Raw genomic sequence first — 61,700 nt, forward strand, 5'->3', positions numbered from 1 at the left:
ACAGGATTTTTTTTTTAGAACAGTTTCACAAATTGTTTTCACTGCCCACAAGTAGTCCAAGAGTAAAATGATCCTGTTTTGAGTTTGTTTTTCTTTTCTCTCATTCTCCTCATCTTTGGATATTTATGAAGTGAAGAGACACAGACACAGGATAAGCATTTAAAGTAGATGCTCAAGTTGACATTCACGAGATGTCTCATGTTTATTTACATTGTTTGCATTGACTTCTTCTAACATAAGCTAACCTTAGCCACCATAGGGTAACTTTGTTGCAAGAACATGAAAGTACAAGTACTACTTTCGAAAGTGGCAATGTCAAAAAGAAAGAGTCACTATACATCTCTCAGGGCCCTGTGCAGACACAGACCATTCAGCTGAGGCCCTCTGTCCCAATAAACACCAGCACACTCTGCAAAATGAACTAAGGTGACACGGTTTGCAACCTTGTCAAACACATAAGAAATAGAAATTATTATTTACAACAGTCTTCCAGAAAATCTATGTTAATTGATGTCTGTTTATAGGTCTTTGTAAAAGTTTATATGCCAAACTATCAAATTTGAAAGTTAGTCAATTCTCCACAGGGCAGGGTTAGCGCAAACTGTTTCCGATTAAAAAGAAAAATCAATCCACCCCCCCCGCCAGTCTTTCTTTCGTTATGTCTCTCTATGAGTGGTCAGTTATTACTCTGCGGGCCCAGAGCTGGCTGATTGATATTCACGGCACTTCTCCGCTGGCTGATACACTGACCGGTTTACAACCTCAGTGGGAGGAAGTCTGTCAATACAAGGCCGGGACTCTTTTATGATTCTGCAAAGTAACTTTTGCGATTCCACTATTTACCACCCTGCATTAGCCAGCACTAACGCCCGAGTGATTAGAACCAGCGAGCTTTGATTTAGCTCGGCAACAACTGAAACTTCCATTTCGTCTTAAACTAATGAAGCTGTCATCTACTCACATTTAGTTAATTCAGATTTACAGACACGCCGAGAGAGAAACATCAACAGAGGATTTGTCTTAGTTTCATGCTGATGTGACAGAAGTGATATAAGATATGAACTCAATTACATAGATAGAGCATATCCTGATCCACATATGTGAACGAAAGACTTTGAAGAAGCAAAACCAAAAAAAAAGGTCGCTGAATTATTACAGGATCCGATGTAGCATCTAGATCAGTGGTTCCTAAACTGGGTGACTTTTGGACAGGTGAAGGGTGACCCGTGATCCACCAACATTTCATAAAATAAAGACAACCTGTACTATATTCCCATATCACCATATGAAAGGACATACCATTTCATTTCATTTTCAAATGCTTAAAAACAAAGAAGAAACTGTGATAATAAAACTCCAATATGCAATGATGCTGCAGCTAGTGACGACGGCTCAAGGTTGGCATAGTAACACAACACACAAAAGTCAAAAGTAATGAGAATGTCAATAATGGGATTTGTCACTATAAACAGAACCCAGGCAGATGCTGATACATCTCAGTCCTGAACAATATCCGAGACAACAAAAGAACTGCACTGTGAGAATTTACTGATCTTTATGGAGAGCGGAAGCTACACAGCCACACCTGAATGACTAATTTGTCAAATAGGAAAAATGGTTGAGAGGCACAAGTTGGACTCACTCTACAGCAGTTTGGATAACACATTCATTGGTTTAAGACCAAAGACCTGCAAAACCTAATGCAGGGTTGTTCTTGCAGCTAATTCTACATCATTTGCATGCAAACACACAAAAATGAGCTGGTGAAGGTGACATATCCTACATAATGAAAAAAAGCACATTAATATCATTAGTATTAGCATTAATTCGTGACGGAACAAGATCCAGCACCTCGCCGGTCGGGGCCGATACCTATTTGATTGGATCCTGAACCTCGATCATCTGTCAATCAAAATCTGTAAATAAACTGCGTCATTTCATTGTATCTGTTTTGTTTCTTTTGTTTTTAAGTTACTCATATAGTAGATCACCTGTTTGCCTACTTTGGATGCATTTTAATCTCCTCATGGACAAATTAACCACTGCCGGTGCCTCGTTGCCGTTGTAAACCTTTCGAGGGAATGCGTAGCTGTGCAATTCACCACCGCTATTCATTTCATTTGCGAAACTTTGTTTATCTTCCTGCTTCATTCTTCTGGGCAGAGTCAACAATGGCAACTGAAGTGGAAAGAGTGTTTTTGTAGTTGAATATGATTTGATGTGGAACAACAAATGCTAAACAATAGGCCTGTAGTGTGAAGGAGAAACCGGGAAAGCTAAATGCAAGAAATTACATTCTGAGTGGACCAATCGTAGCCCTTGCAGTCTGCGTCGCCTCGTCCCATAATTAGAAGTTTTTGGAGGTGCGCATCAGGCGACGGTGTAGGGGTTCGCAGTGCCACAGCAGACTCTGCCAGGGGCCACATGGACGCAGAAGCATACATCAAGCTTTTAGTTTTGAATACACTGACATTATTAGGTCTCCTTAAACTCTATACTGACAAAAATGTTCCAAATGTGTTTAGGCTAATCATTAATAAAAGATCTTCAATACAAAGACATGACAAATCTAAAAAAGATAGCCTAGAACAGCCCCACACTGATGTAAAAACTGTCCCTCTGGTGTCTTTAGGAGTTAAGTCATCAAAGACCTGGGCGGTGCTCAGAGTACACTCTGTGCGTTTTACTGATGCCTCACTGGATCGTTTCAGGAGGATACAGATGAAATGAATTCTCACAGCCATTTGGAGCCATTACCATGCAAGGTTACCAAAGGAGACGTGCCACTAGCAACGGCACATTTAACCATTTCCCAGCGTGCACCTCCCCTCTCGATTGCACGTCACACAACTCATTGCACAGTGGAGTTAAATGAAACCGTGTGATCTGTCAGTTTCACCGGCTGCTATGTTAATGATGATACACAAACAGTTTATCAGAGACGATCACGTGCCACATTCCTGCAGTGAATAACATGTTATACTGATCACACCCTCAAATTCTAACTGGTGACCTGAGACAATCTGATACAGGCTGCCATTGCTAATAGAAAATAATGTTTCTTGCTGATTTAAAATGAATGACAGGATATCTTTGAAGCTCTTCCACCCTCAGGGAAAGTGAAAAGATCTTCCCCCCAGTGTGACCACAAGGTGCTCAGGCCATCTGTGTCATACTACTAGCCTACTATGTCATAATAAAACATTGTAATTAAAAAAAAAAAAAAATTCATTTAAAGCTCTACTGCAGAAGAACTGTCTGTTTGTTTGTTTTTTTGTTTGTTTTTTAGTAAAAGCCAGGACAAGACTTACCTTTGTTCAGTCCGTTGCTTGGCTATTCTGTCTTCTTCTCTTTCTCTGACAACATCTTCTTTGGTCTCTTGTGGTGACTCTGCAATGACAAACATACTGAGAATAGTGATCTAGCTAGCTTCTTAATGCTAGGTGAGAGCGGTATTGATCTGGATGTTGGTGTGGCATGTTGCCATAGAGCAATTTGTGTTTTTGTGAGAGGAAGCCAGGGAGGCAACCGAAGCTACATAGTGCAACACCAGGCCAGCAGGGGAGCGCTATGTCAATGGATGTGGGACATTTTACCTGTTAAAATTCAATGAAACATCAAAATGATTTTTAAATATTTAGGCATTTAAAACAAACACATTTTAACATTAAGTGACATAGCATTGCTTTAATCAGTTCTCATGAAATGCTGTCAATTCTACAATGTATTGTTTTGACATACTGACTGAATGTTTTCAGCATCTGAATATTTATTCCCCTGCCCATCACATGGGTAGAGTTTGTAAGCAGTCTGACTTTTGCATTTAGTCTATGTTCAACTCAGCTATATTTATATGACAGACTATGTTTCAGTATTAGAAATGAATTTGTCACTGAATCAATAAAATACTTTGCCTATTCTTTGTGAGCTCAGCAGCTCCAGTCCACTCCTGTCACCCAGTCATTCAGTGTAATCAAAGGGTTAAATTGTAGTGCTGATTATTATTATTACCACCTTGAAGGTCTTACTGTGCAGTGGTTCATAAATTAAGTTTAAAAAAAGAATAATGATGTGAGACAAAATGTATCACCATGAAATAAGGAATTAGCTAAACACTAAACTTATTATTGCCAAATTGCAGGTTATTTTGTATTTCAGTTCAACAATTCTAATTCAAAAATGTTTTTTTCCCCATCAAAGTCTGTTTATTTCACAACACAATTTTATTTCATGAAGCCACTTATCACAGCAAAGTCTTTATCTGTCAGTTACCACAAACAGACAGGGCTTTTTGATCTCCATACAAATTAAATGAGAACATCCATGGTGCAGACAGAATACAGATTTTATTCAACTCAACTGAAACTGGGGTTTTAGAAATCCTTCAATTCAAAAACAAATATTCAATTATTCAGCAATACTGGGAAAAGAGTAATAATTTACAGGTGAACACTAATGTGTTCCTTTGGAGTAAAAAAAAATGTACCTAAAGACATTGGAAAGCTTTTCTTAATGAAAAGCAAGTGTTTATCTAATAGAAACAGGATGCTGTTCAAGGGGCCTTCTCTCTGCTGAGTCAAGCTGCAGATCTAAGCTGTTGCAGTGCTGCTGCTGCTGCTGCTGCTGCTGCTGCTGCTGCTGCTGCTGCTGCGACGTCCTGTATTTGCACCTTGACACAACTTGAGGCCATGCTGCTTTTTGGCCTCAGGGGGGCAGAAGTGCACCACATCGCCACGTGTTAAACATGCTAAACAGTCACTTCATGTGGCTTTAAGGTGTGTTTGTACCAAATTTTAAATCAGAACATAATTGCAGTAGTTTTCTTTTTTATATAGGATTTGGACCAATATTATAGATTAGCTTCTTATCTGCTTTAGAAAAACTGTGTTTTACACACACCTGTCAATTCACTGACAACATATTTAAAAGGTCAGGTTGAATTGTTTGAGTCTTTGGCTACTACAAACTTCAGTCTGTCAGGTTTACTCAAACTCACTGATAACAACACAAATAGAAAAAAAGGGGGCTGTTTGTTGTAGGTCTGAGTTTGTGGAGCCTGGAGGCAAAGCAGGGGTGAACTCAACGGTAACACTGAACTCTCACTGAACTCCCCCTCAGACTGCACTTGCCTCTTCTGTAGTGAACTGCAGAGCATCTCCAGCCCATTTCATCGCCCACAGGTGCACAGAATGCTTTTGTGTGCGTCGACAGCCACGAAGATTTCACAATGCTGCGTGTCCAAAGGGCCTCAACGAGTCAAGAGGGATCTGAGATACAGTGTGTTTGGTTGGGGTTTTTTTTCCATTTGTTTTCTTTACCGTATAACTCAAAATTCACATAAGCAGCTAAATAATATCATGCAGGACAGTAAATCTATCTACTGTATTTGAGGTGCACACATTTACGTAATTATCCTTGTGCGTTTCAATATACTGGATTCACAAATTTGAGGCAATTAATTAGTTTTCTTTGAGTTACCACCTCCTGGGGGGCTGCTGCTGGAGTTTCCATGTCAGCATCAAAAGGAGTCCCAGCTCCATCAGACCTGTTTAACTGGTGCTGGTTAATTGGACTGCACCGTGTTCCTCCAGCACCATGGGAGGTTGGAAGGGTTTTTAGTTTTTTTAGTTAGTTAGTTTTTTGGGTTGTTTTTTTTTTGCTATTAATACTTTGACAGTTTTGATTAATTTTAGTGGGATTTTTTTTCACAGTTAGCACTTTGCGGACATGTTTAGTGGGTATGACAATATTCAAAAGTTAAGTATTTGGGTAATGTTCTGCAGTTGCACCGGAGGGGTAAATCATAATGAGTGAAAAGGTGACAAAGATGCACAAGGAGGCGGGGGTTACATACATTTCCTTCACAACCATTACATCTACAAGGTAATTCAAATTATGCCTGTGTTGTGAGTGAGACTGACATTTGCCCTTCTCAAGCAGCATAATGAAGCAACTGTAACAAGTTTTCCATTTAACTGAAGACAGTGAGAAATTAAAGGAAAACCCTGAAGAACGAGCGGAGAGCAGAATGGCACCGCCCCCGTCTGTAGGGCAGGAGGGGTCAACGATGCTTTGACCAGCATGACAATGATGTGAATCACATGCTGTGGCCTTCACAGTCACCACATTTCAAGACAGTGGAACTTTTGAGATTTTGGACTGATGTGCTAGAAATGAAGGATGAAGGACGTGAAAATGAAGGAATATCTGTATATAACATTCATCACTGCAGCTGGGTTTACGGAGACGGAAGAATCAATGCCGTAGAGCATTGAAGCTGCGACACAAGGGTGGTGGCCCAACAAGACACTTTACATTGATTTGTCCTTAACTGTCTCACTTATCTGTGCATCAGAATAAAAAATGGATCCATTTTAACTTTGTTTTGAGAGAGACACAAAAGTTATAACAGAGCAAAAAGTTATCAGTTATGGGCTTATTTGTGTCTTATTTGTCCTATTGCTTTGACTCCATTTATTGTTTTCATATGTTCTAGGCTACTGATGTTGATTTGAGATGTCCTGCAATTTTAATATATATCTGTGTTTGTGATACCTAGTTTCATTTTATTCATAAACCACATCGGCAATTAAGTTTACTATTATCACTATTATCATTATGGGTTGTAATTCTAATGGTTATGGTACACACTCTACCAGGGGAGCCACCAGGACATCACAAGACGTCCATTTTATTTCATCCATGCATTGTCTATACCTCCAGAATGGATGCTCTCTACCTTTCTTTTCACTCTGAAAAACAACCTTGCAAGGTCGGGGCCGCAGCTCTCGTCTCTGCACACGGCGACACAAACATTCCCCGTAACCCGTAGGCTACTCTCTTGTTTATGGCAGATTACATTTCTCAAATATACACATCGTAACATCGTATATGATATATAATGTTATCTACCACTCTATCGATTGCTTTCTCGTCAGCTTCATTGTAAACTATTGCACATGGTCAAGAGGAGGGTTAGCAAAATAGCGGAAAAGCGACTGGACTTTATGGACTTGATATTAAGTTGACTATGACTCAATGTCTGTTGTAATGGTTGGAAAAATGGTAATGTAAGTAACAGAGTTATACATTCCTACCTTCTCTGAGAGGAAACATAATTTGATTGACAGACTTCATGTAGTATGTATAGCTCATCGTCAGCAATTAGGAGTTTCACACTAAAGGCATGTTACACAATACCCTTACATTAAAAACAGCTATGTTCAATTACAACCATTTGTCCACGATTTCAAGAGGCTGTGTTTCACTACAGGCTATATAAGACTTTTTATGACAGTGTGGTCTCTGCAGAGGAAAACCAAGAATAGAAACCTATGGCAGAGTTATGCTGAGGACAATGTTATGTCATAAGACTCTTTGAATGAATGAATAGCATTAATAGTCCAGCGCTTGCAGGCATACAAAACAGCTGCAGGAGAGAGGGAAGGCTTTCAATCAGCCCACTTTTGTGCTCACACAGTTCTGAGAAGAGATGAAGTGAGTGGTACTGTATGGGTTTGGGTTGAGTCGTGCAGCAGCTTTAAAAGAAAAAAAAATGGCAGGAATAACAACAGTTGCTAGGCTTTCATACAGAAATGACGCTAAGTAATTCCACAAAATAAAAGCACAAGGCCTATCTCAGTGGGACAGAGACACTCTCCACCTTCCCTCTGCCGAGATACAAGAAACTTAGTCGTCCCTCAGAAACCGCTGTTGCTTTTGTTTTGTTAGCGACTTGAAACACACTGCAATTACTGAAAGGCATTTTCATAGACAACACAGCACACACACTGTATGGTCGGCTAAACCCTGAAGTCAGACCATGGAGTTTGTTCTAAATGAGCTCAATTTGGCCTCTATTGAGCAGGTTAGCACAGCATTGTATCACACAGTAGAATTGAACAATTGATTTGAAATCCTCTCATGAAACATGAAATGCCTCCACGGTTAGTTATTAGCTTATCAGTTGATTTCTGCTGCAGGTAGGCACTGTTAGCAGCATCGAGAGGAGCAATTATTTGAGCAAAACTAGTAGAACAGACTTAATTAGAGGGAGTAGAAAGAAAACAGAAAAGAAGGAGAAGGGACCATTAACAGTGGATGGATGCTGAAATAGTGTCAAATGGCCTTCCTAGTCAGAGTGTGACATGTTCCCAACACGTAGACAGACCTCTGTGTACAAATGACATGCACACAGAGTAAATGCTGATGTAACGCTGTGTAAAACACAGTAATCGTGTTTAACTTCTGCTATCTATGTTTACCGATATGGTTCACAGTGCACAGGGCGTTTTAGTGAGTGAAAGTGTTTACAGTTTTGCAAAAAAAAAAAAAAAAAAGGTGATAAGAGATCTGCCACTAGAAATTCAGAAAAACTGTAAAAGAGAACCAATCACACCAATCAAACCACAGACTAAGGACAACCATGAGTGCACCACACAGAGATCATATGACTGGAGGTTAGCAGCATCCACCTAGTTCCTTCAATAAAAAGTCGATGAGAATTTTTATTTGGCTTTTGCACTGCTGCAGAAAATGAGCTCCATGACAAACAAGTTTATGAGCCTTACAAGTTTTGCTCAGTGCAATAAGCTTCACTCATGAACACCACTTCATGATTTTGTTATGTCTAAATACCAGAATGCTATAGGCTATAAAAAAAAAGTGTTAATCTCTTTCTCCAGAGTTGGTGATAGTTTCACCATTTTCCAAAAGCACAAGAGTATTGATTGAGTAGTGATATTGTAATCCCATTAGATTGCAGCTGTTCTGGGACATTAACAAATAACAACGGTCAATTTATTCATGAAACAGGATGTGGCTTTGGTTGAAGCACAGATTAAAAAAAATGCAGTGACAGAAATGTGATGGTTTCTTCTTTTATCATGAATTGGCTGATCGAAATGTACTCAATCTGATATTTATATACTATCAGAGCTCTATAGTACACACTTTTTTCAAAACCTGTTGTTCCTCTTTTATGCTTGTAAAAAATGTTTTAAAAGCATGCATCAAATTTGTTAAAATGTACATACTGTATTCATGTTGGTTTTATGCCATTCGAAATGCACCTTTTTTTAACAGAAAAAATACTGTAACAGCTTTTGTTAGAAACAACAAGGATTCACAGATTTAAAAAGTTGTACAATATCATTGAGTTCAGTGATATTGTAATCCCATCAGATTGCAGCCATTCAACTGTCAACTCACTTTTGAAATGGGATGTGGATTAAAACTACATGGGACAGGAATTTCTGTGGTTTCTTTTTTTTCATTGGTCCATCACAATTTTCAAAATCTGATATTTCACATTTGAGTTGCAAAAAATACGCAAAATGTTGATTTGACTTAAAAAAAAAAACTTTTATCAAAAAAATAAAAACAAATTGCTGTGCGTGACTTAGCCAAACTGCAATTTCACTTACATTACAATTAATTCTCCAGCCCTATTTAATAAAGTGCCAGTGGTCATTGACAATACACAGGCGTATTGTACAGAGGTCGGGTCAATCAGACTGTACAGTGGCCCTTTGAAGTTAAACTTTTGAATCAAACGCTCTTCATTTGTACACTTTTTTTTTTATTAGTGAACCGTGATTTTTTTCTTTACCAAAAGAGTATTTTACTCCCAGAATGTTCATGGTAGAATGATAAGGATAAGACAAGTCTCTGTATTTGCTATTGCTTAGTGAGGGTCAGGTGTCATGGTGCAGGTTTAGCAAAACCGAGCTCGGAGCTGCCTTGATTGACAAAGATAATTTAGAAACCGTTTTCAAGAATAATTTCCCAATTTTTGAGTTTAGTTCCTTACAAAAGACCACACTGGAAATTCATATAAGGAACTAGGAAGGAGGTCAGCGACAGCACAACATGAGACGAATATGCAAAGACAAATAACAGTTTCTAAACACGCCAAGCATCTAAAAACAGTTTCAGCTTCAGTCTTTGTTGATTTACACATAAAGAATCTCCCAAAGTGTTTATAGGAGGAGGAGGAGGAGGAGTGAGAAGTGAGGCATTCAGTTGACGAAATCAAGTCAAAGTCAAATACTAAATTTGCCGATTGCTGCTATCAGGGAGAGTCCCCTTGCCCAGTTCAGTTCCTGATTGGGTAAGTGAATTAGAGGCCATGTGCCTCTGTTCCTCTTTCTCTCTGCCTTATTAGCAGACACCGACACATCAGCAGAGAGCGTCTGGTCCTGACAAGCTGCTGCTCAGGTAAGAAAGGGTGTATATTCACTCTGCGGAGTCAGGCTAACAGATGTTTTTGCGATTTTGTGATCTGTGATCTGCTGTCGTCAAAGTTTGATGTTTACAACATATATAGACTGCAGGATTAAACAGTCCTGAAGTTTTGAGTCTGACTTGTTGAGCCAGAGGGTTGGGCTTTCTCACCCTCTGTTTCAGTTGCAGTGGATGTATGGATAAGCTTTATTTGCATGAGCTGAGGGAGAAAGCAGTGAAATTTTGCACACACAAAAAAAGCTACAGTTTATTGAATCGACTTTGGGTATTATACGCTGTGTAAATTGTGATAGAATGCTCCAACAGAGATAAGACAGATTCATTAAGGCACTCGCTTTTAACAGCTAATATTCTATGCATTGTCAGTGTCATATTATATATTTAGATGTGATATAGCTACCTATATGAGAAGCTGATGTTTTTGATGCATGTAGTCTGAGATGGGCCCGGGTGTTTTTTTTTGGTTTTCTCTCTTTGATAAGCAGCTGTCTTACTCAATTTTTACACACAGTTATGCTGAGAAGATAACATGACCTATATCTAAAATACAGAAAAGTAAACACTTTGACCTCGGCTACATCTCTGACCCACTTAGAAAGTGCCTTAAGAGAGCTGCTGCCCACTGTTAGTCACATGTCATAGATTCTAGTCATACTAGTTACTATTCAATTTTGCTGTGGGCTGTGCAATGTACTAAAGATGACCAGCAACAAAAGAAATAAAAGAGGATACGACAGAGTAGAAGTGGTTTGATTTGAGCATGTGACAGCTGAGTTAAAGACATAGCATATGTTAATACTTTAATATCACACTGGTGTCTTATAATATAAATCAGTTGAATGAGATAAAATGAATTAACAGATTTAAGTTAACCGAGTTACTTGAAGAGCATTGTCCAACCTTTAACATTTTCGAAAATGCACGCTTAATATAAACCCATATAAACATGGCGGACTTTGCTTTTAGTCTCAGCCTAATTTAATAAAGCTTTCCTCCTTATCAGGGTCATGTGACAGTCAGTTCTTTCACAGGCTTCAGCTGAAGCAGGATCCCCATCCCAAAGGAGTGGTGGAAAATTTCTGAAATACTTTGGTCCATTGCTGTATAATACTTCTGCACATCCACTTAAACTGGATTTGAATTCAGGACTTGAACTTGCTTTGAAGTATTTATACATTGTTGTACTTGTATTTAGTTTAGTAAACAAAAACAAAAAACTATCAGACTATTACCCCCACTACTGACTGAAGAACTTCACAGTTTATTTAAATAATTATATACATATGCGGTTGATGGGGTAGATTATCTGTAGCATGGAGAATAGTAAATGTTGGCATCACTTCAAACAGACATAGCAGTGCTTTTAGATGCCCCTGGCAAAAGTAATAAATGTTATGACATACGTATTTTAGCAAAGAATAAGGAAGTGGGCAACTTGTAATAAAAAGTGACACTTCCTCTAAATGAGGAAGTTTAATTTATTGCACTAGAGGTGCTCCTCGCAGAAAAGCAAACCTATTAACCACATAAAAGCAGAATCCATCCCCAATCCATGCGGCCAGGTTCATAAAAAAAAAGGCAAGACTGCTGCTGCTGACCAATTCATTCTTTTTCTTTATCTCACAACAGTCAAGATGTCTCTGTGCTGTTGGCTCATTCTGGTGGTGCTCATCTCTACGACCACAGGCAAAAACCCTGGAGTAAAGGTCAAGCTGACAGAAAAAGGCCTTGAATATGGTAAGGGTTGTTGCAGACCTTTCCTCTGCCAGTTGGCCTGTCTATAAATTGCCTCAAATCTCTCATCATCTGAATTCTTCTGGTTTTGTCAGGCAGACAACTGGGCATGGCCTCCATCGAGCAGAAACTCAAAAGCGTCAAAATCCCGGACATGTCAGGAAAACAGAAAGTGTCTCCCATCGGCAAAGTCAAGTACAGTTTGTCAAAGTAAGACAGCTCTATTTTCAGATCGCCAATGATTTTGACGGTGAAGACTATGGTTTTTTAACCAAACTTTTTCTTTACTCCAGTATCAAAATGGTGAGCGTGAGACTACCACAGTCTGCACTGGCTCTTGTCCCTGGGACTGGCGTCAGACTGTCCATTGGTAATGCCAACCTCAGTCTGCGTGGAAACTGGAGGGTCAAGTATCTCAGAATAATGTGAGTAGAGAAAAAACCCCTCCTCACTGTGAATTTAAAATCATTTTGTGATATTTCTGCTGCAGCTGTGCCTCCCTTCTTTCTCCACAGAAAGGACAGCGGCTCATTTGATTTGAATGTGAATGGACTCACGATCGGCACGAGCATTGACATCAAGAGTGACACGACAGGCCGACCCACAGTCAGTGCTGTCAACTGCGTAGCCAATGTCGGCAGCGTGAGCGTCAAATTCCACGGGGGAGCCAGGTAAAATAAGCCCTGCAGTGCATTTTATAGTACATTTGAATCCATGTGAGGAAATGTAAGTGTCAGCTTGCCATATTGATGTGCTGTGCACTTCCCTAATGTCTGTGGTTGTCATTTCTTTCAGCTGGTTGTACAATCTCTTCAAAAAATACATTAACAGAGCTCTGCAAAAGACACTGCAGAAACAGGTAAGGGGAACTGGCCTTATGTCCATTGTTTCTGATGACCACCCCAACCCCTGTGGGCATCTTATTTCACCACTAGGGGTCCTCCTAGAGACTGTTAAAACACAGGGTGGCGTTGAGTTTATTATGAATGGCATCATGATTCATGACTGAACATCCTAAGCATGTCTAGTGAGAATTAATGAAAAAATACAAATCTTGGTATTGAAAATATAAGTGATACACCAGCAAAATGTACTTGATATTATCAAAACTAAAAGTACTGAATGGCTGCTCCTGTGCATAAGTAATAATCAGACTGATATTACCGATGCATGCCTGTAAGCTGCATGGACTGATACAGAGTTTCTCTCTTCTTTGTTGTTGCAGATGTGCCCTCTGGTGGCTAACGCAATATCTGATCTGAACCCTCAGCTGAAAACTCTCAATGGTAAAAAGTCTATGTAAACATCCATAAAATATATCTAGCTGTTTCGCGGATGCACTGAATGTGTGAGTGACTTTCTACTTCATTGCAGTTCTGGCCAAGGTGGACAAGTTTGCAGAGATTGAATACTCCATGGTGGCATCGCCTACAGTTTCAAAGACATCTATAGATTTGAGCTTGAAGGTAGAGAGTTTTGCTTTTCGATGCTTCTGCTTCTCCTTTTACTTTTTGAATCTGAAAGTTAAATGAGATGATAGATAGTCGTTGTTCATTTTTGCTTTTGTCTCCTCATCTTCTGTCCTTCAGGGTGAATTTTACAACATTGGGAGCCATCAGGAGCCTCCGTTCACCACCGCGCCCTTTTCGCTGCCGCCTCAGATCAACAACATGTTGTACATTGGCATGTCCACCTTCACTATCAACTCCGCAGGCTTTGTCTACAACAGAGCGGGAGTCCTCAGCCTGAACATCACAGACGATATGGTCAGTGTTGGGGGAAGCTGCCTCTTACTTTACAATGGAAGAGGTTGAATAACAGCAAAGCTACCGTAGGGAGAAAGCAAGTTTTCAAGTCCCCCTCCCGCGACCCTTTTTGGTCATTGTAAAACCAGCAAGCAAGCAACCAGCATTAGCAATGCACCTCTGCAGGGTGGGCAGCTCCAGTCTCCCTGAAACTGCCAGTTTGCGTCTGCCATTGGTTCACAGCAGTTTGAAGGCAGAAAAACTCAGAAATGCAATTTTGCACTTCCTTTTCTGCTGATGTGTCCTCTAACACAAGAAAAATGCCACAGGAACATGTGAAAAGCACGAAAAACACGATTTTCATGGGAGGGGGTCTTTAACAAAAGGCATTTTTTTCACTCCACTACGTAAAGAAAATTATCAAGTTTATGAAAATGATCATGTTCAAATAAAAAAACTCCAACCATGGCTTTTGTACACACAGCGTCATGAATGAACATGTCTGAACATGTCTTGACAGTGGTCAGGGTGAAAGAAAAATAGGGACAGGGTGGTCAAAGGGAGTTCAATTACAAACTGTGTAAAAATGTAAATTTAGCTACACTACTAATTTAGTAGTGTATGCAGTTAACAGCTCCCCAACATGAGCAGCACCCTCTTGATTTCTTACTAAATCTACTTTCCTGACCTCCATCCTTTTCCCACTCTTTCACAACAGATCCCGAAAGGCTCTCCCATCCGACTCAACACCAGGACATTTGGGACCTTCATCCCACAGGTGACAACACATTCCAGTGACCAGACAGGAAACAACACCTTCACTGGCAATGTCATCTTACCTAAGGTCTATTTGTATTTTCAGATTGCCAGACAATTCCCAGGTCTGATGGTGAAACTGCTGGTGAAGACGACCAAAACCCCCGGCATCAGCTTCCAACCCAACAACGTGACGGTTCAGACCGTTGGCACGGTGACGGCCTTCGCTATCCAACCCAACGGCACGCTCAGCCCTCTCTTTGTCCTTAACTTGGTGGGTTGAACAGCTGGCACGATGACAAATGTGTGTGTGATTTAAAGAAAAACACTGACACTTACTCACCATTATTTATCTCACATTACAGGACACCAGTGTCAGCGCCAGAGTGTTCGTCAGTGGAATGAGGCTGGCTGGAGCCGTCTCGCTCAACAAGTGAGTTACTTAAAAATCAGGACTTATTCTCAGGAGAAAAATGGGGCCAAAAGGTCCCTGTAGAGACGAACATGGCGGTCTAATTTTGTCTCATTTGCACAGGATTGGGCTGACCCTGGCGACAAGTTACGTGGGAGAGTTTCAGGTGAGAGATGCATATTTAACAAGAGTCCCATTGTGCACCGTCGCTACCAGCTACCACGAACTAACCCCAGTCCTCACCTCCAGGTCAGATCCCTTGACAGCATCCTGCAAATGGTCCTCAGAGTGGTCGTCATACCTCAGCTGAATGGTGAGTTTCTAGCTTGTACTAGGCGCTATTATCAATGCTCAGGCTGTTGCATGCAGATCAGCTCCGAGTTCAGGGGTCATTTTTTAATTTCAAATCCAACCAATTACCTTTTTTTCCCCAGCAGACTATACCAGTCCATTCAAACCCCTCTTGTCTGAGCTCCCATTCCTTTAGTTTTCAATGTGTTCAATTGAATTGGAGGTTACATCAAATGGCATTTAACACTCTTCATTATAAAGTTACAACATTTTACTCTTTCTAGCATCACAGCTCCAGAGATGACGATGTCAGTTAGTCCAGCACTTTGTACAAAAAGGCATGGCTAAAATTTCTGTTCAAATGTGAAATGATGTGTCCCGATGTCTCTGGTGATTTGCTAAAATGTGCGATGTACTCACTTGTGTTATCAATCCCACAAAATTAATGTAATAATAATGGCTGCCATATTGAATTTCTGTGATTATTTCATGTAAATGTGTTAATTTTGCTCCACAGTTCAACTTGCAAAGGGATACCCACTTCCTGCGATTGGAAAGATGAAGCTTGTGAACACTCAGCTTCAGGTCCTGAAGGTTAGAGACGTTTTCTTTGTAAATGTGGCTCGACAAAACAGGAAACACCTTCAACATTTAACTGGTTAACTGAATTGGTAATCTCAGAGCTGTTATTTACTGCTGTTGCTTTGCTTTATTTTTCTCCAGGACTACATGCTGATTGGGACAGATGTTCAGTTTACACCTTAAACCTCCCTGCAGTGAAGCACAATCACAGCAAGAGTGCAGAACTTATCAGAAATTGACTAATGTGCAAGTATTAGTTCTTCTCCAAGCCTGAAATGTGCACAACTCCAGTTTGCATTTGGATCTCACCTCAGATTTTTTTTAAAAAGTCATTTTTGTGTATTTTATATTTTGCATTTTTCTTTTAAATTCGAACTGTGTGCAGCTTTTCTACATATAAAATGTAGATGAGAGCAGTGAACCTCTCCACGAGGGTTATACTGCAGCCCTGTCATAACAGGCGACAGTCTGCAGGATGGGGGTTTGCTGCTGTCACCATAATCATCTTTTTTGAAATAACGTGCTCCTTCCAAAGCAGATCACAGCACTTTCTGCTGCTGACTTTAGGCAAATTCTTTCCCAAAGTTTTCCGACTTTGCAGCTCACGCAGCGATTGTACACAAATGTGCTGACCCAGTGACATTTTTAAACCAGTTTGGAAAATCTCCATGACATCACTCAGGCACCACCACGGCAAAAACAGACAACATTGTTTTAATTTGAATCCAAATAGGTCTCAGTATCTTAAACAGTAATATGTACAAACAGATAGTTGGTACCGGTGGTATAAATAACACGTTGCAGTTTTTTGCGGCCTTTAAAAGCAGCCTCAGTGTGTCTTCAGAGTCAGACAAGAGAAGAAGAATGAAGAGTAAGAGTTTGTTTTCCTGTGGTGTCACCTGTGTTCATCAATGGCAGGTTTTGATCATGCTGCTGTCCGAGGTCACGTGTTCATCGGCCTGGTGGCGTGTGGGCGGAGTCTCGTCGCGCTTCACTGAGCTTCTCAGGGAGCTGTGAACGAGGGCTCGACCTCTCAGGCTCTGGGAGTTTGCCGACGATATCTGCAATAAAGAAACGAGACATCAAACAATCAAAGACTGAATGATGAAATCTCTGAAAGCAGCATGTAACGCCTTCATTGTGCAACTGTGATGATTGTTGAAATGAAGCCGTCCGGCTGCGAGTGTCAGAAAACACTTTCTTTTCATGCTGTAATCTTTTATCTTGCCCTTTGAATTTAAACATGAGTTTTATATGACTTTATTAAAAGGCATGCCCATATGTGAACATCTGGACATTTTTATTTCTAGGAATAAAGATATTTCCAAACTTGTCATATCTATCTCATACTGATATCTGGCAGCATTTTCACATTCGTAAAGTGTGACAACAACATATTAACATAAACATACACTAATCAGCCATAGGATTAAAGAAAGGTGATGAGCTTTAATGTTGTGACTGATTTGTGAACCATTAAGCTGTTGTAAAAAACAAATGAAGGTAAAAAAATCAAATTACTAATGATTTAGAACTTTTTTTTTTTTTTTTAAAGCCATGGATACAGACCAATCATCTAACATATCAAGACAAGTCACCTGTTTTAATGTTAAAACATGTGCTGCTATTTTGGTGATGTAATTATCTATTGAGAGTTGAATGCTCTGTGTGTGGGTGCATTGGATCAGATTCAATTACCAGTGACGAAACAAACCAACGACTGTCATTAGATTCTGATTCATATGTTCCTGAATCACTTGTTTGTACCGAGCCAGGTGAAATAACCAATGATGTTCCCAGTTTGTCGGAAAATAAGTGTTAAAAATCTTTGTTTTCCCACAGTCGTGCGGTTTCAAAACAACCTAAAAATGTCTTTTACATTTCAGGACAGCAACTGCTTTGTCCTTCACTACTAATTATCTGTGACAATTTTATATCCATCAATGATATCAAAACAAGTCCCACCTTCACCAGCACATAGTCTCCTGGGTTGATCGGTGCCGTCGTGGATCCTGCGGACTGAACAGCAACGTCTTCCTTGGGGAAAATCACTTTCATGTTGCCATCAGTTCTCCCACACAGGTCCTTGGCTGATCTCTTGCTCTCCTGCATCAAAATGACACCCAGAGATGAGTGGTGTTGCCTGGTAACACGTAACGGTGACACAGTGAAGTGGCACAGGATGACAACTTTTATTCTTCTGCTCCTGTTTAGGGATGACAAATAGCTGCAATATTCTTTTGTCCAACTAGCACGTTAGATGTATTCAAGAGTGACCATAACACTGCTGATAAGTCACCACTGAGCTATGTGTGCTGGTCAAGAGCACGGTACTCACTCCCTCCACCAGGATGAGTTGTGTGCTGCCGATGAGAGCAGCGTTCACCCTGGCAGCCTCCTCCCTGAACACACCGATACACTCCTCCAGCCTCCGCCGTTTCACCTCTGCTGGCACGTCATCCTGTAGCCGATGGTAGGCGTGGGTTTTCTGGATAACATGAGGGTGAATGGGGTTTTGGTAACTTGGTACAACACATTTCAAATGAAACGTACATGCACGCTAAAGAACCAACAAGAGCTCACCTTCCTCATGCTGTAGGCGAAAAGGAACCCCACGTTGTAGCCCACCTCTCTGATCAGAGACAGAGTCTGATGGTGGTCGTCCTCCGTCTCACTGCAGAAGCCTGAGATGAAGTCGCTGCTGAGGCTCGCCTCTGATGCATAGACACAAATGATGTTAAACACACACTTTAATGTTTATGGACCAGTCCATCTGCAGTGTGCAAGTGGATTTGTCACTTCCTCTTAAGCATTTGGGATGAGGTTTTGAATTTTAGACATTATCTTGTCCCCAGTTGGTCTGTCAGCTGCCAGCAGAACTCTTTAATTGCAAAATACTTTTCAATATTAAAAAGGTATTCAAAGGCCTGAATAGAGCTATGGCATTGGTGTTGTAAGATAAAAGAGGGATCTTTTCAGGGAGCCTTAGCATATGTCATTGAGTATTCCTGGGTAATACAAGGATCGCAGTTTCAGTAGTCAAATCAGCTGCATTTTCAATATACAGGAAGATATGTTTCCATATCTGCACTGGCTTTTCAGTCATGTAACCTTAGTGTGGTTGAGGGAAACTCATGACAAGTTATGTACAGATTACTCACTATGTATGATTGCAAGACAGCTGGAATGTTATCATTCAGAATGATAATAATGAAAAACCTAATTACCATGACCCACCTGGGATGATTTTCTTAATGTTCTGCACAAGATCAAGGTAAGCCTCTCTTGTATAACTGTAATTTTTGAGAAAAGAAAAACACATTGAGAACACTTTCAAATAAGCCCTAACAAACTGCTTTGTACACTGGATAGTCTCTTACCCACGGCGCATTGCTTTCAGGACCTGGCTGCTCCCGCTCTGAGCTGGAAGGTGAATCTGGTTGCAGATGTTCCTTCGCTCTGCAATCAGATGCAAAACCTGTGAACACAGAGTGGCCAGCCAAGTCAATATGGGACTTTTGTGCATGTAATACTTTGTTCAACATTTATATCTGTCACCCGGGAGATTGAAAATCAACACTTAACACAGATTGTGTAACTTTGAGTATGATGTGTTTTCAGTAGCTGCTCTGTTGACAGAATTTAAATAGTACCTCGTCAGGAAAATCTTTGGGGTGAGGGGAGGTGAATCTTATCCTCATGTCGGGATCGATGCGTGACACTCGGTCCAGTAGGTCAGAGAAGCGCAGACCTCCCTGTTTGGTACGATAAACCGTCTTAAAGCCCCGGCTGAGCTGGGTCGGGTCTGAGCTGCAGAACTGTTCTTCTGACGTGTCTCTGTAGCTGTTCACGTTCTGACCCAGCAACGTCACCTCCTTCACACCCTGAGGAAAACATCCACCACACAGAAACCAGTCAGAGAGACTGCAAACTACTACCTCAGTGATGTTCCTATTCATTTTTAACACTGAATTCACTGAGGTTAAACTAAAAGGGTAATTTCTGCCAGAAGCAGCTGTTCAGACAAAATTTTATTTCAGAGGACAATGAATTTCAAATAACTATTTTGTATGCGTTGACTGGAAAAAATACTGTTGTCAAACTGTGTCAACTGTACAAAAATAAAATCCCTCAGGCATAAGAATAGCTAAGCTGCCATCTAGTCCTCATACTGCTGACATGAAAATGACATCGACATACGCATCGAGCCTGTAACTTGCCTGGTCAGAGAGCATACGAACTTCCTCGAGAATGGAGCTGACAGGTCGACTCCTCTCTCTGCCCCGTGTGAAGGGAACAATGCAGTAACTGCACATGTTGTCACAGCCTCGCATGATGGAGCTGCCGGGGCAGAAGAGACACAAAATCATCAAAAGTTGCACACAGTGGTGCTGCAGAAAATGAAACTAACAGGAGGCAGTGGTGGTGGAGAGGAGGACAGATAACACCCTCTGAGAGTTACAGGGATGTAACATATCCATACTCACACAAAGGCACTGTTTCCCTGAGGAGCATGGTGTACAGGCATGACGTCGGCGTAGGTCTCCTCTAACGACAGCAGCACATTGCTCGCCTGCTGACCTCCATCAGCCACGGTCAAGAGGCGGGGAAGGTCCCGGTAGGCGTCCGGTCCAGCCAGGACATCGACCAGCTTCTCCCGCTCCAGCAGCTCCGTCTTTAGCCTCTCTGCCATGCAACCTGCAGAGATGCATCGTTCATATTGCTTAGAGGCTTTCAACTTTAAGACGTTCACATGCATGTGCGTTATTGAACACACCAACCTAAAATCCCAATTTTCATTGGCGTGCTTGTCTTTAGCCGTTTTCTTTTCATCGCTGTTAGTTGTTGTAGTCTGTTCCAGATTGTTTGTTCGGCCTTTTCTCTGTGAGGAGACAAGTGTGGGCCATTTACTGTATTATTGTTCATGAGATTGAAAGATGGTGATCATTAGTCATTTGTTCATCATTCTTACCTGATGGAGCATGTAACCAAAAGGACAACGTCAGCCTACAAGCACAAAAACATTTTAATTCAACAGCACTGACATAGCCTAATTCATCTTTATAATGGTAAAATAAATACAGAGCTTAGTTGTACCTCATTCAAGTCAACTGTGCGTAGATATCCTTTCCCCTGAAGTATGGACCAGGCTATCTCTGTGTCATTTACATTCATTTGACATCCATAGGTTTCAAAATACACTGGAGCAAAAACACACAGAAGAAAAAAAAAAAAAAAACACCAGCTCAGAATTTCCACTTGAATATAATGAACTTTGTCAATATGTTTCAATCCCCTACTGACCTTTCCTTGAATTCCCCATGTCCAAGTCCTCAGAGAGGTATGCGTGTCTGTCTGAGGACTCCTCATCTGCCACAGGAGTCTTAGTGACTGAAACCCCTTTGATGAAATCCTGAAAGCTCGGACCAGAGGACAACTGGGTCTTGAACCTGTCCACATTTGTTGTTGTTGTTGTGCTCCTCTGTCTTGCAGGGACACCGACTTTAGCAACATTTAAACAATGTCTCAGTTGGACACACCTGACAGGTATCCAGTGTTGATGGAGAGTAAACAAGGGTTTTAAAGTCCTGAACATTTCCATGTTGAAGTAAATGTAGCAACAAGAGCAAAGACTGGACGGAGGCTCTACCTGGGCGACCTAGTGGGGTTACTTACTACAGCGCTACGTCGTTACTGACATTTTGTCCTGTGTTTTTCTTTCTTAATAAGTTAGGCTACAGCATGTGAACGAGCTACACGAGCTAAATGTCATCCACGCACTGTTCAATGGGGCCGAAGATGTTTTAAAGTCAAGAGGAATATCTCCGCATTCAAACGTAACGCTACACAAACCCGGAAATAAATCAACACTCGACGTCTTTCTATGCATCAGCAACAATGTGGCTTAAACATGGAAGAAAATGTGTTTTTTTGTGTCTTTCAGAGATAAAATAGACGTAGTGACGTTTCCGGAAACTATTCCGTATCCTAATTCAGACTATTTACCTCTAAACTACCCCATTAAATCGTTGAAAAAGCATCCTTTGGGGGATTTGTGGAAACCTGCTCCGCGAAAATGAAAGTTAGCGACAGGGAATCATCTTGCATCCCGACTTGTCCGCTAGCATTTGTTGCCCCCTGGTACGTCAAACTTCACCGTCCGTCTACAAAAAAAGGAAAGCCCTTGAGTGGAAACAAGGTTCCGGGTGCCGCAAGCTTCCAAATGACCGTAATAGCAAAGTCCTAAAAACGTCTCTCTCTGGTAATAGCCACAATATGAATGAATCTCTACTGGTCAGACCACACCTATCCTAATGTACATCCTAATGTCTTTTCAGAGGAAAGGCTTGGCATAAACCCTTGATGCAGCGCAACTTGTTTCCTTGAAACACAACTGTTGTTTTTTGTTGGTTTTTTAATGGTTTGTGAGCCATTGATTTAAATATAATGTCTTGTTTTTCAAAGCAGCAATAAGCTGTGCCATTTCATACTATAATAGGCCTAGTCCTTTTTTTGTATAGCCTAATATTCTAAATGTGTTTTTGATTTTGTTTTTCTAACCAGACTTCATTGGACAAAATTCTGTGAAATTATGGTTTATAAATGTATTCGCATTTTCCTCCATAAGTTTATTTCTGGGAAGGATTTAAATAATAGATAGATGAATAAAACAGTATCATGACTGTGATGGCTCATAACAGTATCATGACTTTCATTCTAAAAACTGTAAACTACAAAAATCATAGGCTACCACACACACTATGTATTCTTTAATACCCATTTCTTGATTTTCTGCTTTATATTGTGAAATATTACTGTATCCCACTACAACATGTTTGGCATCTCTGTATCTAATTGTGGTCATGCCAATAAAGCAAAATATAGTAATTTGAGAAAATAAGAGAGAGGGAGCATGCAGATGGCTCAGCACAACAGGCGAGAGAGAGAGAGAGGGAGGGAGGGAGAGATTATGTGTAATGTGGGAGTGACTGGAAGCTACAGGTTCAGTATAAACTGACCATGGATGCAGGGATAACACACAGTACTGTTCCAGCATCTCTTTTGTCCAGTCTTTCCTGGCAGTCAGCGATGATGTGAGAGGAGGGCACTGAATAAAGAGGAACTGCAGGGCATTCACATAAAATATTAAGGTAATCTGATGGCACACTACAAATGTGTTGTGTAAATGTGTATAAATGTTATATCTGTGCTTTGATCATTTTTAAACATTTTAAATTCAGTGTTGACATTTTCCATCACAGCAAACATCTGTTCCTGCTGCAACTTCGGTGCCTTCTGCAGAGCCACAAGGCTGCTTGAGAGGAAACTGTGGTTTCAGCGTTTTTTCTAATGTAATTTCTACTCCTGTCGTTTATTCTAGCCGTCCATTCTTCTCCAGAACTAGCTGTGATGATGGAGAAAGCTGCACTGCTCCTGTTTTGTTGCCTGGTCATGTCTTTATCGGGCTCCCCGCTCTACCCATCCATCTACCCATCCATTAGGTAGGTCCTGACTGATTTACTGGAATTCTTCACACCTTTGTTAATTTCAATTATCACAGTTTTTTATGAATTTTTTTGAAGTTATTCAAATCTTTTACAATTGCTTTTCTCAGCTGTTGAGATTTGTAAACGCCTACCAATGAGAATGAAATACTTAAAAGTGTGAAAGATTATTACTTGAAAAAAGTATGTTTTTTTAATGAAATTAAAATACTGCTCTAAATGCACTCATGGATTATTTGCATCTTTAAATGCTGCTGTGCTGTGCTTATGGTGCAGTGTATGTATAGCTTTTACCAAGTGAAATGAAAATAAATTAATTAATTAAGCAAACATTATACAAAAGATGAATATGTAGCAAGGCAGAGACTTATACTCAAGGCTGAAAATGAATGACCTGATCCCAGCGTCAGGGCTGAAACGACTTGTTCATACACCATGTATGTACATGGTGTATGACGTTTTCAATCTTACACAGGCGCCTCTGCGTGTACCAAGTGTGCTCTCTGTACTTCTTATGCCAACAGGGGTCAAGGTGTGTGGATTAGTCACATTAGTGTTACATTTACACGGCAGCTTAATCAGTCACAGCGCTCTGTGTCAAAGCAGCAGAATGTCATTTTACAAGATCAGGAGCATTTTGCACTCACACTGTGGATTTTTTATTCTAAAGTACGCCTCCGTCATCAGACCTCTATAATCAAATAGTGTTCCTTCTTATTATGAACAAGTGAATATATGTAGGCTATATATAGTCCTATTGTGTTGTATGGTACAGGGTGTGTGTGTGTGTGTTTAGTTAACATTGATATTTCTCAGGTTTGGTCAGAGGGACACATCCATTCTGATGACATCTTCTATAAATAATCCAGCAGAGAAGCTGCGGGATGACACAAGTCCTCCCAGGGAGCGAGCAGAGTTACGGTCAGTATGTTAATATGGACTGAGTGGCCGATGTAAAACATGGCTTAAAGGCTCGTTTGACCTAAATTACATTTAAAAAAAACACATGTCTTATGTTTCTCATTTGTAGTTTCTACCGCTGGAATACAGACACATTTGTTTGTTTTTTGTGTGCTATCTGCCTCTAACTCTTCAGCATGCACCCAGCACAATACAGGACAGGTGGATGATATTTCTGATTATGGTGCACGCAGCATTTATATTTAACTGAATAGCCTTTATGCACAGCTCCACTACTTCCTGGACTTTAGCCAGCTCCTTTATTTCCTGTCTTACATTATTGGACAAAGTGATTAATCCAGGTGTGTCTGACCATTGTTGTGAGGTCAGACACACCTGGATTAATCACTTTGTCCAATAATGTAAGACAGGAAATAAAGGAGCTGGCTAAAGTCCAGGAAGTAGTGGAGCTGTGCATAAAGGCTATTCAGCAGCAGCATTTCCTTACATGTCTCAGATACTGAGATACTGCAGTTATTATCATTATTATTGTTAGTAGTAGAAGTCGTAAAAGTAGAAGATTCTTTATTCTTTATTTTTTACTATATTTATTAGACCCTTGATCCCACTATACTTCTCGGTATTTTACACTATTTTATTGTTATGGTATTCTTTCTATTGTATGTATCAGCTGCTCGAACCAATTGCCCCTGGTGGGATTAATAAAGTTGTATTGATTGATTGACTGATTGAGAAATAGCAGTGCTAGTGGTTATAGCAGTATTGTAGTAGTAGTAGATAATATATACTATTTCAAAGTAGTGCCAAAGAAAGGACCTTTAAGTTGGACAGTATATGCAGTGGATATGTTGTTGCTTCACAACATTTTACTATATTTTTTTCTGTGAACTGTTCAAGCGTGCTGTGGTGTAAAAGCAGAACCTCTGAGACCTGTCCACTTTCTGATTTTAGCTTGGGACGTCACGCTGACGCCATCTTTACAAACAGTTACAGGAAAGTCCTGGGCCAAATCTCTGCCAGGAAGTTCCTTCAGACAATCATGGGCAAACGGCTGGGGTAGGTGGTTACAAGAGGAATGATATCACTCAAATAAATTCAAATCCAACTGGAAACAGACAGAGAAAAGGTGGTGTGTGTGTTTTTTTTTTCCCATAGTGATGAAAGTGAGAGCTACATGAAGCGTCAGTCAGGTATCTATGAAGGGACCTATAAAGAAGATCTGACATCCATTCAAAGCAATCGGAGATACAGAGTGCAAGGGGATGCCATGGAGCCCAGGTAAATCAATACCAACAATCAAGCATAAACACATTATACACATAATAATTATTATGACATGTAGGTCTGTCATTAATCTGAGTCCTTCCTTTTTACAGACTGCTGAGTTGAGAACTGCAGTATGGACGGATCTGCCAGTCCTCAACTATCACTGCACCTCTCACAATCATCTCTCTTGTTTTTTGGTTTGTTTTTTTTTACACCTCCTTCAACCCGTTCATTCACAAATGCAAATGATACTGTCATTTTTCATGCCCATTAAAAGCTGTGAGGAAAACCTGCAACTCAGCTCATGACTGTGGGGGAAAAAAATGGCACAGAGGAACGTTTCAATTGTGTAATCTGAAATAGCAATAAAGAATAATAATTAAAGAAATCTCAAAACCTATCTCAGAACCAGTGTGGTCCTGTTGAACCAGGGAGTGGTAGAAACACAAAGTAACATGGATAAAGGATGAAAAAAAAATGTTTTTGAGGTGGTTGTGATGAGTTTTCCATGTTTATGCCTCTTAATTTCAGAAGGGAATATTGCCCTTGATTGACAAGAGCAAATCAAATTGCTATAGTCTGCAGCCTTAAAAACATGTAATTAAAAAACAAAGATTCATTGACTAATATCAGGCTAACAAATGTTTGTTTTAAAGTCAGCTCCTCCTTAACCAGCTACATTAAATTTCTGTACTGATTGCATCGGTTATAATTATCCAATAATACATGTAATAATGTCACTCCACATAATGAGCACTTGATATTTTTATAGCAGCTACACACGTTTGTTTACACTCCAGTTGCCTGATTCGACCTCCTCTCAGGAACACGCAGGCACTTACACAACGAGCTCGATCCACATTGCTCACTCTGCAGTTATAGCTGTGCATCACCTTTAAAGGCTGGAAGAAGCCCTTATAGAGCTTCTTCAATGCAGATCGATCAACAGGTGAAATTAGCATCACTAACGTCTGGGTTCCTCTCAGGGTGTTTCAGGATGCTGCTTCACTGAATAAAACCGTCATTATGTTACCAATTACATCTAATCTGTGCTTTTTTATGTTATGGTGATTGCAAATGTCTGACCTATGTGTAGTTACATTCAGAAATAACATATTTTTGCTCTTATAAATTAACAGTTACATTCATAAATAATAAAAAGTGGTTAAATTACAAATCTGTTCTCTCTTTGTTGCCATCCTCCACCACTGCTCACCATGGGAAAGTTAAGCATAGCATAACAAATTTCTGTTACTGCTGCTTTTTACATTAAATTTTATTATAAATCTATTGTCTATCGTCAAGTCTCCCACTACTTTTTGTTTTCCACTCGTCCGTCACAATTTATTTAAGAAGTATGTTCTATAGGTTTCGATTTTCTGTTTCTACACAAAGACACAAAGCTGGATTCACCTCAATTTCTTTATTTCCTCTTTCTTCTTCATTACAAAAACATCACATCCGCAAATTGCCCGTATTTAATTATTAACATTTTTTTCTGGGGTACGCATACTCTGTATCAAATGGGAGACGACCGCTTCTCCAACACATCTGACGCAAACAGGCAAACACGCTGGCACATTTAGTGATGAAGTGTCAGTGCTCCTGCCAGTGGTGTTTTACCATGAGACATGTTGACTCAGAAGTACAGTCAGGAGGTGAAATGGGCACAGAGCGACAACAAAGAGGAATGTACAAAAAAAAAGAAAGAAAAGAAAAGACGCACAAATGACCCAAACTCCATCAAGAAAACCAACAAATAAAAATTCCAGCTCACTTAGAAAACACTGGCATGTTGGACAGTAAGAAAACAAATCTCACAGGAAGATGAAGTGCAACAATCAGTAGCTTCACAGCTCTCGGTGAATCAGAGAATCTGTTTATCCTCATGCACGCTGTCATGTCTCAATTTCTTCCATTTGGCAACACAGACAAACTGCATGTTTAAACCGTTAATTGAACTGCAACGCTGTGTTTAAAGTCCAATTTTGTTGAATGACTCGTTGGAAATAAGAATAAAAAAAAAAAGATCTTCGTCAGTGTCTTCTTTTAGTTTTTTCTTGCCCTTATTTTTTTTCGATTCTGTGGGAGAGAGGGAGAGCAGATATTAGTCGTCAACATTATAAACTTTCCAGGCTTTACTAAACATCTGATCACTGACAAGTCATGTAAAGGGTTAATTCATGCATTCTGATGTGCAATTTTCTACCAAAAAACAAAACCAAAACACACTGCAATTTGGCAACAGACAAATGTCCAAGTTTCAAACAACACATTCTTTGATTTAATGAACACAAAACAACATGTCACTCAAACGTGATGGCACAACCACAACCACGAGTGTCAAAACCACAGTGGAAGGGCGATCAAGGTGCTGGTTATGGCTTATGGTCGTTATGATCATGGATGATAAAAAGGCAAACAAAGGGGAGGGGAGGGGCGGGGTAGGTGGGTGGGGTAAGTAAAAGTACACTCTGGAGTTCAAATGAGTGAGCACCACACTAGCCATGCACACTGCCAGCCAGTATGGAGATGCACCATGGATGCCCTTACTTCAGCCTGGATGCACGGCCGAGTCATTTGTTACAAAAGGGGGGGCTTTATCGTAGGCTCCTATACTTTGCCAACCTACTACTTTGCTCAGCAGCAATCCTGAAAGAGGAGTAAAGAGACAGCGAGGTGTGGACAGGGGGGTTAAAACGAGACAGAGACCAGCAGGAGAGAAGAAAGAAGAAGAAGAAGAAGTCCTGACTGGAAAAAAAATGACATTTGTGAAAAATCAGTAATTGCAATATCTTACTGGTTTAAAAGGGGTTAAATGGGCCGTGGTAAGAGCAAGAAGTAAAAGTGAACAATTACAGAGTGACGTCTTGAGTCAGTGAAACAAGCTACAAATTGCTCATTCTCGCCCTTGGAGGGCTCTACATGTCACTGGTGTGAAGAAATGGCCCACTCAGATCATCACTCACGCAGATTTTTGCCGCCACGCTTCTCTCTCGGCCCAAGTAGGCACAAGATCTCCTCTGGGGAGAGAGCCCGCCATTTAAAATCAGCCTCTGGGGACCAGCAGAGAGGCTAGAGATACAGAACAGGCACTTCCCTCCGGTTTGGAGCTAAGAGGCACCGAAGGGCCTCAAAAAGACCCCGGTCCTCGTTGTCTAAAAGAGGCTAGGCTTCCTCTCTAAGATTAAGGACCCTCTAGGAACCATTTGTGCCAGGCACCATCGGGAGACGTACCTCTTCACTGCTTTCTGCGCCAGCATGCGGTTCCCGGCGAGGAAAGTTACACCACCAATAATCGCCAGGTACTTCAGGGTCTGGAACATGTTCAGGTGGGTCCAGTAGACGTACATCAGGCCCAGCATGGCTGAAATGAAACAACAGTGTCGACTTGAACATTAGCATCCAGACATCCCAGCTGCACCATCTTAAATAAACCGTAGTTTTAACCATTTAATAGAACACAGTGGTTCGCCAAGTGGATGCACCAACTCTCTCCAACGGAAAGATTAAAATCCGTTTTCCCTTGTACAAATGAATAAAACAAAAGGTGACATTTACATTTTACTTTCACTTTTTGACTGTTTTTAGACTTAAAAAAACATAAAAAGGATAAAACAAGATCGTATAAGTCAAGGTTAAAACTTTAGTTCCGCTGTCTGGCACAGCCAAGACGGCAACTCATTCGCAGGTACACAGCACTTAGAAATAACAATTATCAGAGAAAATTTTTCACAGTTCACAGACTATTTGTGTAGAATTTGTGACATAAAGTACAAAATGAAACAAGACAAAACAACAATGGAGGGAACTGAAATTTAAAAATTCTGGAGATGGGAAAGTTGATGTATTGATAGTGTAGATAGTTGTAGTTTAGACCAGCTTAGTTCATAAACCATGATGAACATGAATCATGTGGGTTATGTGGCCAGTGAAGACAGCTCTGTGAAGATCAATCAGACTGTGACATTCATGAAATAACATAGAAAACATAGAAATCTTGTATTTTCATCCTATTTTCAAAGTCTGTCTTCACAGGTCAAGTTTTGTGCCCTTTTTACTGTATCATCCTAATGCTACTTCAATGGCATCTGGTTAAAAAAAGACATTTACGCCAATGAACCAACGCCTAAAAACACGAGAGAGTCGTGCAAGGAGATGAAAATTGACAAGTACACCAGTATTTTACATGCATGAGTTTATGTGTGGAACTTCATTTCTCTGTATAATGTCAGTCAGAACAGCAATTCACTTCTCATCGGGAACAACAGCAGACGGAGAGGTTGCAGAACAAACTGTACCTGTGATAAATATTTCATTTTAAAGACGGGGACTAACCTGCGTGTCCCACATGGAACAGAATGGTGCTGGGAGAGAAGCTGAAGTTGGAGATGTTTGCTCCGAGCTTAAACCACTAAAGAGGAGAGGGGGAATAAAAGACAATGTGATTTTCATCCCCTTCAAGAGCTGCAAACAAAAGGGCTGAAAAATTGTTTACAGCCTGGCACACAATGCACTGAACCACTGTAACAATAACTATTACTCAGAACTGCAAATGCCAGGGAAAAAATGCCTCATAGCTTTTGTGATTTCAAATTAAAACAAGCATAATATTCAGGCACTACTGGAGCCTCATTCACCACGTATGAAGCCTTCCTGCTGAAGAGCTTTTCTGGAGAATAAAAACTAGACCACAATGTGTATACAACAACAATAACAAAGCTGAATGCTCTACTGTTGATTAATAATGAATGTAGGTTGGCTTTTAGGTGTGCCCTTAACCAGGATAAAATGATTGATTCTAAATTATGTCCATACATGTTGCTCTGCAAGTTCAACTGGCAGCAAAAAAATAAAAATGGGGGAAAACAGTAAGCAATCTGAAGAAAGTTTGTAATATTACCAGGATGAGCAGGAGCAGGAAGGGAGACAGGATGAGCGCGGTGAAGGTGTTGGACACCACAGTTGGAGGCTTCTTCTCTGGTTCCCTGAATAAGTGCTGCAGAGAAGAGATTTTTCACCATTAACTACCAGTTTATATTCAGTCATCATGCAATAAAATCAAAACCCAAAACTAAACTAAAATAAACTAAAAAAAATCTTACCTGGATCTGTGGTTTGGGTACATATAGGGTCTTGGGCGTAATGGTGGCTGGGGCCTCTTCATCCACAAACTTCAGAACAACGTCAGCCTTTCAAAAGCATCACAACGTTTTAGATTTTGGAGTTTAATATTGACCGTTAATCTTCCCAGTAAATGATCCTCATCATCACCACCATCAGGTCCCAACAGATACTCACCACATTCCATAAGATGGGATTCTCCAGGGTAGCGTCCCCGACAATTAGGTGGAGGGAATAGGTGCCAGAGATGGAGTCAAACTCTGATTTCCGCTCGGCTGTGTCCAACTCGAACTTGTACAGATTCTTGTTGTCGGGTTCGGCCACAAACACAACTTCCTGGCCGGTTTTCTGATTGTGCAGCCGGACGAAAGTCTGTGACAAGACAAGAGAGCATGAAAAGGTCTTTAATCTTTAGACAGTGCTGAGAGCTCCATTTGTCTGACCCCTAACAGTGGCTGGTTGTTTTCATGAGACTTCGGCTAATCGCATAATATGACTGTGGATGGTCACATAAGTGTTTCTGAAAGCAGATGAAGTCAGCAACAATGCGTAGACTTTACACACACATCACTCTGATTACATACCTGGTGAGGAGTAAGCTCCACTCCGGTGTTAACGTCAACCAGCTGGAAGGCCATAGCGAAGTTCTGGTGGCTGTCTGCGGTGAAGGAGCTCTTGGCCTTGGAGGGGTAGTCCACTCTGTGTCATTAAAGAAATAATAATAATAACATTTACTATCCCACTGTCATGTCACTGAGGTTCAGAGGGAGGGAATTCACCTGTCAAACTTAAATGCTCACCTTGTTGTCTTTGTGCCGATGCTCTGGTCCTTGTCCACCACAGACAGGTCCATGTTAGTAACAGCCACCTCAGTGGACACCTTCACTTTAAGCTACAGGTGGACAGAGTCAGAACACAAGTCAGTGTATGTGAGCATTTAAACATTTTGTATCACTTTGCTTGTCATATATAGAAATCTCTTTATATCTATAAAGTATTCAACATAATACTTAATAGATGTATATCCTTGATGTCTTATGTTTGTTTCCATTTCCATTTTTATTCTGAATTTCCCTCCTAGGGATTAATAAAGTATTTTCTATTCTACTCTATTTTATGTAAATCTTAAGGACAACAAAGTTCTGTCTTCTCCTTCTACCAATATCGTATTTGTATAATCACATTTAAATGCTACTTAACTATTGAGTAGCCTCAGTAAACTCTGTGTAATGAAAGGTTAAAACTGGGTATCCTAAAGACAAATTCTCTTGAATTACATCTATATAAAAACTATAGCAGATTTGAGTAACTTAACTTAATTAGAAATCTCACATCATCTTAGGTATGATTTACCTGTACTACAGTTTATTTGCTCTTGGGTGAGACTTCCAGCCATAGGGGACTTGAAATGTATTATTATTCAGTGCTTTATAAAGTTCTTCCATAGCCTAGTTATTACATTACACAACTGTACCAGCTATATTGAGAATACAAAAATACATGGAATGGCCCTTTAACGTAAGTACTTGACCATGTAACCTGAACGCTACTTTTGCTTATTCAAGTGAAAAATCATAAATATAACAAAAGTCACCTCAACGTGGTTGGCAACGAGCCGGCTGTCTCCAGCCACAGCAATGGTAAACTGGTAATATCCACTGGCAGGCTGGTTGGACATGAAGTTCAGCTCAAAGACACCACTGAAAAAGAGAAGGAAAAAAAAGAACAATACATCATATATTGTTCTCATAATTATTCAATACAAAAATGAATTCATATACAAATCAACGCAGGTGCGTACGGTAAAGAAATGCATGTATCTTCCAGCTAGTTGCATAATTTTTGAAATAGCGTGAAATCTGGGCAGATAATGTAAAGCTAAAACTTTTCTCTCCAACAGCACATACTCATTAAGTGTGAAGGGTGCTTGGCTGAGGATGACGCTCTTGGAGGCCACAGCCTGCGCAGACTCCACCAGCACGTTGGCTGTGGCCAGAGGTTGAGACATGACATCAGTAACGAGGAGCTGTGAACCAAACAGATAAGACAGTGTCACTACATCGTGATTAAAAACCCAGACAGAGGACTTGTGGCTCAGTTGAGATCAAATTGAGATCTATACCTGCAGGCTTGGCTGGCTGTGGGACACTGTGGCTGGGCCCTGTGCACTCACAATGACCGGCACATGGAAGCGGTTGTTAGAAAGAGCGGCGGCGGCACATGCCACACTGAAGGCCTCGGCCAAAGAGTCCCAGGACTTCTTGCTGAAGATGGAATTGACCAGCTGGATGACCTGGTCCTGTGGGGAGAACATAATAATCCAGTGGTTTCAGAGACTTAAATAAATGCATGAAGAGAAATGATAAAACCTGAAACAACACCAGGGGGGCAAATATCATACCTCCTTGAGAGGAGGCTCCATGTCCATATGATCTGACAGGGAATAAGCAGCAGTCACAAACATGGCAGTTGCCTCAAGTCCCTCTTCAAACTGGAGGTAGATGCCACCGAGGTCATCCAAACGAGCTGTCAGATCCTGAAAAAGCAAAATAAATATTAATATGTATGTAAATTAAAAATGTAATTCTGCTGAAACAACCACGTTGTGCAGAATTAAAGCTCAGTGAGTCGTAGTCAGACTCAGAGAACGGTGACACAGCACCACCTGTTGGAAGTTGAAAGCTCACCTCAATTTCCTCCAGTATTCCTCCGAGCTCTGCCTGCTGGGAGAGGTGAGCTGCTGTCTGCAGAGCCAAGTTGATCCTGTCCAAAGAGAAGATATGGTTCTTGTAAATTAAATTGTTCAGACAATGTGCTCACAGACGCTACATCAAAACCAACACGTCACTTACGCCATAACATTGTCCTCCTTGTTGATCCGAGCCGTCAGGGCACCTACAACTTCCTGGGACGCCAGAGGAAGTCCCAAAGAGCTGAGCGCGCTCACGGCTCGATGGATCTGAGTCATGGTGGAGTCTTCGCTAACCGCTGCCAGAAGGATGTCCCGGGTTTCATTGGACACAGGGATCTATGGAGTGGACATAAAACCTCATGTTATATTATTCAATTATAAGATCACTTTTTAATGCCAATGTACATGTCAAACTATTTATCTCTGACAATTATTCTATTTTTCATCATTATAATCAGATGAGGGAATATTTACAGCACTCTAACCATAGAGGAACCAAAAACAGACAGATTGGCTGACCTTTGTAAATGTATTATTCTATATTGTCCTATTGCACCACACACATGTCTATTACAGCAATGTGTTGCATGGTTAAATAGTAGAGGGACATTTGCATACCTCACATCCTGAAATGGCCTGGCTGGTCTCAGCGGCAAAGAAGACAGAGTCAACACTAGTGGGATCGAGCTGGGACTTGAGGAACTGACATACTTGCTGCAAACAGAAACACATTTAAACAAAACATTTAGACATTTATGTACAGATTAGTCCGGTATTGTAGGCTACATCAAGCTCAATGAAAGTAATGGGGTGATTTAATAATTTCTCTTTTAATTCTTACTTTGTGATCCGGCACAGCAGCTCCAAGCTTGGTCAGACCCACAACAGAGTAGTAGGCGGACTCCAGGTCGGTGAACGGCTGGCTCAGGAGGTTCTGCAGCCGGGACACATCGGGCAAGGAGAGGTGGTGGGACGGTGTGAGCGCCTGAGCTCCAGCAAGAGTCAGGCTGAGGAGGAGGAAGCAGCCGAGCAGCCCTGCGGAGCGGACACGGAGCGGGCAAATAAAATAAAGGTTAACGGCCTGGTCCCATCGTGTATTATTTACAACAACTACAGCGAGTAGATTAAACATAATACATTTCTGCAACACACTATCTCCTGAAAGGACATGTATTCATTCATTCATTGAGATAACGCTCTCTTGGTCATTGCAGGTTTAGCTAAGAAGCGAGCAAGCTAACATCAGTAGGAAGCAGCACACTACATGCACCGCGCGGCTTTTCCCCCCCAACTACCGTAATTAATAACACCGGTAGTTCAATAACTGCATACACAATGTACATCGACATGTAAAACAAGCGTATTTAACATTATATTCAATTTGAATGATTCAATTCACTCACTAGACCGGTCCATGTCTTGCAGTCTAATGCAGCGTCACCAAAACCGACGATTACTTCCGGTGTCTGGGAGTGAGCTGTCAGCAGAGGTAAAGTATCCGGTGCTAGAGGCGACATTTCAAAATAAAAGCACAAGGCGGGTTTTTTCTCTTTACTTACACGTTGACATAAATCGGTATATGATAATGAAAGAATAATAATAATATACATATATATTTGTAGGTATATCTATCGCCTTCTGTCCTAATATTAAAACAGCAGCATGAGTTTGGTCAATCTTGATATTCCTAAATTATCTGTGTTGAATGAGCACACACCATTTAATTAGACAATTTGAACCTGTTCAAAGCCCAAGTGGTTGAGGTAGATGACTGCCCACCCTTTGGCTGGTTCTGCTTGAGGTTTCTGTCTCTTAAAGGGACATTTTTCCTCTTTGCTGGGAATTGTTGGGTGGATACTATTATGAAGACAAGGTAAAGTGTCTTGAGATAGCTTGTGTTGTGAATTGGTGCTATATGAATAAAAACTTAATTTGACTTTACTTAACCACAAATGACTGATTTACACAACACAACACTGTATACTGGAAATAGGATTTGTTTTATTAAACTTCTGAACAAAATGTTGTATGTTAAAGTAAAAACATACAACATCAAATATTTACAAGCAGTGCCAAATAACATAATACCATTATCACCAAAGGTGGGTATAGTATCCATACCTCTATTACATCTCGACTAGCTGATTATTGCATAAAAAACAACTTCCCCAGTTGTATTTATCACTTTGTTGGATCTTCTTAAGTTGTGAATCACTGTGATGTGTGCTACAATCACTATTACATTTTTAGCAGATGTCAAATTTTCCACTAATAAGGTCCTGACGTATAATGTATTGAGATCTATGACATAAATCTACACATACGCTAAACAGATCTTACAAGACAATGTTCACTTAACATTTTCAACATATATCACACATCTCTAAATGCATTACTGATCACCCTGTCTGAATTTACCCCATAATCAAAACTACAATATGTCCATCCATTGGCTATACCGCGTATGATGCCCTACAACAGTTTGTCATATTAACAAATATAGATATGGAGGTTCAACCTGAGTATTTGTACTCTTGAAAACTTTAAAATACTGTTAAATTACAGACACATTATGCAATGTAAAACCCAAGTCTTTTCAGATAGCAATAGGACATAGCCGTGATTTTTCAATTTTACATTCATTGTTCTTTTCCAACATGTTTAAGTAACAATACAATGAAATTACAAAGTCATTGGACTGAGACTAAATCTAAAAGCACCATTCTCTCTCAAAATATTGACAGAGCTATATACTGTAAAGGTTTTGCTTGCTAGTGACTTGTTCAAAAAAAACGCTAAACCTAAATGACAGTACAACAGCAGAAAGGCAAAGACAGCAACAGCAACTTTGCTTTGTGCATGTGTAACATGTTGGTGAGTAGATGAGCGAATCCTCAGGACAGAATCAGAGCCCGATTGGGTGCGTGGGATTTTAGTGCGCGAAGGTAACGTCTAGCTTTCTCTGTCATTATGAGCTGGTCTTTCGTTTGTCCACATACAACCGTCTCCCATTCTTTTGACATCTGAAAGGAGAAAAAAAAAAAACATGTTGCAGTCAAATTAGACCAATGTAGAAAAGGCTGTGTAAAATACTTTCCCGCTGATGAGAACTATCCTTGTAAGGTAAAAAAAAAAAGGAGCTTACTGGAGCTGGGGGTGCTGAGCTGGGAAATATGGCGCTGTCACTGGGCCCCAAAAGGAAGCCCTGATCCAAAATATTTTCATGCCGCTTGCTGCAAAAGGATGAGGAGCTCAGAGGAACTACAACAGGTTCTTCCTGTGATGAAAACAGCAAAGAGGACAAAAAGCCAGGAATTACAATGACAGCAAATCTACAAACAGGCTAACAACGCATTCAAACACTTTGATTTTTTTTTTTTTTTTTTACCTTGATGCTGTGTTTAGCCTCAGTCTTCATGGATTTGCGTTTGGATGTAGCCTGACAGTCCATGACATCTAGGGCCAACGATTTCCTCACTTTCTTCATGGGAGCGCGATGCTGAGAAATAGATAAAAACAAAACGATAAGCACCAGGATCAGCTTCAGATACAAATATGATGACAAAGAAGAAAAATATGTCATCAGTAACAAATAAAAGCAAGCTGGTCATTTCATTTCATTATTACAGTTTTGGTGCGGAAACTAAAAACCACACTCACTAAGATCACTTAGGTGTTCACGTTCAAAGTCATTCAATCAGCCAATCAAGTGGCACATTTGGATGTGGTAGAATAGGATAATGGCAGCTTGGATTTGAAGCTGACAAAACTGCAGACAATGACACAATCAACATGGAGTAAATTCGCCATGTAAAAGTAGTGTTTCCAGAATTGCATCGGGAAGTCTCGTCTAGTGTTAGTATTGTTTTCCTAGTACGGTTCTCAGTGAAAGCATTAGTCTAAAACATTGTTGAGAGGCAGTGGCAGGAGCAGCTGGTTGTGGGAAAGGAATGAACAAGAGTTTTCACACAGAGTCACTCCTGTGAAGATCCCTGCTGACCAACAATGGACGACTTGTCACTGTAATGCGTCACTCCAAGGTGTGAATTTGTCAACAAGAAGCAGCGTGGAACTAGGCAAACAGCATGTCCACTGTGTTCCCAGGCAGTCAGAGACAAACATTTGAGTTGTACATGTACCCGCTGTTGCTCCAGTAGCTTCTGTATTTCAATTTTATGTCTCACTCAAGGTTTTGGTCAGTCTTTTTTTCCAAGGAAAAACTGTATGTAATCTGATTAAGAAGTAGTTGACATCCACCAATTACATCTACCACTATAATACTTGTGATTAGCATAAAATCTGTCATCAATTTGGCAAAGTTAAACTGTGATTTATTTGTCAGCGTTCAAAACACAGCTGATTTCATCCAGTTCTTCTGCACCACACACAAAATGTAATCTTTCAAACTTTTTCTGTTTTGCTAAAATAACAACTTTTGCATTACACCCTGCTTCATTCTACTGAATCACTGCTCAGCTGGTTATTCTGCTTTTTGGTTCTTTACATTATTACAAATGTTGCCATGTTTTCTTAATTCCACTTTTTTTTCAGCAGTGTACGATCCAACCCCTAATAATAATGTGAACAGTTAAGCAAGTGGAAGATTAAATGATCTCCAAAAGGCATAAAGTAAAACATAAAACACTCTTTTGCAATATTTTAAGCAATATCAGTGTATTATTTTTGTTTTCTACAATTTTAGAGTGAAAAGGAGAAACAAAGCAGCACCCTGCAAAAACATGGGAAACCCAGGAGACTTGAGCTCTCAGATAATTTCAAAGGGGGGGGGGGGCATTTACTGATATATACCACTGTATATATCAGTAAATGTCTTTGGCTGTCCTTGTGGCATGAGATACCAAAGGTGTAAAAGATTAAAATTGACCCATAGTTACCAATGTTTTGCGCCGTTGCTCAGGCGGAGTCGTGCGACTGACTAAGTCAATTCCACCGTCTCTGAGGATGACCTCGTTTATGTCGTCTTCAAGGTTTGGAGTCTGAGGCTAGGATAATGCAGCAGAAAACGGTTTGAATGCAGTGTTGATTAAAGTGAGCTCACTAAACATCACAGACAGATGCTCACCAGAGGCTGTAGAGGCCCGTACTTCTCCATGGCATTTTTGAAAGGCGTTGGGGTTCGCGGTGTCGTGCAGAGCTCAGATTTGTGGTTGGGTGTGACGAATCTACATTGAAAACAAAATACGAAATATAAGCAGTGAGACTCAAAATCAAAACATATATCATATATATAAAATGTGACCACTAATCATTAATTTTAGAGCACGTACGCTGAGTTCTCCTTCTGAGTGAGGGGGGTCTTATCCCGCTGTAGCGGTGTAGTGACAATAGCTTTCTGGCTGCACACAGGCGTGGACGTGAGGGAGGGGTTCTCCAGGTCGTGAGTGTCCTGCTTGGTCCACATGTTGAGGAACTGAAACAACATATCAGATAGAAGATCACATCATGCAACAGTACAAGCAACATCAGAGTTATTTTCTACTACAGTATTATAGTTTGATCTTACTTGAGATGGAGAGAAGGGCAGAATTTTAACGGGAGTGCTCTTAGGAGTCATGGAGTTATTGGTGTCGGGCGACAAGGCAATGCGTCTGCGGCCTTTGCGGTTCAGTATGGAGGGCGGTGTGACCCCACCAGGAGAGATGGGGATGAGTTCCCCCTTGCTGCTTTTACTCAACTCCTGCAAGGCACTGCCCTCCAGGCGAAACTGGTGGCGCTCTGGACTGGGACTCTCCTCAGGCAGGTCAAAGGCCGCGAGGTTGCACCAGCCATCCAGGTCCTGATAGCAAACAACAAGACATCTTACTCTATACATCGATATCATGAATTTACAATATACTTCACTTCATATGTACAGTCACTGTTCTCTAAAGGGGTAGATGGCAAAATATATGTGGCGTTTTAGAATCAATGCAAGGTTTATGTCTGTTTTATGAATACAGAAAAAAATATATGAATATAAAAAACTGAAATTAGTATTTATTTAAACTCAGTTATATCTTCTGTTTTTAATAAACACAAGTATTAGCTGAAAAGACAGCCAAAGGAGGTATATCTGTTATTGCACTTCATGCTATGCTATGACAAGTGCATCTGTTGTTCAAGGTGGGAAACGTATATTCTGCCATGCCATTTTACAAGATGTTGTGAAACTACAAAAGACAGGACATTGTTGTTCCGCCTTTACAGCAGAAGATGTCACTGAGACAGACTGATGGAACAGAAGCCCATGCTGTTGGGTTGGATGTCACACCCAGTGCGGTTTAAAAATCACATATGGGGCGTAAGTATGCCAGCTTCTTAATGACAACATACTGGCATCTCTGTATTGTACTGAGGAAACGTACCCCATCCACCATGTCCAACACTTCCTTCAGTCCTGGCCCATTAGGGGACAGGAAGCCGTTGCTGTCCACCACCCAGTTGGTACACTGCATTTCTCCTGAGGCGTCTGCTTCAGTCTTGGGGCTTAAACTGTCCTTTGGAGAAAGGGCAGCTTTTGATGGCCCTGCTTTGCTGGGGGTGGCTTTAACAGAGGTGGATACTGGAGCTTCCTGAAACTAGTGGAAGAAAACAGAAGACATTTAACAAAACTGATGCTATAAACATGATTACTAATGAGTAATGGAGATGTTTGATGATTAAACGCATATATAACATGTCCGCTGACAGAGATAAAAACATTTAACCACCGTAAGTATGGCATTTTTCATATGAATACAATAGGTCACTTACTGAGAGATGTGGTTTCTGCTCTTGGTCGTTGTCTGCACCATCTTGAGAACAACTGGGCATCTGTGTATCAGAAAACTGAATTTTCAATACACTTGATTCTACACTTGATTCTTTCTGATTAAATGTTACAACAATCACGGGGATATCAAGGGAAGCTAGCCCACCTGTAGATCTTTATTTACATGGGCGAGCAGCTCCTCGAGTTCATCTGGCCTAAAGACCTCCCCAGCATAAAAGCCCATTTCCAACTTGCGCTTGATAGTTGAATTCCAGTGATTCTTCACAGCATTGTCTGTCCTGTAACATGAACCCAGTAAAGAGGGCAAAGCATTATTACACACATCAACATATGTCGACAAAATATTCTCCTGAACTGAGCATTTTCTAGCTCCTGGGTGGTGGTTTACCTTCCAGGGAGCAGCTTGGCGATCTCAGCCCAGCGGTTTCCAAGCAGGCAGTGAGCTTTGTAGATGACGAGATCCTCATCTGCCGTCCACGATGACTTCTTCACACTGGGATTGAGGTGGTTGTGCCAGCGTTCCCTGCACTGCTTCCCCAGTCTGCCTTTCAGATGCTTGGCCACCATAGCCCACTGCTTGTTGCCGTAGAGGTTTACAAGCTCTATAACCTGAGAAATGAGGGATGCGCATCTGAATTACAACTCATTCTCATAAAATGACACTAGATATGTACACTGCATTTCTGGCTTAGTAGTCACCTACCTTCTCATCCTCCTCTTTTGTCCAAGGACCCTTTACCAATTCTGGATCCAAGACCTTAAACCAGCGGTGTTGACACTGGTGTTCACTGTGATTCTAAGCAAAAAAAAATAAAAGAAGTGTCAGTCGCCTTAAAACATTCAATAGGACCTCTGTTGACATCTCAACCCAGTGTGGGCTGCTGTTTACTATAAACAACCGCCCCAGAAAAGTTAATCAAACTCACTGGTACGTAGCTGGCAACACATTTCCAGTCATTTGGTCCCATTTTTTGAACCAGAGCCTTGAGCTTGTCATCCTGTAAACACAAACAGATGGCCGTGTTTAGTCCCCTGTTCCTACACTGTCACTATTTACTTTGACGGGTTCAAGCCGCATCGAGACAACATGCAAATCGCTGAGGGACAAGGGGTCAATAATCACCTCTTCTTGAGTCCATTTCACCTTCACTTTTCCACCATCCTTCGGCTCTGCCACATCTGAATCGGTGTCCTGAAGCATTGCCTCCTCTCCATCCTCACTAAGAAACAAATCACTGTGTTGAATAAAAGCTGACAGTGGAAGTAGAAACTAGCCCCTGGCCCGCCCGCCCTTGTGCTGCGGCGAGGACAACTTGATTATCAGGTTTATTTTTAGGTTAGCAGGGACTTCGTGTCCATATAACACGGTCAGAAAACTGTTTGACACAGTTAAGGCACAAGCACAAAGTCAAAGGTACAGATTAAGGCGATTAACAGCAACATTTCTTGGGTTTAATATAGTGACTGTCCGGGAAAAGGGCGGCATATACCGTAAAGTATGTCCGTAAATGACTCATAAGTTCAGGCCAAATTACAATCTATTTACCTCGATAACCGAATATAACTTGGACTTAGATATATTAAATGCTACCATTCAATCCGTCAGTGAAACTAAGTACTGCTGTCTAAAATAAATTCAGAAAACAAAGATGAACATCTTACCCGCGCGGCCACCAAGACATTTCCCTCTGTTTCTGTTGTTTACGCTGCGACGGTGATATGTCCTGCTGCCTTTGCACGTCATGTGCATAAACATACGATGTTATATTGTAGTACTCCGCGTGTTTTGGTGTCTTTTTAAGCCGGTCTGCGGTAGCGATGGAGGCTCGTTGTTGCTGTGTTGAGTGGTAATATTACAGCCTGTTTCGACCAGCTGGAGCGGGGCGCCCGGGTTGTCCGCGCTCCTGGATTTCTATCTCGCGCCCTTCTCTGGCGTAGAAACCGGATAGTGACGTAACTGCGCAGTAGTTGTGCGCACACGGACAAGCGAGCTTCCGCCTACATCCTTCAAAATAAGAGCTGGCGTGAACGAACATAACCGTATTAAAAAAAAAAAAACCTATTTGGGGTCTGCCATCAAATGCTAAATCTTATAATATATATTGTTATGTAGACTCCTTTTATGAATATATAAAATTAGTTCCCACAGATAAGCCAGTCTTATTGTTACACATACCATTTCATTACATTATAAATGATAAACTCTCCACCATTACAGTTTTATCAAAATCCCTTTTGCAACGTTGTTAAGCTGCCTAATACTGTATGTCTCAAGACTAGATAGTGCACATCTCTTTAGTGTGCACTATCACGATGGATACACAATGTTAGTCAGTATAACATGTATTTATGGAAACTAGTAATATAGCTGTACAAGCTTTGAATATTTGACATATTTTGTTGTAATGTCACACAAACTTAGGCTTTGAAACACGTAATGTAAATTACACCCTGTCCCTGACACCATATATGAATAACAACAATCATAGCTGAAATGTGTCTGCACCTGATTTGCTGGAGAGGTGCTCCGCCCCCTTTAGACTGATGACTTGCTCTGCCTCCACCTGGGTCAATTAGCATGCAGCTTCAATAGTTTAAAACCCACCTGGCAGTCAGGCTGACGCTCAGGCCCAGGGAAACAATGGAGAGATCTATTGTCTTAAAAGGTAAGAAAACTTGTTTTATACTAAAAAATAATTAAAATCTGAACACATGACATAATTCTAAGTGTTGCCCAATGTTTTACATCCTAGATATGAAGAGCTTTGAGTGTTTGTCTCCATCTGAGCTCGACAAAAAGTTTTTTGGGGAACAGAGTTTGCTGTCTGCATTGTCACTGGACCGATTCTCCACATCAAGAGTGTCAAATGAGACGGCAGCTGATGTATCCGATGCCAAACTGTCCACCCTGGCCTTGTGTTCCCTGTCATCAGATCCCATTTCCTCTCCTCAGGCCATTTCAACAAACAGCTTGAACAATCCAGAGGCTGACAATTGTCACCTGACGGTTCCTTTACCAGGAAAGTCGTCTACACCTTACATGTTACAGCACAAGCAAGAAAAGGTTGTGTGTTCTGACCAGTCGTTCAGTGAGTTCACCACCCCTCAAATATCGTGGGACGTCTCTCTGATTAAATCAGAGAGCAACAGCCCCAAACCCTGCACTGAGTCCAGTGCTCTGGAGTCAATTTGGAGTCCAAAACCCCAGTCTACGAAACATTCACTGGCTGAAGTTTCTCCCTGATGATGCTTTTGAGACTGTTCCCCTTACACAACCTGAACATTGAGAAAACCCACAAGTCTGGAAGGAAAATCACCCTACTGTGTCTGCCTCTGCACTTACCATGGATCAAGGTCAAATCAAAGTGGCTCTTAAAATGCAGGATGATTACATAAACGGTAAGATGCTTGGTTTTTTTTTTAATATTGAACATTTACCCCATGGCAATGCTGAAAATCCACGCTGTTTTTTTCTTTTACAGGATCCATGTGTGAGAGGCCCAAAACAAGATTTTTAAAGATTTTGGTGTTTAAATAAATGTGACTTTATTTGTATAAGTATTTTTTATATACATTTTTCCACAATAAAATACAAAATTGGTATAAAAGACTTTATATAATTTTCTAATGCAAGTATCATGTTGCTATTGAGTCCACAACTACTGTTACAGTCTCTTCACCTCCTTTTTTACTAGATATACTCGCATCAGCTTGGTGATAAAGTATATTGAAAAGGCAAAGTTGAATGTCAAAGAAGTTACTTCAGTCCAGTCACAATGGTGTGAATCCTGCCTCGGTGTCGATATCATGTTCCTGCAATGAATTTGTTTTAGACAACTCATTGATCGCATAAAGTTACTTGTCAGAAATGCTAACAGTTCTCTCACCTGATTGAGTTTCTTGAACTCTACAACCTGGAAGAAAATGTGTTCCAAGATGTGTTTGGCGTCCCTCTGATCTTTATCCAATTTTGGAGTCACGCCCAGAATTTCACCACATTTTCGCACATAGAATTCAAGATCATCGTCTGTACCTGTGAGATGAGAATATATGTTTAACTTCTGATATGTCACATCTTGCCACTTAATTTGACTAAATTGGTACTAAACTTACATTTATTGGTGAGCTGTGCCAAGCGCACTTTCTCAGAGGAGAATGTTTCATCTAGATCAAACAGGTCCAGCATCGGTGGAGGTAAATCACTTAAGACGGGTGGAAAGACCTAAGAAGAGGAAGGGGAACTTAAGACTTTTGTTTTCTAGACGTGATTTTATACACAGTACAGGTAATACTCAGAAAATTAGAATATCGTGAAAAAGTTCATTCACTTCCCCATGATTGCGAACTGTACTGAACCAGACAGAGAGCTTTTAAAGGCTCAGGAACCCTTTGCAGGTGTTTTGGATTAATTGGCTGACGAGGCTGTGACAATTTGAGCTACAACATTGAACTTTTTCACGATATTCAAATTTTTTGATTGGGGTTTTCATAAGCTGTAAGCCATAATAATCAAAATTCTAACAAATAAAAGCTTGAAATATCTTGCAATGCCTGTTATGAGTCTAAATAATATATTCATTTCACCTTTTAAGTTGAATTACTTAAATGAATGAACTTTTTCACGATATTCTAATTTTCTGAGTATTACCTGTATATGGAAACATTAGCTGGAACAGGATTGAAACTTACAGCAGGTTGAAGCTGAGGCAGAGGGGTCTCGAACTGTGGTGTGATGAGCTGCAGTGGCTCCTCTTTGACATTAAGCTGTTTGTAAGCACTACAGGCAACAAAATCCATTTAGACATGCAGAAAAGGCAAAGCTGTAATGGTGGGTTAATAGTCTGAAGTACATTTTTAGCATTTTCACCTGAAGACTTGCGGCAAAGTGTCAGTTGACAAATTGAACAAGGACATGTCAAAGAGGGAGGTGAAGTCCCTGGGGTTCTCGTCACCCTCCTGTAAGCACACTCTGAGCTGTTCTGACAAGCATCCTGTGTCTGGCAACATGGTGTAATCTGTTATCTAAGGAACAAAAGGGCACAATTTACATCAGCTAATTTACAAGACAATATTAGCGATGCCGTTCTCCCATCAAGTATACTTCCTAACCTCTGGGTCCTCTGCGTCAATCTGGTTCAGCTGAATATTATCCGTCATGAGCCACTGGAGCACAACGTCCTGGAAATGAAAAAGTACAACTAATTTCTATACAAAAACAGGCTCAACAAATTCCACAGTACAAGAGGACACTCCTGCAGTAAAGAAATATTTACTTGTAAACTGGACTCACCATGATTTTACTGTTCTCTTCTTTGTCTATGTACTGGTCACTGAACATGTGACAAGAGCCCAGTACAGCCAGTTTTCCAGCCTCCTGCATAAGACAGAAGATCCTTCAACATCATCTCACATGAATACATTAAATAACACACTGAGAACAATTATGTGAAATATGTAATCCTTCTGACCTTTCCTTGATAGAAGGCCAGGACCGGCCTGTTGAGTGGGAAGCAGACTGATCCAGTTGAAAGAACAGCCACAGCTGGCTTCATCACACTCAGTGTGGCACCGTATGGGTACACAAATGTGAGAGCCCTACAGAAACAGACCAAAATGGTTGCATTCAAAACAATCTCCTCAATCGTTAAATTATTTGTGTGTTTAATGTAAAAGACATTTATATAAGGCCAAAAAACTTACTGTGCATTGTTTCCAACGTTTTCATCTTCAATCATTCCTGTGACCACTTTGCCAGCAGCACGACTGATCTCTCTAGACAAAAAGGCAGACAACCCTCTACCCTTAGTGCATTGGTGTTTCAACACATTCATGTTGGAGAAGCACAACTACATTTGAATAGGTAATATAGTTAATGTGTTATGTATGGATTTAGTGGAATATACAAAAATATTTTTGCCTTAAAGTTTTACGTGACACAACCACAAACCTGTTCAGCACACCATTGGAAACAAGTGCCTCCTTAGGATGGAAGTATTTGTAATACACGTTCCTCACAACAGCATCTGCAGCAGTGATGAAGAGAAAGACAGTTGATTTGTAATTTTTCTTAAAAACTACAGTAGATGATTGATTATCAGTTAAATGATGTAATGCTCAATATGCACCATTGTTAACCATAATTCCAAACTCCTCCAAAAGAAAGTTGATGTTGGTGTCGTATTTAACTTCTCCCCCTTCTCCAAGCATGACCAGGACGTTTCCTCCTCCATCCAGGTAGTGTTTGAGAACCTCCAGCTGGGATAAGATGGGACAGCAGAGTCAACACATGCTTGTGTGAAAACTTAAACAGCATCTGGCAAATTTTTAAGCCTTTTATTACATAACATCAATAGGCAACTACATAAAATAAACATTTTAAGCTGGAGAATATACAGCATCTTGCCCTCATACATCACCTCTGATGCTGTGAACTTCTCCCTTGGGCCGGCAGTTATCCATAACTTGACACCCTTCAGTTTCTCCACAGACAGCTCTTCTTTTATACTATGGGGCATCGTTTAAAAGAAACAATGATTAGCAAATTGTGTACTTTCCTAAAATCACAGCAAATGCTAAAAGAAAAGCTATCAAGGTTACTTTTCCCACTTCATCACCTTACCTTTGGATTTTCAATTGAGCCCTTAACCTCTTCTGCATAGATTTGTATCCATTGTTTGTGGTAAAAAGTTCCCTTTTTGAAGCATTGAAGACCACAGAATTGTGCGATTCCCTCTCCATAATTTACTGGATCTGTTGACGCTTTTATGCATCCATACACCTAGAAACAGGTTTAACTCAGAGTTAGATTGAGCTTGGCTATGAATCACCATTCAGACATTGTTACTATCTTAACGAGCTGAATGAAGTACGTACGATAATTCCTGTAAATAATTATATTTCATCAAACTGCAAAGACACAGTCAAAGCCAGGGCTTGTTAGCTCTATGCTTGTTAGCAAACACAGCTAAGAAAATAGCGATGTTGTGTATTAGCCGTGTAGCTAATACCTTGACGCCGTTCCTTTATAATAGCATCCGGTGCTAACGCCGTTCCTCTCCGTTTGTTTGATTACAGAGAGATAAGATAAGATAAATACTCGCATATGACGCCTGTTTCCACCTGTGAGGCTACGTTACATGATGTTATTGTTGGCCAAGTTACCGAAGCTCAACTGCAGTGCTCCCCTAGAAGTGATGCATTATGGGAGAGAGCAGTAACTAGGGGCGCTTACTACATAGCAACCAGGCAGCGAGCGCAGCGGCGTGTCGGTGAAGGTATGAACGTCTCTGGTAAGTTAGGCTTATAACCTCCTAAAATGTAACTGAATGTCTTTTTTTCCAGAGATTTTCAGAGTGTTAATCAACACTTAATTTACTGTATGTTTCCAAAACTGCTACAAGTACAGTATACTGTTTCTATGATATAAAACTACATCACTTTTCAAAGTTAACAATCAGTTCTCTTAACGCTAAATAAGTAAGCTAACACATGGTACAGTGGTAGATTTAGAGACCAAACATTTACATGATAAAAATTTTTTTAAGTAGTATAATGTATGTATGTATGTTTTTATTTTACCATTTGAGTGATAAAAGAAAAACTAGTTGTCTTTATACTTAGGCTACTTATACAAATGTTGTTGAAAGATTAAGATTCTGGATTTTCATTTCATTTCGTGTTATTTTATTCCAATGATATTAGAAATAAATGCTGCAGATTGCTTCAAAATGTCATTCCTACTGGAGGAAGATTGGGGATTTTATAAGGCAAACAGGTAAAAACAATCATCACAGAACATGCAAACTGTGAATTATACCTTTAGTACATGTTATCAAAATATGAAGCAACACCTGACCCTGCTTCCAACTGCTGAACTCAAAGTGTTCATTCAAAACAAGAGAAATAGGCTACTGTTCCCACAGAGTAACGTCAGTAATACCCCTTTCACAGTTTTCTGATAATCATAAAAACTAAAAGGCAATAAAATATTATTAATAATAATAATAATAATAATGACCTCTCAAATTTGTTCCAAAAGGTACAAATCATTTTTGATCTGTAAACATCTCAAAACACATCAAACACACAGGCCTGGGATACACACTGTCTTGACATTTTGTTCAGTAGGCCTACATAGTTACAGAAAGAGGCACACCAGGATCAAGAGCGAGACCTGGAGCGGGACACAGAGTGCTTGGCTGGGGACTTGGACAGCTGATGGTCCCTGTGGAGTGGAGATTTTGAGGCGTGTTTTTCGTTTCTACTCTCTGAGTGGGAACGCGAGCGGCTTCGAGACTTCTTGCTGTGGGATTTCTCCTTGGAACGACTTCGGGATTCACGTTCTGTCTTGACTTTGGATCTGCTCTTGGAGCGCGACTTGCGAGTGTCTGAGCGAGAGCGGGACTTTTTGCTCTTAGAGGGACTGTGCAATTTGCGAGTGTGTGAGCGAGACTTCTCTGGAGATTTAGAGTGACTGGACTTCCTCTTTGACCTCGAGTGTGATTTACGCCCTGACCTGGAGTGAGACCTGCGCTTGCTGCGAGACTGAGAACTGTGAAAGAAAGAACATTTTGAAAAACAATTACATTATTAAATGCTATATAATCTACTATACTATATCTTTAACAAATGAAGCTATTATTGTTAAATTATAAATTATGTAATCATCTCTCCAGGCAATGTTTAGGCCATTGATTGTGTGAGCCCAGTGCTGGACTCACCGTAAACAAGATCTGGAACGGCTGTGGGAACTCCTGCTTCTACGGCTGCGGCTGTGAGAGCGCCGTCTGCTACGAGACCTGTGGGTTCACCATGTCAACCTTAGACTTAGACTTAGACTTTATTGTTGTCATTGCGCAAGCACAACGAAATTGGTCACAATCCCAGGTGCAAAAATACAGCTAGACAATAAATTAAAAACAATAATTTAAAAACTCTATAAAAATTTAGAAAAATGTATCCCCCCCCCCACACACACACACACACCATACCTATTGCACAGTTTACTAGGCATTTAGGGCAGCCTAGTAAACTGCGCAATAGGTATAGTGTGTGTGTGTGTGTGTGTGTGTGTGTGTGTGTGTGTGTGTGTGTGTGTGTGTGTGTGTGTAAAAGGTGAAGAAGAAAACAAACCAAAGAAAACAAAGAGCCTACACTGGCACTCAAAGGTATCATCAGGGATCATATCTGACTTCATTCACCTGGATCTGCTGCCAGAATAAGAGCGCCTGCTCCGTGGTTTGTCTTCCACCAGACGGATCTTCCTCCCATTGACATCAGTCCCATCGAGCTTCTCTAAAGCTCGTTTCATATCTGAACGGGACCGAAATTCGATGACGCCCTCGTTGGCACGGCCTTTATGAGCATCGGCATAGGTTACTTCACCTGCTTGCCTCATAAAATCCTGCGAAAAAACCAAAGCATCAGATGAACACGCTACAAGAGACCAAATAAAGTGAATATGAATTGTTGCTACCTATTTCACACACATCTAGGTTCTATTGATGTTCTAGGGTTCCCACTCTTTTCTTGAAATCATTTTCCAGGACATTTTGAGCTGCTACAGACATGTCATTATATTATGCCATACACTAGGCTAATACATCCCTCATCATTCAAGTCTTCTTTTCAACAGTTGTACCCTATTTTGTACATTTAACCAGTTTCTTCCTGTTTCTTCCTCTCTCACCCCAAAAAGTCGGATTTAAAGATGTGCAGTCTATGCCTCTAACTTATCTATGAAATAAGACTTACATGCTTAAATTTATCATAGGACAATGCAAACATTTGTTTTGGTTTTTTAAACCACACCCATTACATAATAATAATTTTCCAGGACATTTGACGCATGGGAAAACTGTCTACTGGCCACTTTTAAAGTGCTACATATAGACAGAGCAGTTAAGTATTGGATTTACAAACAAGCAGTGTTGGGAACGTTACTTTTAAAAAGTAATTAGTTATAGTTACTAATTACTTCTCCCAAAAAGTAACTGAGTTAGTAACTCCACTACTTCACTATAATAGTAACTAGTTACCAGGGAAAGTAACTATTGCGTTACTTTTTCTTTCTTTTTTTCAAGTTTAAATATGTCGAAGAATTTGGATTTTTTTTCTCTCATTTTTAAATTGTATTTTATTGTTTTCATATAGGCTATTTCACTGATCGCAATTATGGAACGAGTGTGTTTTATTGAAAGCGAGGCTGGTGTGCCTATGAAAATAGGTTACAGTGGGTTTTTTAAGTGTTGTGGCTACAAGCAAATCTCATATTGTCTCTGTACAAAGACAACAAAGACCTTTTTAAATGTGAAAACAGCGGAGACCTATTCAAGATTTGCGTTTAATAACAGGCGAAACAACAAAGTGTTTGAGGCAAACTATTTGTAAAAATGAGAAATACAAATAAACTTGCCTTGCCTTGTTCACCCATATCAGTTGTCAGTCCCAGCTGACATTGGGTGTGGGTGGGGTACACCCAGGATTGATCACCAGTCTATACACTGTCATTCAAACCTTTAGAGTCACCACTTAACCTCATATGCATGTCTTTGGAGAGTGGGTGAGAGCCAGCTAACCCAGAGAGAACCCAAACAATAGCGCTAACGGCTGCACTGTGCCACGAAATGTAACTATTTCATATAAACAGTCACTCAATTTTAGTACTCAAATGAATTTACTGGTATCTACATTTATCTTGGAGTCTGTATCCTGATGAGTTGTGGATCACCTCTCACCTTGAGGTCCTGCCAGCTGCACCTACTGGACAGGTTCTCCACAATGAGGCGGTGTTCAGTGCGTACAGGCGGCCCGTACTTGTCCCTGCCGGTGCGATTCCAGTTGCTGTAGCCACTACCTTCGAAGAGGACAGGAAGAAAAACATTTAAGTCACCAAATTCTGGAGAGGTGAGGGCTCCAAACTGCCTGAGCCTCTTATTTTCATTCACTAATAGACTGCTACCAACTGTCAAACCCTGTCAACTTTCAGAGACATAACACAATTAATTAAGGATGGTTTTTAGTCCACCTCCTCTGGACCCAGGGCCCTGTTGAGTTTCAATACAGTTATGGAGTTAGGGATCATTTAAACTGGGCATGCCCTGTAGACCAGGATTCAAAACAATTTTAATTAGACAGCATTCTTCTTGATTTTCTTAAAAATATTAATAAATTCTGTGACCACAGCTTAAAATGTACTTACATAAATTGAAATAAAACAGAAATAAATGTAGGAACCAAAAAACAACTCCTAGTTGTGTGGTCTCCCCTGTATTCTCCACTACTTTTAAGTAGGATCATATGGGCTACTTTTGTCAGTGCCATTGATTGGTGCAGGATGCTACTGTCCCTGTTGTAAAATATGACAGTTTAAGTGTCAAGATTGAAAATTGGATTTGTTGTTTTTAACAGCTGAGGAGCCAGAAAACATGAAGTTCAATTTGTAATGTAAGAAGACAAAGATGACACCTACCAAAAAACTCTCTGATTTACTACAGAGCACTGGAAGCCGAATCAATGGCTGAATCATGTGTTGGCTTGGTCCTCTGCAATATGTCTTGCAACAGTAAAACCAACAGGATTCCTCACCATCACCCTGGTCTATTGGAAAAGGATGCTGTCATCATGGCTTCCGGTTATGTCAACCAGTGGTCAAATGGCAAAGGTCACACACACATTGTAAGGGGAAAGCCCAGGCCAAACGGGTCAGGCAGTCATCTTTACCCTCAATGGACTCGGACTCAGCCCGCAGTGGACTCTTTCAAATTAAAACATTAAGCACTTTGTTAATGTTGACTTCAAACAGAATACATTGTAGCTTCAAATGTCTTACCTTCTCTTTAATCACTGTTGTTAATAATGGGATTTTAACACACATGTGAAATAATGACTACCAAAGATTATAGGCTACAGTATACTGAAAACAGGTTTCTAATACCCACAATGTGAGGTGGGATATGTCACATGTATACTGATACCTTCGTTTTGTATGGAAAGTCAGTGAGGACCAATGTTATGTTGCACTAGTGAAGAGAGACTAATTAGACCCCAACTTTCTCATATACCTAGATGTGCTGAACTTACTGCGCCCTCCATAGCCGTATCCATCTCTCCTCGGTCCACGGGCGTGTTCAATGATGACGCGTTCTCCGCACAGCTCCTTGCCGTTGAGTTCATACACAGCATCATCAGCATCGCGCATGTCCTCAAACTCTACAAAGCCGTACCTGTGTGACATCAGTGTGCAAGATTCAAAGCAGGAAATTGTCATTATTTTTTCATGATTCACTTCACATTCAGTCATTATCAGATCCATACAATGTCTAATGTAAAAACAATCACATATTACTGTCACCAACCTTATATCCATGAGCCAAAGCGTCAAATCCCTTCAAAGGGATAGTTTAACATTTTGCAAAATTGGCCTATTGCCATAATCCCTATAGTCATAGGAGTAGGTTCATTATTATTATTATTCATTATCGGTGCATGTTTGTTTTGAGATCCCCGGGGCAGAGACGCGAGCTGCTCAGCGAACACAATGGAGATGAACGGTACATGGTCCCCTGTCCTTCATCAAACCCATTAAATACACAATCCAACAATGACAAAACGCTCATGTGGACAAGTTGTGACCTGCACATTCACCATGCTATGAAATAATCATTTATTTACCCTTGAAACAAATACTCGGAACAACTTGTGCTTTTGAAATCACTTCGCCCAGCAGCCGTGTCTGGAATATAACTCTGTCTGGTAATGTTATATCATTATTTCATAGCATGGTGAATGTGCATGTCACAACTTCTCCATGAGAGCATTTGGAGTTGTTGGATTGTGTATCTGATGAATTAAGTGACCTGTACCATTCAGCACCATTGTGTTTGCTGAGCAGCTTCCGTCTCGGCCCTGTGGTTCTCATAACAACATGCACCGATAATCAAAGGTAATGAACCTACCCTATTTGCCAAAATGTTGAACTATCCCTTTAAGAAGTTATTTAAAAAAAAAAAAAAAAAAAACTAGCAATATTAGTTTATATATTTCAGTTAAACCAATTCCCAACATCATTATTATTTTTGGGAAACAAAGTAATTGTGCAACACTGCTATCTGGTAAAATTAATTTAATCAAGGACAAAGTCACGTTATCATTTAATTGCAAAGAGTGTGAATGTAAAATTTTCAAGTTTGACAGTTTTCGTGCAACACTGACGTCACACACAGCTGTGTGCCGAACGAGATGCACGTGACATTTACCTCCATTGCAGTTTTGGTTTGTTTACATGTTGTGATCCTCAGTCTGAGATCGAATCGAAAAGTAAATAATAAATTCGCCCACAATTTACAGATAATCAGCTCATTATGATCCAGATGCGTTGGCCACACAACTGCATTCACGTAAACATTAGCGACACTAGCTTTGTTTACAGTTCTGCACAGGTCAACACTGCTAGAGTCACCTTATCGTTAGCAAACAATAACAAGCCGTTTGGCTGATTTTTTTTTCTTCCATTGCGTTCATAGTATAACGAGACCAGAGGCTGTCATGTTGCCATTTAATGCTCTTCCTTTATTGAGACATAGGACCTCACCTCAGGACTAACGTTGAATGAAGATGAGCTAACCTAGCTAATACAGATGATAAGGTGATCTTACCCATTTTTCAGGTCGATCTCTAATAATTTACCATAACCGCTAAAAAATCTTTGAATGTCTTTCTCTCGTACATGATAGCTAAGCTTGCCGACATATACCCGCGGCATCGCCGATTTAATGTCACAGTTTAGCTCTACAAGTTACAATGCACTTGGTGATGGGACACAGACAGACAGGCCTGGGGCTGGGAGACGCTCAGGCTGCTCCGTTTCCGGCCGGAAACCTTCAGAATAAAAGTGTCATGTCCAAAACAAAAAAATATAATTTTGAACACGGAAAGTGCACAGTTATATGTCGAGCCATTCAACCATACAGTATGCATGATGTATTCAGCAAATCTGTCATGTTGTTAAAAAAAAAAAAAACCCACAGACCAAAGTAGACATTAGTTGCAGGTGGAACAATCTGTCCATCTTTGTCATGTCATGCTCCACAGTAATGTCACTTTATATCTTAAGGATCAGGCTGCACATTTCCCCGATTCCCCTGCTCTTTAATGATTGCACTTCACATTTCCTTTCCTGCTTGCTCATAATGCTACTTCTGTCACTCCCCAATGATAAAATCATTTTCTGTTCCTATTTTCCTGTTCCCTCATCCAAAGGCTTTACACTTTTTAAGAAAATCCACAGGTCAGCTGTTGGTAGATCATTGTGATAGAATAGCACACAAATAATATAACATAAGGCTCTGTTTTTTTCCTCAACTTACTACTGTGGCCATTTTACACAGTTAGCATACTAATAATAGTAGTGGTAGACTTTATTATTAGACTCCAGGTCCATTTTAAAAGAAAGAAAGAAACAATCAAACACAAATAATATCGAATCGACTTGAACATTACAAGCTGATTACTGATATAATGTCAGTGTTGTTTGAGTGATGCCTGAAAAAACAACTCCCATGCTTTGTATTTTTTTTTTTTTAATTTATAACTGGAGCATGAAAGATTATCCAACTTAGTAGAATCCATTTTTTTTTGCCTCATCTAACAAATGACACACATGCACCCATTACCATAGAATTCTTTAATGATTGGAGATTAAATTAAATTTAGCATCTTCTTATAAATAAAAAGACAGAAAATAAAGTTATGTCTATATACAAATGTATATGAATTAATTTACACATAATTAAGACAGGTTAAAAAATGTTATAGGGAATGTGGGGATAGGAATGTAAGGAAAGTGCTTATAGTTTGCTGGGCACAGCCACAGGTGACACTCGCAGGACGCCCTCCTGGGAGCATGAGGCAGCCAGCACCCCATCTCTCCTCCACAGGCGCCCTTGAACCAGTCCCCGGCTGCTCCCTAAGGGACACAATACAAACCTTGTTAGACAAATGCAGGATGGACTAAATGGGCCACAACAGACCACAAAATTCTATATATTGAAAAATATACAGATTTTGGTCATTTTGAAGCCAAGTCAAGCAGCCTTCTGTATTTTTTTTTCTTCTTAATTAACTGAATCAAACAATACTGGACCTTTCAGCCTGATACATACTGAATATTTGAGAATACAAAAGCATCTGATAACAGTATAACCAGTTAAATAGCAGATAGTAGTTATTTTAGAATATAACAATATTTACGACCCCCATTATTTTTATGATGCGCACACAACAAATGAAATCCAGCAGACTGCAAATGAACCACATACTGACCTGCCCATGGGCTCTCGCACTCATACAACATCCACTCGTCAGTGCGGAAAGTGGAGTGAAACCACATGGCGTGGTCCAGAGAGGCGGAGAACTTGGCTTTGTAGTTGGGATAAGGCAACAGCGCAGTGCCCAGCAATGCAAAGTCTGAGACGTATGCAGCGACACAGCAATGCAGCTTCATGTTGCCTTCACCTGCACAGACACACAGACAATATGCATCAACAAACTTGGCTTAAAACGTATTATGTAGCTCATGTTTTGCAAACAGTTCGGGTTGCCGATTTCCATATACACTGTGCCTCATCACAGACAACAAGACTCCTCGTTGCATCGTAAAAGTAGGGCAGTCATCCTTAACAAATACAGGGGGAACAGCAGTGTATATCATTTATTTAGCTCTACTTCAAAAACTAATGGTTATCTCTGCTCTCTGAATACATTTAAACACAGCACTCGCACAACTCATCACACATCATTTTGACTTAAAAGCTGTACCTCTTGTTCACAAATACCTTGGAAAAAATGGTTTCAAACACTACAGATGGATTAAGCCCCAAAAGGTAAGTTACACTCTCATTTCATTCTAACTTTTAAAAGGTGGCATCTATGTATCTGTAACCACATTTGCATTTTTTAATTAGAAAATGTGTAATTTATCTTCTTTGTATCCATTTTAATTGCCTCTTGTGTGTCCCTGTCAATGCATAAATTATATGTGTGTGAATTGCATGTGCAGGTCTCTTGCAAAATGAGACAACCGGTTTAAAACAAGGATTCACTACTGATGAAAGATATTTTTGATGTGTCAATAAAACCGTTTTCAACCAAATGCTCACAACCTCTCAGTTTACACAGACAGAAAACTTGATCATAATAATTACACCCTTATGCAGTGTAGTCTGAAGTATACTGTATGTAGTGCATATGGGTGGTTGACGAATAACACAATTCTGACTGTCCGGGTGTCACATACTGATAAAAAATTATATTTTTTAAGAATATATATGTAAATGTTGTTCCTCTGACAAGATATAGTACAATAATACCAAAGTTGTTGGTGGTGTATTAAGATTTCTACTCAGAATTTTGATCCAAACATCAAAAATGTCATACGGTGTGACTGTCCGGCATATGTGTGACCTTAATAATAAGAGCATATTTCCAAATAAATTATAAATATTTGATAGTTGTACAATGCATATAAAATAATGAGGTGTTTTTAAAGCCCACAGAAAGATTTGATGTCTGTGCATAATGTCCAAACAAGTTTTGACCAAATACATTTTGTCCGCAAAATGGGCGTCATACGGTGTGACACTATTTTGTATATTTTGAATGGGCAATAATTTGGACATCTTAATGATAAAGAGGACCACACTCAATCAGGAAGTTACAGTAACATCTCTGGAGTGGTATGCCAGGTCAAGAGGTGAGTTCTGCCTTTTAGATTTTTATTTAAAAAGCAATATATCTGACATCATCAATAGTGGTCAATGTTTTGTGTCTTATGGTGTGACATTATTTGCATGAAAAATAAATTATTTTTCACAAATATTACTTATTAATGCTTAAAAAGTATTGCTGCCATGTGGTGAATAACATGATAACTATAGGCTTGCTGTTTTTAGTTGGCTAATATATTAACTTAACTGAGCAGAATGTCATGTGGTGTGACACTTTGTCATAACGGTGTGACGGTTTTTCTAAGTCACACCATATGACATATCTGTCACACCATATGACATTCACTTTATTTTGCATTAATATTAATATAAATAAATATACAAAACACACAAATTTAAGAAGTTTGATGTTAGATTTTTTTATCTATACAAATAATATTTCACATTCCAATTTTATATTTCATGTAACCATATTTTACCATTTGCCATGCTGTGCATATTAACAGATCCTATTTAAAAATAAATTTAAGGAGACTGGTGAAATGACATGTGGAAAGGATCGTCTCTGTCAGGAGTCGAAGTGGCAATCAGGGCTTCAGTCGTATGCCAACATGGGACATATTGTCTAACGACTTGACCACTGAGCACCCCCGACTGGGAAATAATGTTAAATGTTTGATGTTTTTTTCAAAACTGTGTTGATAATTTTTTGTCCTAATGTAGAAATGTTAACATTTCATCATAAAATATTCACATTAACTCATAAGTAGATTTTAAATGCTAATTCATGCTGAGTACACAATGTAATGTAATGTGTCAATATTGGACCATGGTTTTGTGGATGATGTTATTGTTCTAAGACTTTAGTTCAGCAATTGGAATTCCCGTGTAACCTGTGCCCAAAATCAGTTTTTTATTACAAGATATGTCCTCAATTGTTTTTGTTTGAATGTCAAATACATAAAATACACTTTTTTGCATTTTTGGTGCAGTTTGTCATGTGGTGTGACACTCATGTCATTTGGTGTGACGCTCACAATTGTGACAATAAAACAGCTTTGTTAGTGATAAATTGTGAAAATATCCATAGACCACAAGGAAAATAGAACTACCAAGAGTCTCAAGCATTATGTTAGAGTTATTACAAGGTTTAACAGAATTATTCTAAAATATCTTGAAAGATTGAGGAGCGATGTCATCCTTTGTATGATAATTTTGAAAAATAATCCAAAGTATAATACATTTTCAGAAGGAAATGTTTAATATCAAATCAGTCATGATTAAAATGTATGATGCAGTCAGTTAGAAAAGAAAAAAGTACCCCATTTTCATTTTATATAACATAGCTTTCATGTCACACCGTATGACAATTTAAGGCACTGATACAGCAAATTGATGAAAAAATGCTAATTTTGATGCAAAATCTTCAAGAACACATGTATATGTGTAGAGTTAAGAGTCAAGACGACACAAAAAAGTAATTTTCAGGGATAATATTTTAAGTTTTAAAAAAAATCTTTTTTTCGGCTTATATGTCAACCACCCATATGTGCAAAGCGTGGGGTGAATAAGTATGAGCATTTTACCAATATATCCTCGCGCTCGCACCCAGAACAGCTTCTTTGGCTCTGCACCAGCAAGTCTGTAGAAGTGTGGTGGGTGGACTGGCTTTATCTCAATGGGGACCTCATTAGCCAGCAGTTTATTAAGGCCTTGCTTTGACTTCTCTGCCAGGTCTGGTTTACTGTGAAAAAACAAAACAAAAAACAGAAGAGACATACGGATCATCTGCAGGCTAATTAATGAACTTGTATAGCAAATGCAGTTATATAATAGAGCATGAGTCAGCATATTTAGTAGGACTGCTCCAGATTGCCTGGTTTTAGATTCCAATGAGCGGCAAACAGAAGAGCATAGATTACAAAATATGTCTATGTTATGTTTTTTTGTCCTCTGTTTTTCCAAGCATTGCATTTGATTAGTGTTCATTTTCAAAACCATTGTAGGGTCCACAGAAATCTGTGGATGTACTCTGATTTCCTATCTCGATTACAATTGGAGTCAGTTTTTACATCATCTATTAAAAATGCAGCAGTCGCAGTCTCAGTACTGACTTGGAAAAAGATCCAGTCAAAATCATAATATTTCAATTATCATCCTCTAATGTACTTTGAGCTGCTTCCTGCACCAAATATTAAGTTCCCTATTGATGTTCCTCTGATAGTAATACAATACAAGGGGTTTTAAAAAAATGCACTCAAATTAAAGTCATAAAATTGCACTAGGGCACAGAAAGGTTTTACAATACTCTTGTGATCTCATTCAAAGATTTCTGCTCTTTGAATGATTAATGAAGAAAATGATGCAGTTTTTATACTTCACCACACTTTCACATCTGCTTCTTTAAAGAGAACAAACAGAATGCTGGCACTCATGGATAAATAGTCTTCTCCATATTTAGCTCCACACCAGATATATTAGCATCTTGGAGTTGTGCATGCTGCTACAGTCGACTGCATCTGCATATTTCCATTCATTTCACCGCTTATATGTACATCTCCTCAGGCCTGTGGATTATTCACAGTAAATGAGACTCAGATGTTGGAAGGAAACACTATTGAGTTTATTATGATGTAATTTTCAAGCACCACTCATAAAATCCCATTCACTTCTATTTGACAAAAGTCAGTTTAGATTGTGTGAGTGTGTGTTTTTTGCCTATATTTTTCCACAGTTAACTTGCATTTGTTACTCTACCTGAGATAAAGATGAATAAGCTCCTCCGCAGTGAGGAGGTCTTCAGGCGGAGGGACCACCGGCATGGTGAACTGGTGCTGCAGGGGGCTCGGCTGCAGCATGTGGAAGGATGCTTGGCATATCAGTATAGGCTGTCCATGCTGGATGGCCCTCACAGAGCGCACTGTGAAACTGCGGCCATCTCTTATGCGGTCCACTTGGTAGAGCACTGGAACCTTAGGATCGCCTGAAAAACAACACAAAACACATGTGTGGAAAAACAGTACATGGGAGTTTCTGTGGGCTGATTCCTGCATTATCCACTTAATTATGATGTTGATCGCTTTGAAACAGTTGTGGTCCATTGTTCAGTTCATTCTGTAGAAAGGTGGTTCACCTTACCTGCTCTTACGAAGTAACAATGAAGAGAATGGGCGTAGAGATTATCGCTGACAGATTTGGCTGCGGCCACAAGGGCCTGACCGACTATTTGGCCCCCAAACAACCGTTGAGTTCGAGGCACCCAGTGATGTGTTCCTCTGAGAAAAATAGAAAGAAAACAGCATACAGTTACCAGTTTATTAAAACCATAGATTAAAACACACAGCAGAACTGAACACTCTTGCAATTAGCCTTCTTATGGAAAGAAAATGTTAGGTTGTGTTGACACTGTGCTACAGAGGTTTATTGGACTGTGGTTTGTGATGCTGTGTAGCCTATCACTGTGTTGCATTATACAGAGAGATGTTTTAACATCTCTTATTTTAATGCGACACTGCAGCAGGATGAAACATGGTGAACTGCATAGGGGAAATGAATACTCTCTATTTAGAAATAACCTCCGACAAGAGACATCCGCATTTATATCAAGTTTATCAGTCGTTATTACAACTTAAAGACGTTGACATCAACGCCCTAAGACAGGGAGGCGACAATCCCGACGGGACATGAATACAACATTTATTTATTTTGGCTCAAGTACAGTAAAGCGACAAAGTTCAGACAGCTACCTGTACAGGTCTACGTCGAGCTTCTCTAAGTTTAAAACACTAGTGGCGAGGATGCTTTTCAGGTCCTGGTTATACTGAGCCTCCGGTTTCTCCGAGCTTTCACCACCGTCAGCTGATTTCGGTAGCTCTTCTGAGCCTCCTGGCGGGTCACAGTTTTGGGTTGAGCCGGTGGCGCCACTGTCACCGTCCACTTGCTCGTCCGCCATGTTTGTTTGGCAACGTCTTCCTCTTCTCCTTGACGTCGCGGCGGCGGCAGACTGGACGCAGCAGGAGCGTGTTGCCGCCCTCCACAGGTCAGATGTGGACCTTCACTTTAATAATGGAGACAGTCTGTGAAAACTGCTTTGCTAAGTATGGATTTCAGTGAATTAAATCGCGCCTCATCTCTGTCAATTGTGTTTGTAAGATGTTGATTTATTTATTTATTTGTGATAGTGGCTGCAGTGGATCTGTGGTGACACAGTCTCTCGACGGCTGTGCCTTTTATCTTGCACCATATCTAAGGCAGATGATCATTCTGTGTTTAAACTATCATAATAGCTAAATGTCTCTCTCTCAGTTCCCCAGTCAGATCAGACTATATGAGATGACACAAGACATTGTCAGGAGCCTACAACCTGCAGCCTTTCAGGTGGCGTTTCAGAATAGCTATAGGTTCGAACAATGCTTTTCCCGTGTCACTATTAGCCTATGCCTATGATCTGTATTTCAACTAGGCCTATTGGTAGGGTGCCAACATCAGCAAACAGTCTAAAATAGCCTACCACTTTATTAAAAATATCATTTAACATCACATTAAATCAAACAGGACTTATATATTTCCCCGAGGGGTGTCATTTCCTCTCCCACCTACTCATTTCTTAATCCAGTTCAATATCCTGCCTCACACCCCAGGGCCAGGCTCATACAGCTTTTTTAAACTAAGCTTTATGTCATGTCTTTCTCACATACTCCCAAAACTGATTCTGTGTTTGCTAAAGCTTTCCTGTTCCACAACTAACATTGATACAGAGTAGTAGTGGATTGTGCAACAGTGTATGGGACATAAGATACAGCTATTTCTCTGAGCATTTGCACTGGAATAACTATGTGTTTCCATTATGATAGTAGGCTAAATGTCCATGTCCCAGTTTTGTATTTATTATTACTCTAGTAGTAGCCTGGGCTATCTCCTCTAATATCAGA

At 40.1% G+C, this 61,700-nt stretch overlaps 8 protein-coding genes across 11 annotated transcripts; 2 read left to right on the forward strand and 6 right to left on the reverse strand.

The window, feature by feature from the left end:
- Nucleotides 1–10,187: 10,187 nt before the first annotated feature.
- Nucleotides 10,188–16,434, forward strand: LOC146987258 (bactericidal permeability-increasing protein-like). The gene is made up of 16 exons (XM_085776473.1): nt 10,188–10,218; nt 11,875–11,982; nt 12,075–12,189; nt 12,273–12,404; nt 12,495–12,650; nt 12,775–12,838; nt 13,205–13,265; nt 13,354–13,445; nt 13,569–13,745; nt 14,443–14,502; nt 14,587–14,754; nt 14,846–14,913; nt 15,016–15,058; nt 15,142–15,205; nt 15,701–15,777; nt 15,907–16,434. The coding sequence occupies exons 2-16, from the start codon at nt 11,880–11,882 to the stop codon at nt 15,946–15,948; spliced, it is 1,422 nt and encodes a 473-aa protein (XP_085632599.1). The 5' UTR covers nt 10,188–10,218; nt 11,875–11,879; the 3' UTR covers nt 15,949–16,434.
- A 29-nt stretch (nt 16,435–16,463) lies between these two features.
- cdk5rap1 (CDK5 regulatory subunit associated protein 1) lies at nt 16,464–21,566 on the reverse strand. Its single transcript, XM_085776472.1, has 13 exons — nt 21,070–21,566; nt 20,863–20,966; nt 20,738–20,772; nt 20,547–20,647; nt 20,253–20,463; nt 19,986–20,106; nt 19,419–19,649; nt 19,146–19,243; nt 19,003–19,058; nt 18,349–18,479; nt 18,104–18,253; nt 17,731–17,871; nt 16,464–16,826 (listed from the first exon to the last, which is right to left on the reverse strand). Exons 1-13 carry the CDS (start codon nt 21,365–21,367, stop codon nt 16,674–16,676), a joined length of 1,830 nt encoding a protein of 609 aa, XP_085632598.1. The 5' UTR covers nt 21,368–21,566; the 3' UTR covers nt 16,464–16,673.
- A 1,171-nt stretch (nt 21,567–22,737) lies between these two features.
- On the forward strand, nt 22,738–25,853 carry ghrh (growth hormone releasing hormone). The gene is made up of 6 exons (XM_085778021.1): nt 22,738–22,916; nt 23,147–23,267; nt 24,087–24,191; nt 25,143–25,247; nt 25,347–25,469; nt 25,568–25,853. The coding sequence occupies exons 2-6, from the start codon at nt 23,176–23,178 to the stop codon at nt 25,578–25,580; spliced, it is 438 nt and encodes a 145-aa protein (XP_085634147.1). The 5' UTR covers nt 22,738–22,916; nt 23,147–23,175; the 3' UTR covers nt 25,581–25,853.
- Nucleotides 25,854–26,865: 1,012 nt separating this feature from the next.
- On the reverse strand, nt 26,866–34,721 carry rpn2 (ribophorin II). 2 transcript variants are annotated; one of them, XM_085776481.1, is made up of 18 exons: nt 34,677–34,721; nt 34,115–34,308; nt 33,892–33,987; nt 33,434–33,609; nt 33,269–33,344; nt 32,983–33,117; nt 32,704–32,880; nt 32,489–32,607; nt 32,176–32,281; nt 31,382–31,473; nt 31,166–31,280; nt 30,759–30,953; nt 30,563–30,649; nt 30,361–30,456; nt 29,796–29,871; nt 28,695–28,824; nt 28,011–28,109; nt 26,866–27,539 (listed from the first exon to the last, which is right to left on the reverse strand). In XM_085776481.1, exons 1-17 carry the CDS (start codon nt 34,687–34,689, stop codon nt 28,058–28,060), a joined length of 1,935 nt encoding a protein of 644 aa, XP_085632607.1. In that variant the 5' UTR covers nt 34,690–34,721; the 3' UTR covers nt 26,866–27,539; nt 28,011–28,057. The 2 variants fall into 2 exon arrangements, with proteins under 2 accessions (XP_085632607.1, XP_085632608.1); XM_085776482.1 differs by lacking the exon at nt 28,011–28,109.
- A 533-nt stretch (nt 34,722–35,254) lies between these two features.
- mybl2b (MYB proto-oncogene like 2b) lies at nt 35,255–41,988 on the reverse strand. 2 transcript variants are annotated; one of them, XM_085776475.1, is made up of 15 exons: nt 41,708–41,988; nt 41,169–41,265; nt 40,972–41,043; nt 40,749–40,841; nt 40,434–40,654; nt 40,191–40,323; nt 40,027–40,086; nt 39,639–39,851; nt 38,798–39,070; nt 38,562–38,704; nt 38,357–38,456; nt 38,169–38,276; nt 36,662–36,772; nt 36,419–36,550; nt 35,255–36,296 (listed from the first exon to the last, which is right to left on the reverse strand). In XM_085776475.1, the coding sequence occupies exons 1-15, from the start codon at nt 41,725–41,727 to the stop codon at nt 36,168–36,170; spliced, it is 1,905 nt and encodes a 634-aa protein (XP_085632601.1). In that variant the 5' UTR covers nt 41,728–41,988; the 3' UTR covers nt 35,255–36,167. The 2 variants fall into 2 exon arrangements, with proteins under 2 accessions (XP_085632601.1, XP_085632602.1); XM_085776476.1 differs by having other exon boundaries at nt 39,639–39,841; nt 40,023–40,086; nt 41,708–41,962.
- Nucleotides 41,989–43,467: 1,479 nt separating this feature from the next.
- Nucleotides 43,468–47,227, reverse strand: ift52 (intraflagellar transport 52 homolog (Chlamydomonas)). 2 transcript variants are annotated; one of them, XM_085776478.1, is made up of 14 exons: nt 47,207–47,227; nt 46,665–46,823; nt 46,462–46,549; nt 46,171–46,300; nt 45,993–46,068; nt 45,746–45,817; nt 45,514–45,640; nt 45,336–45,419; nt 45,155–45,223; nt 44,913–45,067; nt 44,735–44,822; nt 44,159–44,267; nt 43,933–44,078; nt 43,468–43,858 (listed from the first exon to the last, which is right to left on the reverse strand). In XM_085776478.1, the coding sequence occupies exons 2-14, from the start codon at nt 46,781–46,783 to the stop codon at nt 43,817–43,819; spliced, it is 1,305 nt and encodes a 434-aa protein (XP_085632604.1). In that variant the 5' UTR covers nt 46,784–46,823; nt 47,207–47,227; the 3' UTR covers nt 43,468–43,816. The 2 variants fall into 2 exon arrangements, with proteins under 2 accessions (XP_085632604.1, XP_085632603.1); XM_085776477.1 differs by lacking the exon at nt 47,207–47,227 and adding an exon at nt 47,053–47,193.
- Nucleotides 47,228–47,720: 493 nt separating this feature from the next.
- Nucleotides 47,721–53,907, reverse strand: LOC146987264 (serine/arginine-rich splicing factor 6-like). Its single transcript, XM_085776479.1, has 6 exons — nt 53,701–53,907; nt 52,127–52,269; nt 50,782–50,900; nt 49,246–49,448; nt 48,766–48,843; nt 47,721–48,596 (listed from the first exon to the last, which is right to left on the reverse strand). Exons 1-6 carry the CDS (start codon nt 53,805–53,807, stop codon nt 48,206–48,208), a joined length of 1,041 nt encoding a protein of 346 aa, XP_085632605.1. The 5' UTR covers nt 53,808–53,907; the 3' UTR covers nt 47,721–48,205.
- An 812-nt stretch (nt 53,908–54,719) lies between these two features.
- acot8 (acyl-CoA thioesterase 8) lies at nt 54,720–60,746 on the reverse strand. The gene is made up of 6 exons (XM_085776480.1): nt 60,516–60,746; nt 59,908–60,044; nt 59,527–59,752; nt 58,356–58,513; nt 55,367–55,558; nt 54,720–55,010 (listed from the first exon to the last, which is right to left on the reverse strand). Exons 1-6 carry the CDS (start codon nt 60,719–60,721, stop codon nt 54,892–54,894), a joined length of 1,038 nt encoding a protein of 345 aa, XP_085632606.1. The 5' UTR covers nt 60,722–60,746; the 3' UTR covers nt 54,720–54,891.
- Nucleotides 60,747–61,700: the final 954 nt, after the last annotated feature.

Source organism: Trachurus japonicus, chromosome 5 (assembly GCF_045865225.1).
Source record: "Trachurus japonicus isolate A0001 chromosome 5, Traja_1.0".
Lineage (NCBI taxonomy): Eukaryota > Metazoa > Chordata > Actinopteri > Carangiformes > Carangidae > Trachurus > Trachurus japonicus.

What these genes read in the sequence shown, in the direction of transcription:
- ift52 (XM_085776478.1), bottom strand. Translation starts at nt 46,783, where the DNA reads ATGGAGAGGGAATCGCACAATTCTGTGGTCTTCAATGCTTCAAAAAGG. An exon ending in TGGAATTATGGTTAACAATG is followed by an intron (nt 46,069 to 46,170) that starts GTGCATATTGAG and finishes TCACTGCTGCAG; the next exon opens with ATGCTGTTGTGAGGAACGTG. An exon ending in TCCAATGGTGTGCTGAACAG is followed by an intron (nt 45,818 to 45,992) that starts GTTTGTGGTTGT and finishes CTTTTTGTCTAG; the next exon opens with AGAGATCAGTCGTGCTGCTG.
- LOC146987258 (XM_085776473.1), top strand. Translation starts at nt 11,880, where the DNA reads ATGTCTCTGTGCTGTTGGCTCATTCTGGTGGTGCTCATCTCTACGACC. An exon ending in GTCAAGTATCTCAGAATAAT is followed by an intron (nt 12,405 to 12,494) that starts GTGAGTAGAGAA and finishes CTTTCTCCACAG; the next exon opens with AAAGGACAGCGGCTCATTTG. An exon ending in GGAGCCGTCTCGCTCAACAA is followed by an intron (nt 14,914 to 15,015) that starts GTGAGTTACTTA and finishes TCATTTGCACAG; the next exon opens with GATTGGGCTGACCCTGGCGA.
- rpn2 (XM_085776481.1), bottom strand. An exon ending in AGGCCATTTCAGGATGTGAG is followed by an intron (nt 33,610 to 33,891) that starts GTATGCAAATGT and finishes TCCACTCCATAG; the next exon opens with ATCCCTGTGTCCAATGAAAC. An exon ending in ATCCCATCTTATGGAATGTG is followed by an intron (nt 30,650 to 30,758) that starts GTGAGTATCTGT and finishes TGCTTTTGAAAG; the next exon opens with GCTGACGTTGTTCTGAAGTT.
- cdk5rap1 (XM_085776472.1), bottom strand. Translation starts at nt 21,367, where the DNA reads ATGGAAATGTTCAGGACTTTAAAACCCTTGTTTACTCTCCATCAACAC. An exon ending in CATGGGGAATTCAAGGAAAG is followed by an intron (nt 20,967 to 21,069) that starts GTCAGTAGGGGA and finishes TTTTTGCTCCAG; the next exon opens with TGTATTTTGAAACCTATGGA. An exon ending in CAGGGAAACAGTGCCTTTGT is followed by an intron (nt 20,107 to 20,252) that starts GTGAGTATGGAT and finishes CTGCCCCGGCAG; the next exon opens with CTCCATCATGCGAGGCTGTG.
- mybl2b (XM_085776475.1), bottom strand. Translation starts at nt 41,727, where the DNA reads ATGTCTTGGTGGCCGCGCGG. An exon ending in GTGTTGCCAGCTACGTACCA is followed by an intron (nt 40,842 to 40,971) that starts GTGAGTTTGATT and finishes TTTTTTGCTTAG; the next exon opens with AATCACAGTGAACACCAGTG. An exon ending in ACGGGCCTCTACAGCCTCTG is followed by an intron (nt 38,277 to 38,356) that starts GTGAGCATCTGT and finishes GCATTATCCTAG; the next exon opens with CCTCAGACTCCAAACCTTGA.
- acot8 (XM_085776480.1), bottom strand. Translation starts at nt 60,721, where the DNA reads ATGGCGGACGAGCAAGTGGACGGTGACAGTGGCGCCACCGGCTCAACC. An exon ending in GCGAGCGCGAGGATATATTG is followed by an intron (nt 55,559 to 58,355) that starts GTAAAATGCTCA and finishes GTGTCTGTGCAG; the next exon opens with GTGAAGGCAACATGAAGCTG. An exon ending in GTGCGAGAGCCCATGGGCAG is followed by an intron (nt 55,011 to 55,366) that starts GTCAGTATGTGG and finishes TGTGTCCCTTAG; the next exon opens with GGAGCAGCCGGGGACTGGTT.
- LOC146987264 (XM_085776479.1), bottom strand. Translation starts at nt 53,807, where the DNA reads ATGCCGCGGGTATATGTCGGCAAGCTTAGCTATCATGTACGAGAGAAA. An exon ending in ATACGGCTATGGAGGGCGCA is followed by an intron (nt 50,901 to 52,126) that starts GTAAGTTCAGCA and finishes TCCTCTTCGAAG; the next exon opens with GTAGTGGCTACAGCAACTGG. An exon ending in TATTCTGGCAGCAGATCCAG is followed by an intron (nt 48,844 to 49,245) that starts GTGAATGAAGTC and finishes GTGAACCCACAG; the next exon opens with GTCTCGTAGCAGACGGCGCT.
- ghrh (XM_085778021.1), top strand. Translation starts at nt 23,176, where the DNA reads ATGATGGAGAAAGCTGCACTGCTCCTGTTTTGTTGCCTGGTCATGTCT. An exon ending in AGGGAGCGAGCAGAGTTACG is followed by an intron (nt 24,192 to 25,142) that starts GTCAGTATGTTA and finishes TTCTGATTTTAG; the next exon opens with CTTGGGACGTCACGCTGACG. An exon ending in ATCATGGGCAAACGGCTGGG is followed by an intron (nt 25,248 to 25,346) that starts GTAGGTGGTTAC and finishes TTTTTCCCATAG; the next exon opens with TGATGAAAGTGAGAGCTACA.